Source organism: Beta vulgaris, chromosome 1 (assembly GCF_026745355.1).
Source record: "Beta vulgaris subsp. vulgaris cultivar EL10 chromosome 1, EL10.2, whole genome shotgun sequence".
Lineage (NCBI taxonomy): Eukaryota > Viridiplantae > Streptophyta > Magnoliopsida > Caryophyllales > Amaranthaceae > Beta > Beta vulgaris.
Genome location: NC_079202.1, coordinates 866616 through 921619, shown reverse-complemented (window position 1 = coordinate 921619; position 55004 = coordinate 866616). Strand labels below are relative to the sequence as shown.

The following is a 55004-nucleotide window of genomic DNA, read 5'->3' as shown; positions in this document are numbered from 1 at the left end:
ATTCCAGTTGAGGGGTGCACGGTCCATGACACCACTTCGAGTGATGATCTTAGGGGTTTGGTTGCAGACTCGATTGGTAGGACGGTTGCAGAGCTCCGGAGTCCATTTTGGGAAAATGGTGCTATTGCTGCACAAGGGGTTGCTGATATTCTATCGGATGGGGAGACACTTGCTTCATTAGAGAAACAACTGACATGTATTATATGGTTAATTCTAGGGTGTTGTTTGTTCACAGATAAGAGTGGATCGAGGTTGAGACCCTTTGACATTGTTGAGGCCAGGTCTCCATATATCGTTCACACGTATTCCTGGGGTCGGCTACACTTGCGTACTTGTATCGTCAGTTGGGTGAGGCTAGTCGGACCTCCACAGTCGGGATCAACGGATGTTTGACTTTACTCCAGGCATGGATTTATGAGTATTTTCCATGCTTCAGGCCGCGCGCACAACATATTAGTGGTGGAGAAACTCCACGAGCACAGAGTTGGACTGTATACCCAGAGAAGAGGTCTCATGACCGTCTTTGTTCTATCAGGAGACAGCTAGACACATTGACAGCAGAGGATGTAAGTTATTATATATGTACTATTATTAGGAGTTTTTTCTATACTTGTATTTCATTAAATAAAATCGCTTATTTGTAAAAATTGCAGGTGGATTGGTTGTCTTATGGTCATGATTTTGATCCGAACACCATCCGAAGAACATTATACAGGGGCACCATTCGATACAGGGGAGTTATCGAGCCCTATATGCCTGATCGATGTTTGCGGCAGTTAGGTCGTATGCAGACTGTACCTATTCTCATCATTGCTCCAGAGTTTGCATCTAGGCCTAGCAAAGGAAAGTATATTGTGAAATCTTCTGCTGTCCATTGTGAATCGGGGTGGTTCTCGTTCCCGATAGGTAATTATACTAATATTATATTAATATTTCGTTTATTATTATTGTTATTAAACAATTGTTATTTTGTTTACAACAGGTAATTGTGTAAACATTGAGATGTTTGACAAGGGTTCAGAACCGTCAGCTTGCGCCATTAACTACATGTCTTGGTATAAACGACATTCACATCCATATCTGTTGAATGATGGAGGTAGTAGTGCTCGACCCATACCAAATCGTACGGCGACCGAGCAGGTAAATATATTTCAATGGTTTGGGAATTTGGATCAATGTATCGAAATTAAATATATTGACGAACCACTATTTTATTATGCGATAGTGGATGAATAGGTGGATGAATGCAACTCGTCCATTCATGCAACATCGGGACGAGTATGAATGGGATGATGTAAAAGATGCATGTAGGAATGTACAACAGCTCATTGAGGATTGGAACAAAGTGTTACATAATACTAATTAAGATAACGAGTAGCAGATTTATTTATATTTATGTTGAACACTTTTTAACTATTCCTAATGGTTTTATTTATTTGAACTCGCTATTTATGTATGTTTTTTAATTCATAACACTTTTAACTATTTCTAATGATTTTATTTATTTGAATTAATGTTTATATATGCTTGTTGATCCGTGAGTAATTATATAATTAACATGTTAACTCATAAAACCTTTAATTTTAAAATGGCAGAAAACACATAAAGGCCTTTAAAAGGGGCTAAACAACAAAAGGAACAAAAAAAAAAAAAGGTTAAAAATTTGGCTGAAAACGCTAAAGACGGCCTAATCAACAAAAAAAAATGAAGACAAAGGTCGAAAATTCATGGGTCTTAATGTCTGGCTTAGACGTTGGACCCATGGATACAACGTCTGTCCTGGACGTTGTATCCATGGGTCTGTCTGACTCAAACGTTGAACCCATGGATACAACGTCCAGGCAAAAAATTTTAAAATATTCGCTTGTTTATAGGCTCGAGCGAGCTGCATTGGGCTCGGGCGTTGCAGGGTGGATGAGCTCGGCCTCATCCCCGAGCGGGCGGTATTATGCAACCAACAGGTAATAAGTGAGCCTCCTTGCCTCCCCGGGCGGGCTACGTGTGGGCTCGGATGTTGGAGTTCATGTTAGAGTTAGAGTTCACAACTGCCTTAAAATTAAGAGAAAATTTGGCAAGGAGTGGCAATGGATGTGTAACTATGGTCACTCTAATAAAGGGAGAATCTGATTAGGGTGGTTAGTAGGAGAAGCTAAAGTTATAATTCAGTCTGTTTCAGAGCAGGTGGTTATTGCTTAGGTGCAAGATGGGACTAGGGTGTTCATGTTTCATATGGTTACAGATTATGGTCTTCACTCTGTTGCTGCTAGGAAGAGTCTTTGGACTGAAATGACAAGATTTGTTGCTGGTCTGACTCAGCCTTGTATTCTAATGGGGGATTTTAATGCTGTCTGTAATGCTGTTGATAGATTAAATGGAGTGGATATTACTGAGGCTGAAACTATTGATTTCAACAACTTCCTGATGGATAACCAGCTTATTGAAGCTCCATCTTGTGGGCACTTCTACTCTTGGAATAATAAAGGAGTAGGGTTGAAGAGGGTTTTTAGTTGAATTGACAGGGCCATTGTTAATAGTGATTGGATTAATCACTATTCAAATGTTGTGATCAAATACCTTGAATCTAGTGTATCTGATCACACTCCTCTTCTGTTTGATATTGGGGGTGGTCAAAGCCAAAGAGGTAAACCTTTTAGATTCATGAATTTTCTTGCAGATCAAGAAGGATTTATTGAAGTGGTTCAAGAAGCCTGGAATTCTACCCCTAGTGCTCATAAAATGAGAAGTATATGGCTTAAACTGAAAGCTGTCAAGGCAGCTCTGAAAAGTTTCCACTCTAAAAGCTTTTCTAAGGCTCACTTCAAAGTGAAAGAGTTAAGAAAGAAGCTGGCTGCTATGCAAGCTTTGCCTGAGATGGAGTATGCAGCTGAAACACAGCAGGAGGAAAAGTTGATCCTAGATCAGCTTAGGAAGTGGTCTGGAATTGAAGAGAGCATCTTGCATCAGAAAGTTAGAATTAGTTGGCTTACCTTGGGTGTAACACCCCGATTTTTGAAACAATTTATTATTTATCTTATTAACTATATTATATATTTTAGTTTATTTAATAATTAAATTCATTTATCTTTAGGAATTATTTTGTAAATAATTTATATGTTTATAGTGGGACAAGTTTAGTAAGTAATTTAACTAATAATAGTAATAAGAGGAAATATACTAAGAAGGGAGAAAAGGGAAAAATAAAACAAGAAAAGAAAAAGGAAAGGAAAAAAAAATATATAACATCACGTACAAAAGAAGGACATCAAAACGGTGCTTCACCATCTTCACCATCTTCACCCTCTTCACCATTTTCTTCTCTCAAAATTCTTCCATCATCACACAATCACCATCGTTGCCGACGACACAACCATACCGCCACTCTAGAGGTGACACCATAGAAGTAGGCGGCGCAAGGAAGAAAAGGGGGGTCGTTGTTGCTGTAATTTGGAGCATTTGGTGCTCGAATTAGGGGCGTTTGCAAGTTATTTCTCATCCCCAATCATCTATATTAGTGGGTAAGATGAATTCCTCAACTAATTTAAGTTTTCTTTTAAAAATTATGAAGTTAGGGTTTTTAGATTGAAATTGAATTGGGGTTTTTGATTTTAGAGTTTGGGTATGGAATTTATTGAGTTGAATGTTCATTCATGAGTTTAATAGTTAGTTTAGAATAGTAGGAAGCTTGTTAATGTTCAAGTGTATAGTGTGCTGTAATTCGTAGAATTACCAGTTCAGTTTCGTATTTTGCGTTTTTAGGCAGTTTACGGACATTTTTAGCAAAAATACTATTTCATAAAAGTTGTTCGTATTGAAATTTTACTCAAGATAGGCTCAAGAAACGCTTGATTTGGACTTTGTAGGAGAAAGTTATGCTCATATTAAGTTTCTGTTCAAATTTCATATTTTATATAGTTGATTTAAAACTCTACTTTTCATATAATTGCTTCATAATGAACTTTTGAGTTACCATATGAACATATGATTCTTTAATGTTGATTTTATATAAAGTAAGATGATTTTGATTAATTTGGTAAGGGTTTTAGTTAGACGGTTTGAGTTAGACGTTAGAACATGAAAGTCATTTATATGGTTAAAGAACATGATATGTTTGTTTGATGTTTTATATGAAATTATAAAGGTTGATGGCTTGTGAACTAGAGTTAGTTGTATCCAAGTCTTTTACTTACGAAGTACACACATTTATATTGTAGATTCCGGTTTCATTGAGGAGCCGTATTGACTGAGCTAGTTGGTTTGATATAGTTTAAAAGGTAAGATTCCTTACTTAAATCTTTAATAGTTACAAGAAAGGTATACAAAAGATGAGATTTCAACTAAAATTTTCATATTTACGAGAAACGATTATAAAGGTATGTATCTCTCTTGAGTTGAGATTGGTTTGAATAGGAGGATGTTCCTCCTAATACGGATAGTTTGTTTTCAAACCTTAACTTATAAAATAGTTACAGAAAAGATTTATGGATAGATTTATGTTTTTTAAAACTGGTTGGGATTGCCTTTATGGTGTCTCAAGGAATTGGAACTTTGTCGGGATCGTCTCGACATTACAGAATAGTTGGGGGTACGTTGATCAGTACCTCAGACTTAGATCTTCTGCTACGGTTTGACCGTTTGTGGGGTGTGCACACTAGGGGTCTTTGTCTAATAGTTACCCGGAGGACCTAGCTAGCCCAATGGGAAATAAAGTTCGTTCCATTCCATAGATTTATGATTCTAAGATTCTGAAAGAAACGGTTTTAGCAAGAAATAGAAAAGTATTTGGTTTGGAAAAGAAATGAAGAAAAATGTTTTACAATGTTTTATTTAGTATTGGGATTGCAAAAGTGAATGATTTGTAGGATATAATTAATGCATCCTACCTGCATATGTATTTGGCTTTACAGTATTGAATCTTGCTCAGCCTGTTTGGCTGATACTACATGCTTGATATATGCAGGTACATGAAGGCTTAGAGTCGGGGTATCGGCGGAGAGCAACGTCCACTAGTTTTGCGTAAATATAATTATAATAGTTCTGTTCTGGTGCATTTCTTATATATAATCAATATTTTGAGACTTAGGGTTGTAAATATTAATCCACCTAAATCTTTATTCGGTTGGGTTGTAATAGTTTAAAATAAACTTTAAATTAGTTTTGGTGCAGGTAGTTCTTCCTTAGCGATTATTCTCGTAATAATCGTGGAATAACACGTTTGGATTTCGAGGAGTTATACAGGAATTTCGTTGGTATTTGAAATGGGTGGAGTTGTTGGGAATTTGGATTTTGGATTGCTGATTTGTTGAAACAGGTTTAAAATTCGGACGCCAGTCCTAAATTAAATTTTAGGCAGTCCATTTTTCAAACGGAACTCTGCCGAATTTTCTATAGAATTTTCATATTATTTAATTGAATTAACCACTCGAAATTCAGGGGTGTTATATTGGGGGACTCCAACTCCAAGTTTTTCTTCACTGCAGTAAAGGTGAGAATGCAAGAAATAAGATTGCAGTGCTTCATAATAATCAAGGTGAGATGTTAACTGATCCTTCTGAGATTCAAGAGGAAATTACAAGATTTTATAAAAATCTTCTTGGCTCAAGAGCTGAGCAACAGGAGGGCATTGATCTAAGGGTTGTGAGAGAGAGCCCTAGATTGAAACTTGAAGAATGTTGCCTTCTAATGCAAGAAGTTACTACTGCAGATATTGATACTGCTCTTACTTCCATTGATGATGCAAAGGCACCTAGATTGGATGGGTTCAATGCAGTTTTCTTCAAGAAAACTTGGTATGTAATTAAGCAAGATGTCTATGCAGTTGTATTAGAGTTTTTTTATCAAGCCTACATTCATAAGCCAGTTAATTGTACTGCTATTACTCTGGTTCCTAAGTTGGATAATGCTTTGTATGCAAAAGATTACAGGCCTATTGCTTGTTGCTCTATTGTTTACAAATTGATTTCTAAAATCTTAACACATAGGCTTCAGAAGGTTATTACCACAGTTGTGAGTTGCTCTCAAACAGGTTTTATCCCAGGAAGTCAGATTGTGGATAATATCTTATTGGCAACTGAGCTCATAAGAGGGTATAATAGGAGCCATATGTCTCCTAGATGTGTCATCAAAGTGGACATCAAGAAAGCCTATGATTCAGTAGAATGGGTGTTTTTGGAGAGTATGCTTAAGGAGTTAGGGTTCCCTAAAAGGTTTACCCACTGGATTATGGTTTGTGTCAAGTCTGTATCTTATTCTATATTTCTATATTTTTGAATGGGAACCTTTTGATGCTATGAAAGGCTTAAGGCAAGGTGACCCATTGTCCCCTTTTCTTTTTGCTTTGAGTATGGAATACCTAAGTAGATGTTTGGGTGATATGAGTAAAAATCCAGACTTCAACTTTCATCCAAAGTGTGAAAGGATTTGCCTAACTCATCTAATGTTTGCTGATGATCTGCTCATGTTTGCTAGAGCAGATCATAGTTCAATTGAGAAGATTATGGCTGCTTTTCACAAGTTTTCAAGGGCCTCTGGTCTTGAAGCTAGCAATGAGAAAAGTTGTATCTACTTCTCAGGGATACATCAGGATGTGGCTACTCAGCTTGCTGAAGGGATTCATATGCCTATAGGTCTACTTCGTTTCAAATACTTAGGAGTGCCTTTGGCTGCAAAAAAAAACTTTCTTTCTCCCAGTGTAAACCACTGATTGACAGAATTACATCTAGGGCTCAAGGTTGGATGGTGCATCTGCTGTCCTATGCTGGTAGGCTACAATTGGTGAAAACAATACTTGGTAGCATGCAGAATTACTGGGGGCAAATTTTTCCTCTCCCAAAGAAACTGATTAAAGTAGTGGAGAACATCTATAGAAAGTTCTTATGGACTGGGGGGTTAGAAGCAAGAAAAGCTCCAGTTGCTTGGTCCTTCATCCAACAGCCCAAGACTGCAGGGGGATTAAATGTTATCAACATGGTGTTATGGAATAAAGCAGCCTTATTGAAGCAACTTTGGGCTTTATCTTTTAAGCAAGATAAGTTGTGGGTGCGTTAGGTTCATGCATACTATGTTAAAAGAGGTGACATTAATATTGTTACTGTTAACAGTAACACCTCTTGGCTATTGAGGAAAATTCTGGAGTCTAGGGAGCTGCTGATGGGTATTGGTGGTTGGGAGGAAGTGAGCAACACTCTGCAATTCAGTATTAACAAAGCCTATAATCTCCTGGAAGAGACGTTTGATAGAGTCAGTTGGAAAAGGCTCATCTGTAATAATAAAACTACTCCTAAATGTAAATTCATCCTATGGATGTCTCTACTAAATAGGATGGCTACTACAGATAGAATCAGCAAGTGGAAATGAGATTGCAGTACCCTGTGTAAGCTGTGTGATGTACAAGAAGAGAGTGTGCAGCATTTATTTTTCGAATGTGAGTATAGTATGACTATCTGGAGTGCGGTGCTGCAATATACATTGAGCTAGCTCCTGTTAATACTGCAGATGGTGAACTGAGGAGAGCTGTTCAGAAGGCCAGGAGTAAGAGAAGCAAAGACAAGCTATTTGTGATGCTTTATAATGAAAGCTTATATGCTATTTGGCTTCAGCGTAATAGCAAGTATTTTAAGGATACTATACTAAGTCCCCATGTTGTTATCAAGGAAGTAATTTTCAAAGTTCCTTGTAATTGTAATGAGAGTGATAGGTCTAGGCTTCTGTTGGCCTAGTTGATTGAGAGTTGTGGTGATTTGGGGCAGTTTGTTGCTCCTTTTACTTTAGGTTGTGCCCCATTTTTTTTTTTATCAATAACAATTTTGAATTGCCAAAAAAAACTAATATAATATTATATTATACATATTAGGTTTTATACCACTGAATCTCGCCGGCAACCGAATTCCGACGACTAACTCCGGCAACGACGCACACCACCACACTCGCGCACCACTCCCGCTCGCACAACCAGATTTGTCGCACCACACTCGCGCACAAACCGCTCGCAAAATGCAAACTGCACTCGTCGTGCAGCCTTTGCACCACCAACCACGTCGAACACTCACGCACAACCCTCGTCACCAGTCGCTCGCACAACCCTCGACACCCTTGTTTGTACCACAGTCTCGCACAACTTCTCACACAAGACCCTCGACACGAACCCTTGCTCGCACCGCCCTCGACACGACTTGCACAGCACGCGCACCACACACCGGACTCCGCACTCGCTCGCACCGAACACGCACACCCTTCGCACTTCGCTCGCATGCCAACCTCGTCGAAGGTTCAGAGGAGGCGACGAGAGAGAAGAAGACCGAGAGAGAGGAGAGAGAAACTGAGAGGAAGAAAGAATGACGGCTGTGAGAGAAAGAATACACAGAGAAATGATTGATGAAGGAGAGATAGTGTGTGAGGGTTTTTTTCTGATATTTTTATTCTATTTCTCTCTATTTATAGTGTGGCAACTCTAGGTCTAGTAGGACTTGATTTAATCTTTTAAATTCCGGAATTAACTAAATCGAACTATATTATTATCATCCTATTCTTATGATATTTTTGTAAATATTACTAAAATACCCTTTTAATTATCTTCTTTATATTTTCTTAATTATAAAGAATTAACTCCAAAAATACGGAGTATTACAGTTTCGAGTTACCATAACTCGCACCACCACCTTCGTCCCCGCACCACTGAAGCACCACCCTCCGACCTCAGCTGTACTTCTGCCACCACACACACCCACGTCACCGCCACCTTCTTCTTTCTCTCTCGCCCCAACTCTCTTCATCTCACAATCCCCTTCTCCTTCCCCGTGCGCTGACGAGGCACGTCCAGCACCACCCGACTACCGTTGCTCGACGAAACTCCGACGAACTACCATCTTGCTGCCTCGCGGTCGGAACGTCACCCATCGCCAGCCAATCTCGAGCTCACTCCTTTGCTAGCCTTTTGTGTTTGCTCAGTTGGGAAAGAGGTATGAAATACCTCTTCATGCTTCAAGTTTTTAAATGTGTTGACATTAATCTAGGTCCAAGTATCCAAACAACAAATAGAACTCTAAATGGGATGAAATATGAATTTTCTTACTATAAACTTAAACCATATTAATTCTTAGTTTTAGTTGTTGACTAATCTACTAATAAAAGAAACTAAAATTTGGTTAGATATTGTGATAGTGAATTATCAAATTATTCTTGTATTATGAAAAATAATAAATGAATATTAGTAATTTTATGACTAGTTGAGCTACGATAATTGAAATTGTTTTATTAACTTGAAGATAATTTACTTATTAAATTGAACAGGGTACCTAGTAGTATAACAAATGATACATTAAATTATAATTATATTAATCAAGTAACGTAAGTAAAGTTATGAATCTTTGTAACGTCACCAACGATACTCCATAATAAATGTAATCTTCATAACTAAAGGTCTAAATATTCAAATAAATCGAATATTTATATTTTTGTTGCGTCATTTCATGGTTAGATTAAAAGGAAAGGATATTCTAGCCTCCCCCGGCTTTCAAGGTTATTAAGCAGGAATCGAGGTAACATCTATTGCTAACACCCACGATCCCCTTCGAAATGTGTTTGTGAAATGATGTTTATAATTATGTTAAGGGTTTTGCTAGGTGATTCTTATATGGATTGTGGGATTAAATTGTTTTCGAATGAGTTTCGTAAATGATGATCTTATGAGTTATTGATGCTCAAGTATGATTCATGAAAGATATACGCTTTATGCCGAAGAATGTTAAATAAACGAAACATAATAAATAAAAGTGAAAGAGGTTCTGGTAGTATAACGTTACGCTTATCTACTATATGGTCGTGCACGTACCTTTGCACCCGCCGTACACCCGAAAAGGGAGTTGGGCTCATTGAGGGGTACCACATGTTATGTTACTACTTTATTTTGGTGCGAGCGGTGTATCCAAAAAGGGAGTTAATTCGGCTCCTTGAGGATCATCGCATGGTGGGAGACGTCCCGCATGTCTATACTTGCCTGTTACCAAGCTAAAAGATGAAAAGGTAATGGGAACTTACGAAGTTTCAAGACGCTACTTAAAATTGTTCACCTTGTTATTATTTCATTATTGATTTCAAATATGTTTTTACTATATTCTCTTCTCCTTGTTTGCAAATAAAATGATTTGAAATGAATTTACATTGTTAGGGTAGTATGTTACTGAGCTTCGGCTCACGATGTTGCTTTTGGTTTTAGGTACCGATGAAGGTGACGGGATGACGTAGAAGTGAGGATGGTTAACTACTTTACACTATGAAAAACTATATTGGTTATGTAATCTAAACTTATGATAACTAGAACATGAACTTAGTTTAACTATAACTACGTAATTATCTATGCTTAGCTATTTATATAATTAATATGCTTATGAGTTTTAATGATCATAATATGTTTAGCACCATGAAAGAATGTTTGCCTTGTATTTTCTCGAGCGGAAAATACGCCAGTAGCGCACCGACCATCTAAGTTCCGCTGCTAACAATGGATTAATTAACTTAAAATTGATGTTTAGAGGTCGGGGCGTTACAAGCTCTGAGCATCCTCATGTTTGCAACAATGCCCATGCAACAAATGCACCTTCAACGACTTTCATGATGTGACGTGGTTTCACATGGGATGAAGTTAGTTCTATTGATTGGTGGACTGAAATCACGAAGTTCCTTCTTCTTGCCACGATCACAATCCAAAAGTTGATACTTCTTTTTATGACTACTGATCGTCAAGAAAAAACCAAACTCAACGGCAATGCCCCTACATCACTCGACAACAGCATCACGAGTTTCAAATTCAGGGCTATTGTTGATATATGGGTTATAATTAATCTCATCACCAACACGCTCCTGAAAAAACAAATCGTTAATTACACGAAAATATCACATTATTCACACATTAATTTAACCAAATTAATCTTATTTTAACTTTTTTTTAAAAATATTTAGTACCTAATTGAATTTAATTTTACATATAATATAAAAGAAATTTATAAAAAAAAATTCAAGTTTACGTAAAACAAAATGTATCCATGGTCGAACGTTTGGCCAGAATGTCAATACCATGGATCCAACGTCAGGATGTTGCATTCATCGGGCGAACGTTTGGCTAGAGCGTTGGTCCCATGGATGCAACGTCCTGCCGTTAGGGATGTGTTTACTGTTAAAAAAAAATTTACCTCTTCATCTGAAGACGACATTCTTGCCGGTGGTGATGGCGGCGTTGGGTGATGGCGGTAGGTTGGAGGTTCCGATGAGTGATCGTGACTTTAGAGAGAATGGTAAATTGGAATAAAGATTTGAAGAGTAAAAAATTCAAATATTAAAGTAAAGTAAAATGATAAAAAGAAACTCGGGATATTTTTTTTTTGATGCAAAAGACGAGGGAGACCTCACAGAAAATAAAACATTACACTACCAAAACACAAACAAAAGTACTAAGGAGGGATGAAACGAGGCATGGCTACCCCAACAACATCCTCAAATAAAATGCGACCTAAGTTTAAAGGGGGGACTTGAATCAACTCAATCTTGTTGTTCTGAAATACTCCTTGGTTGGCTAACCAATCCGCAGCTCTATTTCCCTCTCTGTAGCAATGTTTGATTTCCACCATCCAGCTTGGATCTCCTATCATCTCCCGGCATCGATGAATAATATGAGTACACACACCTCCAAATTCTTCAATCCCCCGCAAAGAATACACTGCAGCTTGATTATCCATTTACACTTGAAGCTTATTTATCCGCATTCTTTTGGCTAGTGCTAGGCCAAACTCCACCGCTTTCAATTCTGCCATAAAAGCGTTACAGGCACCAAAGTTAAGTGAATAGGCAAAATGCAGCTGCCCTGTATTATCTCTGATAATACCTCCCCCTCCTGCTGGACCAGGAGCTCCCTTAGCAGCCCCGTCCGAATTCAACACCATCCAACCTTCAGGTGGCGCCAACCATCGAATGTAAGCTTCAGTTCGCGATTGACGAGGTACCTCAATATTTAAGTCATTGTCACCTATAGCCCTCCAAGCTTCCTCAAATCTCGCCAAGAGAAAAGCATTAGTATCAACAGGGAGAGATTGAGTGTTATTGAAAACTACACAATTCCTCCATCGCCAAATCCACCAAATTGTAATAGCAAAGAAAATCGGCCAAGTTTCAGTTGACATATCATGGCGCGTTTGATATCTTATGTTGCGTGTGAGCCATTGCTGCAAGGTACCAGTGGCAAAAGAACTCGCTCTGGCAGGACCCCCAATTTGACGCCATACTTCCTTAGCTGCCTTACAGTCCCTTAGTACATGTAGAACAGTCTCATCATCATTGATACAGTGCATACACCGAGAGTCATCAATGAGATTGTGTTTATATCTATTAGCATTACACATGAGCCTGTCGTGCATCACCAGCCAGAGAAACATTTTAATGCGCTGCTGAACTTTGAGTTTCCATAACAGTTCCCAGCAGCCATTGTAACACCCCGATAATTCTCTCTTTCTGGAAAATACTTTTATAACAAATCTAGAGAATTACCCAGGCATTATCGCCCGTGTGATAACATTTCGGCTTACTCAGAATTTTGCAGCGGAAAACAATTTTCTAAATAAAATCAACTTTATTAACTTAAAAAATAAATGACAACTGTTTGGAAACTAAAGCACACCAACTAAAAACCTCAAACTTAAGTAAAGATGTCCCTACGAAAACAACTTAAACTATGCTAAGTATAAGCCTCTCCATTCCAGATTCCCAATGTGATGCATCTGCAAACCTGTAATGTCAATGCAGTACTGACTCTGCTCACCAGAAGGATCATCACGGGATCAATAAGCAAAGCCATGATCACACACACAAACAAGCACGTAATCAGCAAAGCTGGGTACTACATATCAGACATAAATAATCCTAAGCATGATACTACAACATAACTTGTAGAAATAAATAATAATAAGCATAAAACAAACTGCAGATGACTCTTACTGAACTAGACTCTAAATTTTTATTTCTTCTTTAAATGGAATAGTTATGGGACGAGTTGTCTATACTGAAATAGAAAATACGGTCATGACTCTGTAAACCAAATTGACCTGCGATATCGAGGAACCTTTGAGCTAAAGAGGAAAGGTGATCAAACCAATCCTAGGAAAACCCACGGCACGCTCACCATGAATTCCAACCCTTAGTGTCCAACTCTAGACGTGCACCAGTCTAAAGTCTATAACCTATTCTCGTTTCACTTTACGTTGCATTCATTTTATACTTGTGTTGACACCAACCAAGCACATAACACTCAACTAATAATCACATAACATCACAAAACTCCTTTTTAATCTTAAATAACAAGTGTTCACAACTTACATCAAGACTCTTTTAACTTCTTTTATTCTTTACTAACTTGCCTGTTGAACCTAGCCAACAGTAAACTGTACCTTTATATAGGTATAACTCATATTACCAAATAAGATCCACGGTTCTTATAAGATAAATAAATAAACTCAGAATCTATGTAACACATGATTCAACTTACTTACATTAATTCACTCACGAATTAATACATAACTGAACTTATCTGCTTGCATCAAACTTCCATACAAACATACATATCATAACTACTTCTAGTTTACATGTAGCACAAGGCAAATACATGTAAAACAATTTCAGTAATCATATATGAACAACAAGGTCCTATACATGATACTAATAAATAAAAACATCCCTAAGGCATGTTTCTAACCATATAGCACGTAGACTATGTACGTACCTTGTGTAAACGAAACGGTAGGCCACTTTTTCGATCTAAAAGTCCCCTACTATGAATTCTCCGCCTAGAACAATAAAATAATCAAGTAAATACTTGAACTAAAAATTTACAGCAACTTTAAAAACGTCCCAAACCCTTTTAAACGTCTTTAAAATCGTAATATATGTATTAAACTTTTGTTATTTTTAATCCCTAGTATAGTACAACTATTCTAGTGATTAAAAATCATTAAAAACCTTAAAATACAACTTTCTGAATTCCAGCATTTATAAAATTTATAAACCTTCTGAAATATATTTAATGCATATAAAAATCAATTCTAATCAAAATCATATTTATACTTTAAATATATAGTTTCTAGTGATTTAAAACCCTAAAAACATATTTTGATAATAAAACTAAAATAATAAATCTGAAATTTTTTTTTTATACATATGAAACCGAAATATATTTTCATAAAAATATAATTAAAATCATAAACATGCTTAAATAAAATAAATTAAAATAATACTTTAATGGAATCTTAGAGAAGAAAGAAAAGAAAACAACCAAACAAGGAGGAGGAAGAGCGCCGGAGCTGTGCAGCAGCAAGGGTGGCGGCAGCAAGAATCTTGGCTTCAAGAAATTATTTGTGACGTTTCTTGTTCAACAAGAAACGTTACTTAGCGAAGAAGAAACGATTTTTTGTGAGGAATAAGAACTCACGCTCAAAGAGAGAGGAGAGAGAGAAAAATGTCGAGTGAGAAGAAGTGAAAGTGAAGGACGTGAAAGAAGAAAATAATTGGGTGGAAAATATTGGGTTTTAGGATATTTAAAAACTAATCCTTTTGGGTTAGGAAAAGAGATAAATTTAAAAAATTTGATGACTAAAAGATGGTCATTAGGACTTTAGTCATCAATAACTCTTTCCTTTTTATCTTTTGGGTTTCGATTCCATTAAGCTTCTTTTTAAATATCTTTTAATATTAAACTTTTATATAACATGCTTAATTAAAATTTCAATTTTATTAAGCTATGAAAATATTTTTAGTTGACTTTTAAAATAGTCAACCCTTTTTAAAAGTCAAATCATTTTCCAAACTCATTTGGATTTAAATATAACTACATAAATACTTAATATATTTATGAAAATCCTTTAAAAATGTGGGGGATTACAGTCTACCCCCCTTAAAAGAAGTTTCGTCCCGAAACTTAACACAAAACCCGTACTTTCAAAATTTGAACTAAACATTTCGAAAACTTTTGGAGAAAAGGTAGTGCCCTCGTGCACTTTCCCATTTTTAAAACACTTGTGTTACTTATGAACACTTTTCTTATGCGGAGACTCTACTTCTTTTGCACTAACATGTGCAAATTGCCCAACATAGGCATACATATCATGAAAATCTCATAAAAATAGACAAAAGCGCGAAATTTATCGCATTCTACCCCCCTTAAAGAAAACGAGTTACGCCCTCGTAACTCACCTCAAGGAATAGGTCTGGATACTTTTTCTTCATATCCTCTTCGGCTTCCCACGTTGCCTCTTCTGACTCGTGGTTAGACCAAAGAACTTTGACAATATGAACATCCTTGTTACGCGTACTACGCACTTTCCTGTCGAGAATCTTGACAGGTCTTTCCTCATAAGTGAGGCTACTATCTATCTGAACTCGTTAGGCTCTAACACATGGCGCTCATCAGGGATATAGCGCTTCAATTGGGATATATGAAACACATCATGCATCTTTTCAAACTCCATTGGCAATGCCAATCTATAAGCTACTTTCCCAATGCGCTCCAAAATCTCATATGGGCCTACATATTTAGCACTCAGCTTGCCCTTTTTCCCAAATCTCATAACGCCTTTGGTGGGTGATACTTTCAGGAATACTTTATCACCTACAGCGAACTCATCTTCGCGCCGTTTTAAGTCTGCATAACTCTTCTGCCTATCTTGCGCAGCTTGAATTCGAGCCTGAATCAATCTAACGTTCTTGACGGTCTCCTCAATAATTCGTCCCCAAAACTATATTCTCACTAGAGTCATTCCAGCAAATGGGACTTCTACACTTCCGTCCATATAACGCCTCAAAAGGTGCCATCTTTATACTCGCATGGTAACTATTGTTGTAAGGAAACTCAATCAAATCTAATTGGTCCTCCCAACTTCCTTGAAAATCTATAGCACAAGCTCGCAACATATCTCCATAGTTTGGTTAGTCCTCTCAGTCTGACCATCGGTCGCAGGGTGAAAGGCGGTACTCATCTTTAATGTTGTCCCAAGGTTTGATTGGACCTTTTTCCAAAACTTAGATAGAAATCTAGAGTCACGTCCGAATAATGTCCTTTGGAACTCCTGCAATCTCACTACATGCTTGATATAGGTTGTAGCGAGTTGCTTCTTCTTCCATGTCTCCTTAATAGGTATGAAAACAGCGGACTTGGTCAGTCTATCCACTATAACCCAAATGGTATCATTTCCACTCCTCGACTTGGGTAAGGCAGTCACAAAGTCCATAGAAATCGAATCCCACTTCCATCCAGGAACCTCTAGTGTTGGACTTTCCCCATGGGTCTCTTATGGTCTATCTTCACTTTCTGACAGGTTAGACACTTAGACACATACTCAGCTACTCTCGCTTCATGTTCGGCCACCAATAATCACCTTAAGATCCTTATACAGCTTGTCACCCCCAGGGTGCACAGAATACGGAGTATTATGCCCCTCATCCATAAGACGTCTCTTTAAGGTGCATTGCACTTCTGTGGTACACACCATCTCCCTTTAAACCTTAGACTCCCATCATCATGAATCTTGAAGTCTACTTCCTTACCTTGCTTCATTTTCTCTTTAATCTTATCTAGATGCTCATCCCCAGACTTGACCCTCAATATCTCATCGAAAACTGACACTCCCAAAGAAAGATTACTAAGTCTAGCCTCACTTTCCCCAGGATTTAAAATTTCTAGGTTCAACCTTTGCATATCTCTACACAACTCCTCAGGGACTATCAAAGCACTCAAGCTATGACTCGATTTTCGACTCAAGGCGTCAGCAACCACATTTGCTTTCCCTCATGATACTGGATCTAGATCATAATCCTTAATCAACTCTAGCCATCTTCTTTGCCTCATATTCAAGTCTTTTTGGGTAAATATGTACTTCAAGCTCTTATGGTCTGTAATATCTTGCAAGTTCCCCATAAAGATAATGTCTCCAAATCTTCAATGCAAACACTATGGCAGCTAACTCTAGATCATGGGTAGGGTAATTAGCCTCATAAGGTTTCAATTGACGCGACGCATAAGCTATTACCTTACCATTCTGTTGCACACACAACCCAAACCATTCTTTGAAGCATCACTATAGACCTCAAATCCCTCATTCCCATCAGGTAGGGTTAAGACAGGTGCAGTGGTTAAACGATCCTTCAAGATCTGAAAGCTTCCTCACACTTCTCATTCCACTCAAACTTGGACTCCTTTTTCATCAAATTAGTCATGGGTCTGCTATCTTCGAGAATTCTCTCACAAATCTCCTATAATAGCCAGCTAGACCCAAGAAACTCTAATGTCACACACTCTTTGGAGTTGGCCACTCACTCACAGCTTGAATCTTAGCAGGATCTACAGAGACTCCTTCCTTAGACACAAAATGACCCAAGAATGCTACTTTCTCCAAACGAAACTCACACTTAGAGAACTTGGCATATAGTTGGTTCTTCCTCAAGGTTTCCAAGATAATCCTCAAATGTTCATCATGCTCGGTTTCATTCCTCGAATATATCAAAATGTCATCAATGAAAACCACTACGAACTTATCTAAAAACTCATGAAAGATTCTATTCATCAAGTCCATAAATATAGCAGGAGCATTGTTAACCCAAATGGCATTACAGTGAACTCGTAGTGACCATAACGCGTTCTAAAGGCAGTCTTAGGTACATCCTTATCAGCTACCCTCAATTGTGATATCCTGAACGTAAGTCAATCTTCGAGAACACACTGCTCCATTATTGATCGAATAGGTCATCTATTCTAGGCAAAGGGTACTTGTTTTTGATGGTAACATTATTCAACTCCCTATAGTCTATACATAACTCATACTCCCATCCTTTTTCTTCACGAACAAAACAGGAGCTCCCCAAGGCGATGCACTAGGTCTGATATAACCCTTATCCAAAAGTTCTTGCAATTGCGTCTTTAACTCACTCATCTCAGGAGGTGCCATTCTATAAGGTGCCTTAGATATAGGTGCAGTTCCAGGAACTAAGTCTATGGTAAACTCAACAGCTCTTGCAGGCGGCATACCTGAAATTTCACTCGGAAATACGTCCATAAACTCATTCACTATTGGAACATCCTCAAGTTTTAACTCAGCTTCTTTACTCACATCTTGCAGCACTCGAAAAACAGCTCACACCCCTTTCTCATCAACTTCTGCACTTGCAGAGCAGAGATCACTCCAAAGTTTTTAGGTTTCCCAAATCGTCTATATGAGGTAAATTTTCCCGAAGGGTTTCTCAACACTACTTTTGGACTTCACAATCGATCCTGGCCTTGTAATGACTCAACCAGTTCATCCCAAGAATCACATCTAAATCTCCTAAGTTAAACTCGATCAAATCGGATGGAAAGACACTCCCTCCTATCTTCAAAGGTAAGTTCTTAACAACTTAGTACACTTAACGACTTCCCCAGTAGGAATACTAACAGACAAGTCAATTGACTCATACTCCACAATCCCAGACTCTTTAAAACAGAAGGCGAAATAAAAGAATAGTAGCCCCCGAATCAATAACGTTTTAACGAAAACTGAGTTATAGAGAAATTACCAGTTACCACATCCGCAGATCTCTCTGCCTCGTTATGACTCATCACGAACACTTTTCCTGCAGGTTTGTTCTGGGTAGGATTATCATTAGCAGTAGGCCTACTATGGTTTCCTTGGTTATTCTGACCTCCAGGCTTAGGACCCTGGTTCCCTATTTGATTAGACCCTGGTCTAGCCTGATTACCTGTTTCCCTGAATCTCAAACCTTTCCGTGCTTAGCGTAGCACTCATACTCTCGTGACCCTTCTTCTGACAATAATGGCAGATCACTAGCTCTCCCTTACAGTCTCTCCCAGGATGGTTTTTGTCACAGAACTTGCAATTGTGAACCCTCTCAGGTCTACCCTGACTACGGTTATCCTGGTTGTTCCTTCCTTGAAAGTTCCCATTCCCATTCCGGTTTTTCTTAAAGTTACCTTGGTTTCCTCCAGTACTAACCTCCTTTCTCTTTTCACCAACTATTCCAGCCTTCTTATCCCTTCTCGATTGCAACCCATAAATATGAGAAGCTCTCCCATACACTACATCTAAGGATGTAAAGGTCTCACCCCCTAATCCCAGCTGGATTTCATCAGTCAACCCCTGTTCGAACCTCTGAGCCTTAAGCTCCTCAGTAGCTACCACCTCAGGTGCAAACCTAGACAAGGTTATAACTTACTATAGTATTCAGAAATAGTCATACTACCCATTCTAAGGTTATGAACTCTTGGCTTTCTGCTTTCTCATGAAGGCAGGGTAAAACTTTCCTCTCAGCACAATCACAAAGGCTTCCCAATTGAATCCCTCAGCAGCACTCAATCTAGCCCCATTTTCTCTCCACCACAAGTCAGCCTCATCCTTTAGGTATAAAACAGCTTGTCCTACTCTCATATAGCAGGGCAATTCACTACCTCAAAAATTTTCAAATTCCCTAATCCAGTTTCTAGGAAAGTAGGGTCAGCTTGTCCCTTAAAGTAAGGTGGTTTCACTTTGGACAGTCTTTCAAACATTTCTCCAGCAGTCTCTGGACGTTCAACCTTGTCCTGGTTCAGTTTCTCCGCCAAGAGGCGAATAGCATCAGCTAGTTCAGTGTTGTTAGCCATTCTACTTCGGGACCTGAAAGTAATATAACTCTACTCAGGCTCCAGAAAACTTACATAGTCATCTAAGCAAACAATACTTGATTTGATCACTAAAATCGCATCAACATACAATTTCACTAAGTTTCAACATGGAATGTTCACTAATATTCATCAGTTGTTCACGTAAATAAATTCATAGTCACATGAATTTAGCAAGAAAATTGTAATCACATAATGAAAATAATATAAAAAAAATATTCCCTTACGTGCCAAAATAAATTTTACTCCTTGAATAAACAAACTAAATTTTATTCTTCCATAGAAGGGAAAAAAAATGTGAAATAAAATAACACACTAGTATATATATATTTCCTAAAATGCTAATCCTATAAAACACTTTTTCTTGTTGGCACATACCCAACATTATTCTTTAACTAAAACCTTATGATATGTCTATATATATAAAAAAAATATCTATAGTATAAACCTATGGCACTACACTGCCATCCTTATCCTTATCTTCCTTATATTGTTGAGGTACAAAGTCTTCATCACTAACTTCGTCCTCTTCGTCAGTCTCATAGTAGTCAACGAATTTTCTCTTGATCTTAGACTGCCTAGTAGGTATGGTGTCCAAGTCTTCCTCAGGTTCAGATTCACCTCATACATGCATCATATATGTCTTCCCTGGTAGTCCTCTAGCATGATCCATTCTATGATGACTTCATCATCCCTAGCATAGTGTCTTCTCAAGATGCACGCATTATCCAATGCAGTTCTTCATATCCCTATGGTCAATGGGTGGATGAGGTGTCGTCTTCATCGTCAGTCAGGACGATAGGGTTAAAATAGTTTCCTAAATTTGCAGCCATAATAGTAGAGCTACATCACAATAACCAAAAGGTTTAGCACTCTTCCTAACGTGTTCCCACCAAAATCAAAGGTAAAAAACAAAGGCATGTAAAATATAACACTTAAGGCAAGAAGGATATAACAATTAGCAGGAAGAAAAACATTCATGCATCGTTAGAGGGAAGAAAAATAATAATGCACTTATTTGCAGGGAAGAAAATAATATGATGCTGAACTAATTTTCAATGCAGGCATATAATATTTCTATCCTATATGCCCTTCTTATACTACCCATTCTCACAATGAATACTACCTTAAAGGCATGAACTAATGCAGACACTTTTTATAAATAACATTACTTTTCTAATAAAACTTTCGGTCCTAAAGACATTCGAAAAAAAAAAAATTTTACTCGACAAAAATAAATTTTTTTTTTTTTATTCGGCTTATAAAAATTTCCGGAAAAAACGAAAAGTTTCAAACTCCTCAAATTTCGGAAAACAAGATTTTCGAACCTCTCATTCTGACAATTTTCGGTTATAAAAAAAAAATTTGATCCTCAAAATATTTTGTCTCACTTTTCAAAATGGAAACGTAGGAGCATACTAAGGTTTCCTTCAAATAACCAATAAGCTAGGTAACTTAAGAAGCTAAAGTCACTTAATAAGCTAGTTAGTTAGGCGCCTATAAGTCTTAAACTAACCTAAAGCTCCCAGATACCACTTTGTAACACCCCGATAATTCTCTCTTTCTAGAAAATACTTTTATAACAAATCTAGAGAATTACCCAGGCATTATCGCCCGTGTGATAACGTTTCGGCTTACTCAGAATTTTGCAGCGGAAAACTTACTAAAAAAAACAACTTTATTAAACTTATGAAATAAATGACAAACTGTTTGAACTGAAACACACCAACTAACAAACTAATTAATAAAATTCCTAGAAACAACTTAAACTATGCTAAGTCACAAAAGCCTCTCCATTCCAGATTCCCAATGTATGCATCTTGAACCTGTAATGTCAATGCTTTCTTGACTCTGCTCCCGAAGGATCACCACAGGATCAATAGGCAAAGCCATGATCACAACACAACAAGCACGTAATCAGCAAAGCTGAGTACTACATATCAGACAAATAATCCTAACATGATACTACAACATAACTTGTAGAAATAAATAATAATAAGATATAACAACTGAGATGACTCTTACTGAACTAGACTCTAAACTTTTATTTCTTCTTTAAATGGAATAGTTATGGGACGAGTTGTCTATACTGAAATAGGAAATACGGTCATGACTCCGTAAACCAGAATGACCTGCGATATCGAGGAACCTTTGAACTAAAGAGGAAGGTGATCAACCAATCCTAGAAAACAACGGCACGCTCACCATGAATTCCCAACCCTTAGTGTCCAACTCTAGACGTGCACCAGTCTAAAGTCTATAACCTATTCTCGTTTCACTTTACGTTGCATTCATTTTATACTTGTTTGACACCAACCAAGCACATAACACACAACTAATAATCACATAACATCACAAAACTCCTTTTTAATCTTAAATAACAAGTGTTCACAACTTACATCAAGACTCTTTTAACTTCTTTTTATTCTTACTAACTTGCCTGTTGAACCTAGCCAACAGTAAACTGTACCTTATATAGGTATAACCTCATATTACCAAATAAGATCCACGGTTCTTATAAGATAAATAAATAACTCAGAATCTATGTAACACATGATTCAACTTACTTACATTAATTCACTCACGAATTAATACAAAACTGAACTTATTGCTTGCATCAAACTTCCATACAAACATACATATTCATAACTACTTCTAGTTTACATGTAGCACATAGGCAAAATATCATGTAAAACAATTTCAGTAACTCACATATATGAACAACAAGGTCCTATACATGATACTAATAAATAAAACATCCCTAAGGCATGTTTCAAACCATATAGCACGTAGACTATGTACGTACCTTGTTAAACGAAACGGTAGGCCACTTTTTCGATCTAAAATCCCCTACTATGAATTCTCCGCCTAGAACAATAAATAACAAGTAAATACTTGAAATAAAAATTACAGCAACTTTAAAAACGTCCCAAACCCTTTTAAACGTCTTTAAAAATCGTTATATTATTAAACTTTGTTTTTTTAATCCCTAGTATAGATAACACTATTCTAGTGATTAAAAATCATTAAAAACCTTTAAAATACAAACTTTCTGAATTCCAGCATTTATAAAATTTATAAACCTTCTGAAATATATTTAATGCATATAAAAATCATATTCTAATCAAAACTCATATTATACTTTAAATATATAGTTTCTAGTGATTTAAAACCCTAAAAACCATATTTTCATATAAAAACTGAAAATAATAAATCTGAAATTTTATTTTTTATACATATGAAAACCGAAATTATATTGTTCATATAAAATCATAATTAAAATCATAAACATGCTAATAACAATAAAATAATGTAAAAATCAATACTTTAATGGAATCTTAGAGAAGAAGAAAAGAAAACAACCACAACAAGGAGGAGGAAGAAGCGCCGGCAGCGTGTGGCAACAGCAAGGGTGGCGGCAGCAAGAATATTGGCTTCAAGAAAATATTTGTGACGTTTCTTGTTCAACAAGAAACGTTACTTAGCGAATAAGAAACGATTTTTTGTGAGGAATAAGAACTCACGCTCAAAGAGAGAGGAGAGAGAGAAAAATGTCGAAGGTGGAAGAAGTGAAGTGAAGGACGTGATTTATGAAGAAAATAATTGGGTTGGATAAAATAATTGGGTTTTAGGATATTTACAAAAAAACTAATCCTTTTAGGTTTAGGAAAAGAGATAAGATTTAAAAAGATTTGATGAATAATAAGATGATCAACTTAGGACTTTAATCATCAATAGGACTCTTTTCCTTTTTATCCTTTTAGGAGTTTCGATTCCATTAAACTTCTTTTTAAATAAATACTTTTAATACTTAAAGCTTTTATCTAGACATGTTTAATTAAAACATTTTCAATTTTATTAAGCTATGAAAATATTTTTAGTTGACTTTTAAAAATAGTCAACCCTTTTTAAAAGTCGAATCATTTTCCAAATTCATTTGGATTTAAATATAACTACATAAATACTTTAATATATTTATGAAAATCCTTTAAAAATGTGGGGGATTACAGCCATCATTAGGTTCTAGCGTTTCACGTCTTATAAGTTTAAGTGCTGATTTTATGGTGAACTTACCTTTAGCCGAACCCGGCCAATAATATAGGTCACCTACAACAGCATTTTCTTTAAGTTCAAAGGCATCAATTTCTTTAAGCACATTAGAAGGTAGTAAGGTCGCAAATAAATCCCAGTGCCACCCCACATCCTTGTCCCAAAGCTCAGCTACTGTCGCCCCTTCAATGTCTTGGGGGATTGCCTGCACTGTAAGCTCTCTTAGGGGTTGATTAGAAGCCCAGCAGTGGTCCCAGAAAAGCGTTGAAGTACCTGTATTAACAGCCACTCTTGCACCATTACGAAGAGTATTGACATTCTCCGTAATTCCCTTCCACACGTTGGACATGTTGGTTTTTGGAGCAAACATATCCAAGTCGCATCGGCACTTACAATATTTATTCCTGAGGACTCGGGACCATAGAGCATTGGGTTCCGTGAGAACTCTCCACTCCAGCTTGGTGAGGAAAGCCGCATTCACCTGGCGTGAGGATCTGCACCCCAGACCACCTTGATTTAACGGGCTTTGTAAACGTTCCCAAGAAATTAAATGAATACGTTTGGTGTCTTCATTCCCACCCCAGATAAATCTGCGTGTTTTTTGGTCAATTTTATCACAAGTGTTCTTCGGGATTTTCGCCGTTTGCATAGCATAAGAAGCAATGGTAGACACAGTGGATTTTGCGAGGGTAACACGACCAGCCAAAGACAGGTACTTTGTTTTCCATCCTGCTAATCTGCGATCTATCTTTTCACATAGATAACCAAACGTATCTTTGGTGACTCGGCTAGTAAGTGTGGGCATGCCAAGATACATTCCCAAGTCATCAGTAGGCTCAATACAGAGGGCCTCACTAACTTCTTGTTGCGCTTCCCAACTCATGTTGTTCGAGAAAAACACACGTGATTTATCAAAGCTAATTTTAGAACCCGAAGCTCCACAAAACCGTTGGAGACATTGGTGGATGACTAGTGCTTGTTCCACCGTTGCTTCACCAAATAATATAATATCGTCCGCGAAGCATAAATTTGAAAGTTGAGGTCCAGTTCTACTCGCACGTATGGGCTTCCATTTATTCATAATGATGGCTTCCTCTATGACTTGGTTCAGTCGTTCCATACATAACACAAAAATGTAAGGTGATAATGGGTCACCTTGTCGAATGCCCCGACTCGGAGAAAACGACTCGGTAGGTTCCCCATTCCAAAGTATCCTCATGGAGGGAGTTGTGATACATTCCATGATAACCGAAATAAGGAGTTGTGGGAATCTCACTTCCGCAAGGGTTTCTTGAATAAACTTCCACTTAAGCCTATCATAGGCTTTTTCAAAGTCTATTTTTATAGCCATATAGCCCGTTTTGCCCTGCTTGGTTTTCATGGTGTGAATAACTTCCTGGACAATAACAATGTTGTCTGTTATCTGTCTTCCAGGAATGAAGCTAGTTTGGGTGCAAGAAGTTAAATGAGACATCATGGGCTTGATTCTATTCACTATACATTTAGTGATAATTTTATACGCCACATTGCACAGCCCGATAGGTCTGAATTGCGAAGTTCACTATACAAAAGAAACTCAGAATATAATAGTATATTCAAATGGTAATTGAGACGATTTTAAATAATTTGGGGGCAACGAATAGAAGTTCACCCTACAAAAGTGGCATCACCCTCCAAAATCATTCCCACCTGTAAGAAACAATCACACCCAAACAAACCCAGAAAAATCCCAAAAGCAAAACCCTCTCGTCAATGAGGAAATCTGTGAAAGAAGAGACAGAAGTTAAGGCGGAAACTACCTCCGACGATGGTGGTGATGGTGGTGGTGCTGCTGATGCTGGTACTGCTGTCCAACATTTGGCGCAACCGTCTGTTTCATGTCCGTACCAAGTAGGAGAGAAAGTCATAGCTACTCATGAACATTTCTTCTACGAAGCCAAAGTAATTCTCTTTTTCTCCATCTTTTCCCCCTTTTTCCAGTTGTTTTTCTTTTTCTACTTTTGGATCATTTTTTTTTTTGTATTTTCTTTCCTTGTTTCTAAAGATTTGTTTTTGCACACCATACTGTTGAAGGTAGAGTAATAAACAAGGTCATATTTGAGAAACCTAAGGCTAAATTTCTGAATTAAATGCTGACCCATTTTCTCTATCTTTAGGGCACATATACACACTGAATCTAAGAGGAATTTTTACCTGCTCGTGTCGAAATAGTGATCACATTGTTCTATCTCCTCATAAATGAGAATATTGATTAAGTTCTTTTCAAGTAGGTTACTATATATCATTGGAATTTGAATTATAGATCTAATACTAGAACTATATGTAGAGCAAGTGTCGATGCCAACTAGTTTAGTTAGTAAAGTTTTGGAGAGTTAGGAGTGGTAGAAAGGTCGTTGGAATCGTTTGCGAACGAAGGAATATTTCTCGAGCAAGAGCAAGTGGTGTGGCTACTAACATTTGAAACTCCTAGACCTTGCCACTGACTGGACTTTATTGAGCTGTCACTTTGTTTTTTTTTTTCTTAGTTTCTTTTTTGAAGGTAAGAGGAAGGTGGATCCCTTGTTAAGGCTAGTGAGTGTTGATCCCTAATCTTCATGCCAATTAGAATTGATCCCTTTTTGTTAAACATTTTAAGTAAATGCCTAATTGTATCCTTGCTATTTTGGACCAAAGAATGATGATACACACACACACAAATACTGAGTTTGACATAGATTATTTGCTAGTGGGATTATATTTATAAGTGCTTAAAGAGTACACTTGACTACCTGCTATGAATTAGGTACATGGTCATTAAGTGGTTATCTACATCACATTGAGGGGATATCCCTTGTCAGGCCTTTGTGGCAGTATGGCTTTCTGGGACTCATGCTGTTCACTTTGTGGCTAGGAGGATTTAAAAGGCATTTTGGCTACGATGTCCGCATTTGTTGTGTTTACTCTTCGCCTTATTATTCTATCCTCTGTTTTTGCCTTAAACTTTCTGTTCATATTATTTCTATTGTTTTTAGTAGTACTTCATAGTTCCATGTTTGTCATAATGGATATGGATCTACTAATCCATGACTTATTCTGATAACCCAGCAACTTGAGAATTATCATGATACCATGCTTATGAGTTTTCAAGATCAATCACATAGGGCATTGTATGCGTACTCTATTGCATGCTTTAAGAGGTTAAGAAAAAGAATACTCTTTGGAGCATGAAAACTTTAGACCAGTGCTTTCAATACCTTATTAAGGCAAAATTATGATATGTGTGAACAATAGTGTGCAATTAAATGTAATATGCTTACATAAGATAAGGAGCCTTGTTTCCAATGCCTTAATTTTTTGCAGCAATCTTCTTGAACAAAGGGCTTAGTTACTTTGTGGATAATGGGACTTTGAGATACTTGAAAGGGAATGCACTCTTGCGAGTATCCTAAATATCCAAAATTTGATCTTTCGTTGAACGTTTCTCATTGGCCAAGATTTACACTATTCCTTGCTAAATTAGCCTAAAGCAGGATAAACAAATTCAAGCTTAAAGTTACTAGATGTAGATAATTTTTTTTGTTTGCAAAATAGAGCAAAAGAGCCAGCTTTGCTCATTAGAATGGACTTTAAAGTCACGACTTTTCTTTATCCTGTTTTTTCATCTATTTAGTTCTCCCATAATATTATAAAACTAGTACTTTTTACACGTATATTGGTTAAGTCCTCTAAATGAAGTAAAAGTTAAGACTGAATCGGCGTTTTATCAAGTTAGCTACTAACAGTGTTAGTGGTTTTAGTTTGCCTGGCGCACGATCTTGACCCTTTATTTAGATGATCCAAATCGTCGCATTTGTAATTCGCAACATAAAAAGGTTCTTACCATAAGGGTGGTTCACTCTATATACATACTTTTTTGATCTAGCCTAATATTCTCTCTCTATATATGGAATAAAGTACACGTGATAATGATTCTTATATGAGAACATTAGAATAGTAATCCACTAAAAATGTAATCCTTTATTAAGATATCACATGGTAGTCCTTTTTCCTGAAAATGCAATCTTTTTGGATGATTGATCACGGAAGGGAACAAATGGTTATTAGCTACGATGGATTACAATTATGGCAAAAGGATTATCATGTAATATATTAATAAAGATTACATTTTTGATTAAATATGTTACTTCTCCACCGTTCTCATATGATCTCATATAACAATTACTCTCACTTAATTTTGTGGAATGTAATCCTGGAGGAAGATTGGCCTGGCAAGGGAAATAATAATTACATTTTAGCAAAAATGGATTACTTGCTGACTAAATTGGATTACTAGTGTTCTCACATCCTGATTTTGAGGATGAGCTCATTCCTTTCCTCTTTATTATCCTGATTCCCTAGTAGATGTTACATATGGGTTACAACCTTTCACGTGCCTTTGAGGTGGCCACTTGATCTTCTTTCCGATGCAGTTATCTTCATAATTTTTTTTCCTGCTGTGTTTACTAGGTTGAAAAAGTGGAGTTACGTGAGGGTTGGATGTTTTATATTCACTACTGGGTGAGTATCACGTCCAACTCGTTTGTCTTCTATTGCTTAATTTGGTTGAGATAAACTTTTAAGGTATAGCTCCATTGGTTCTATTTGTATTAGCTGTTAGATGTTGTCATGCTCCCTTCATATTGTCTGATTAATCTATTTCTTCATTTGCAGCGTTGGAAGAGAAGGCAAGTATAGAAATGCTTATGCACCTTCAACTTTGATAGTTCTGATTCTCCGTCTTTGCAGAAATGTCCGAAATGCTTATTGGAAATTTAGTCTTTTCTTGAACATCTATTGATTATTTCATTGACCACTTCACCAAATAGCAATTATGATTAGAATACTGATTAGAGCATACCGTCATGCAGTTCACGAGAATCTGAAGTAAGTGAAAATTTTGCTGTGACTAAAATGTTAACAGAGTGTACACCCTTAGGGAGGATGAGCCACATTTTAATGAGGAAGTTGACAAAATGCAAATTTTACTCCTTAGTACTAGAGTAGTATTTTCTGGCTTGTTATTGAATAACGTTGCCTAGTATCTTGTTCGTAAGCTTACTACTCCCTCCGTTCTTTTCTAGATGTAACACGTTGACTTCAGGTACTATTCATCCACCTCCCTTTGACCATTAATTGTTATTTATATGTAAGAAAAAATATAGTCATGTGGGATCTTGTTGGTTTCCTGTCGATATACACTTTGTATTTCTCATAATTTTTTACATTTATAAAATTAGAGATATTTTGGGTCAGAGTTGTGTCACCACAAATGGGAAAGGTCCAAATGTTACATCTATTAAAAAACGGAGGAAGTACTTCTTTTGTCTCACACAAATTTCCACATTATGAATTTTACTTTCCTCTTTCCTTTTTAATTGAGTAAAGTTGGTTTCCTATTTGTGTTCCCTACTATCCTTGTAGTCAATTGTTCAGTGATTCTAAAAAACCACTTATAGAACTTCATAAAAATTTGTCATTTTCGATTAGTGTTGTTGGTAGGAGCATGAATTCCTAACAGCATCCCTTGGAGGTTGAACTTTTTTGGGCTAATTATCAGTATTTCTCGTGTGTCTTAGATTCGTCAAAGTCCTTTCAATGGGATCAAGAGCTCTTAATCTGTAGCTAAGTTTTGGAGGCAGCTTTTGTGGCTAATGAAGGGATTGATGATGTTCTATAGAGTGAATTGTAGGGTATCTTTGTAAGTTAGATTTTGATCAGAGGGATGATCTTGACAATACAGGTCGTAACTGAAAAAGAACATTATAATGTGGCGACTTAACAATTATGTAATGGACAATGTGGTGAGATAAACATGATTTTGTATCACATTGTGCTTGGATGGCTTTTTTGAAGTGACAACTCCCAAACTTGTTACAACCTAGCTATTCCGTAATGAAGTGGGATAGTATTACTTCCGTCCTAGGGCCCAACCAATAGTACGATCTATTGCATGGACATCAATGATGGAAAGATACTACATATCTGTTTGTCTTAGGTCTTCTTTTCTTCTCTAATCTTGATTCTTTCCCTTGACAGCTTCTAAAATTTAACGTCACCTTCTTATCCTTGAGAAAATTCCTAGTTGATGTCGTCGCAATATGTATTTTAGACAACGGATAAATCCTTTTCATGTTCTCTAGAGGCTAAAAGACATTATTGGACAGTATCCTGAGCTTCCGATTACTAGCATATGCCATATATTTAACCTCCCGTACTGAATAGTGGGAGGAACTGGGACCCCGTTGGGGTAATGGTTTGTTATGTATTATACTATTATGTACTAGGATGGCTAGCTTAGTTGGTGGCTGGGTGCATCTGGGTCTATAAAGTGATGAGCTCAGTGGTTATAGGAAACGCTAGTGCTGGAGGCTTGCAATTGGAGGATCTTCAAAAAACCATTTCTTAGTTTCTTGAAAATATGCGATGTTATACTTGGAAAAAAAGAAGAGAAACCTACATAAAAATTTCCACTTTCTTGCTTTGATTGTTCTCTGGCTTGACCCTTTCCAAAGTTAGTGAAAGACAGGAGCCACGTGGTACTAAAAATATGGTTTAAATACTGATATTGGATTTTAGGATCTAACTCGAATATAGAACTGAGTTTCATGATCTCAATTTCGTGATCCTATGAAGATATGCTCTGATTAAAAAAAAAAATCAATTTGAAATTTCACGTTTACAGCAAATGTATGATGTTGAACAATTTAATAAATATAGTTTCTATAATGATGATCTGATCAGCAGAGGATTTTATGATTTTGGCTTTTAGTAAGGTAGAATAATGATTTTTTTTTTTTTGATAAATTAAGGTGGAATAATGATTCCAACCTGCTCAAAATCATTTTCTTATTAGGATTATAAAAGATCATTAGTTCATTAGTGTCTTTTGGATTGTAGGCATTCTTTCTGTTTTGGCTTGCCTTCCTGTGGTAGTCCTTGAATAAACTTGGCATTCTTATGAGTTACTTAATCATAATTCTACATCATAAAGTATGAGATTAACCTATTTGGACTGTAATTGTAAATTAGAAATTTCAACATAACTGTGTTCATATTTGTCTATCAAGGGAATGTGAAAGATCTCTATTTGATCCAAATGGATCAAATATCAATCCTGAATACTTCCACCCTAATGTAGAACAACCCTTGGGTCAAAATCATTTATTCATCACTTCTGGAAAGTCATATTTTCTTTATTATTTACGTGTTTTCTCAGAGTTGTAGTTGCCATGTTGATGCTATGTAAATTGACATCGATGGAATTGTTATCTGGGTGTTTTCTTTTGGCTGCAACATCTTGAATTTGTCAAAGCAACTGTCTCCTTTGTTAATAGTCACTGACTCTCTTGGCCTAGTCATGCATTTTCTCAATATTGGTAATTGCTGATATTTACTTGTTGAACTTTATATTTCATTTAGGCATTATGAAATTAGTTGGATTACTTTTTTTTCAGAAAAAGATTTGTGTAACCATTTTTCCTATTAATCTTTTTTTTTTTGCGGAACACAAATTCATGTTACTATTTTAATTTAGTGTTTTTCCGACTACCTATGTGAAAATAAAATCCTATTCCTATGCTGTATTGCTGTTGGAGGACATAAAACACAAAGAGAGGCTTGCTCACAGTTTCTCCAGAAAAAAAAAAGAGGGTAATCTTGTGAAATAATTTTGTACCTTTTACGTAGTTCTACAGATTTGCGTGTGAAATGCTTTTTTATTTTTGTAACTGTTAGTGCAGTATGCAATAATCAATGGATTTAGTCTGACTCGAGAGCCTTCTTGTTTCTTTTCATAATCAGTTGGGATGAATGGGTGGGAGTTGATCGCTTGAAGAAATTTACGAAGGAGAATCTCCAGCTAGTCACAGATGTGAAGGCTGGGACTGCTGGGAGTCTATCACCAACGAAATTAGGTACTTCCTCAGTTCCTCTTGTGAGTTGTGAGCATTCTCTTTGATACTCCTTTTTTTCTTCTTGAAATTGTTTACTTCTTTCTGTTTTGGAAATCTGGAACGCTACGTGATAATACTTAGAAACTTTATAACAAATTTCAAGAAAAAATTAAAAAGCATCATGGATAAATTTGTAGTGTTTTCCAAAGAAATCACGTGAGGTGCCACCGTTGATGGTTTGAATATGGACAAATTCAGCAGGCGTTCTTCACTTTACGTCCTACCTGTTTTCTTTTTGATGTGCACAATTTGAATAAACCTTCCAGTCAATGTTGTCTTCATAATCTTACTGCTGCCATGAGAGACTTTATGATACCATTTCCCCATAATCTTTGGACTAAAGCTGTAGCACCTCCTGACTTGTGGTCGATTTGGTTGTAATCTGAATCAGATGTTAATCCCGGTCCACATTTGAAAAATCTAAAAGTTGAAAGAGAACATACTTTTTTAGGCTCTCTAGCTTGAGCGGTAAAACACTCTTACAATCTCCATAATTATGGCCCTATCCTCAATTATCTCTAGTGCAGAGGTCCTGCTGAAGGCTGATCAGGTGCACATCCTGAATTAGAGGGGCTAGTGAAGAACAGATGCCCTTTGGCCTTGTGTTACTAACCACAAATGCTTGTTCTGTTTCTAAACTTATCAGGTAGAGCATGCTGACAGTTTATAGTGACAGCTTCCCTTAGATCTCCTCTAAGGTCGAAGAATTTTCTACCAATACAGTCAAACTAAGAGCCATACTTCAAAACTCGGAATTCCTAATATAACCTAAAGGAGTACATGAATCCCAGTAAGGTTCCAATTGAAACACTTCTTTTGAATCTAACTACAAAGTATTATTCTACAAACATATGGTTAGGATTGCGAATCACTGTTATATTTGTGTGTTGTCAATACATCTTCGAAGTATGCTTTATTGCAATGTCATGTGAAGGGGTCTAATCGATTCCATATGAACTTTATTTCAGCTATATAGGCAATTTGGCCTGTTATCGGCTTTTGTATATGTGATTTACAAATTGTGAAATATAGGTTCGGTAATTTGAAAAAACAGATACGTTTTATGGTTGAGGTTTAGCTAAAAGCTATGGCAAAAGCGGTCGGGCATGTGAGTGAGAAGGGCTTGCCGATCCTCACTCAAAGAGTTAAAGGACTCCTTTCTTTAAAGATGTCTACTTGAAATCATGATTTGATTGTTTATATGCAAAACGCAGCTGAATTTCCTTCTGAAAAATCCAACTAATTAAAAGTCATTGCATTATGTGTATAGGTTCGAAACACACTGTTGTATTAAAAATCTCTTAACGGAGCATCATATGCTGTCGCACTAATTGACTATCATTTTAGGCTAGCAGGGGTCCTTTTTTGAAATGTAAAGATGAAGTCTTGTTAGGAAGTTCTATGCGAAGTTAGGGTAGCTCGCATGATGTTAAAATGTGTGCAAGCCTATAATTGTGGTGAATATTGGGCTTCATCTGAAAAATATGACAGAATTTCAACATTGAGTTTGAAAGGGATGTTTAGAGGAACTGCAGAAAGAGAGGATAAGTTCAATAGTCACTAAAAGGACTCGGTCAATATTGCTCCATGTTGGCAAGGCGGTCAAAGACATCAGGTCACCTGATGAATTTTTCATCGACAAATTTACTAAATGGTGGTGTGCCACAAATGATGTGGTCAAGGGGAAAAGTATTCTATAACTATCGCGCAATTGCTTTGGTGCTGGAAGGATAATAGGATAATTTTGAGTTTGATGTCTTCTTTAATGTCCTTACGAGATCAAGTGGTTGATTGAACTTCTCTTTGAGGCTCAAGAGCTGGGACCATTATTTGGGTGGCTATCTCTGATGTAATGTTTGATCAGATCACTCTTTTTTCATTTTTCGCGTTAGTTTGGTGCATCCATTTCTTGTTGTCCTTGTAACTTTTTTTGAAAATGTATATAAAACCTTATTTTTTCATTGATAGAGATGTTCCTACAAAGAGATAAATAGAAGTATCCTGTTTTGAAGTAAGAGAGGGGGTAAAACTCTTCATTGTCGAGATACTTCACTTCAATAGAGGTGCTAGGCATATTCTTTTTCCACTTGATCATGGTAAAAAACTTCTTTGCAAATAGCAAAGTAATTCAAATTCTCACAATCATGAGTGTGGTCCGGAAGAAAAACCAAAGTCATCCAACATCAAGTAATGCTTTGCCAACACCATAGCAGGCACACATAGCTTAATGCTAGACCACAACCATACTCTACTTTCAGAAGTGCTACACATTCAAAAGCCGGAGATTATTTCCCTATAAGGCTATAACCACTTCAGTTTTGCCTAAAGGATCGTCTTAAACATTTAGCTACCAGACAACGCATGATGCTGCCTGACATCATTAATCGAGCCCAACCACTAAACTTATATGCAAACTAGTCTTACATGCACGCAATGCGTGCGAACGCGTGATGACGAATAAAGTAGAAAAAATAAAATTAATTGGATAGAAAAACTATCTTTACATTTTATTTTCTCAAAAAACTGATGTTGAGTTTAAATGTCCTACTTTCCCCCCTTTTTTCGTTCAAATGAAACAGTTAGTTATCCTCTTTCTTTCTTTTTTCCTTTTTTCCTTTTTCTCTTTTTTGATGTCCTCCATGTGTTGCCTTATATAATAGAGATTCTTGTATGAGATGGGTAGAAAGTTACCTCTCAGATACGGTAATTATTTATCCTTTAAGGTAGAAAGTTATCTCTCAGATACGGTAATTATTTATCCTAAATGGGTGACTTTTACTTATTTAGAAGTGACTCAATGAAGGTTAAAAGTTACCCTTTATTTTAAAGTGACCCCTTTTAACTTGAAAAGTGCCTGACTTAAAAGTGACCCATTTTGGCTTTAAGTGAATTGGTCTTGCAGTAAAGTCTATTGTACTCCCGATGCATACAATACTAATTGAAACTTATATGGTTATATTGGCCCTCATCTGTGATTACTTTTCCTGAATTTCATCTTCAAAAGAAGGACAAAGTTGGGGACTAGAACTCCATCAAACTTAAGGTGAAAAGAGCAAAAAAACTCTCATCTCAAAATGCATTAGAAAAGTACACATAACTGAATACCCATGTCCCCATCAACATGGGCTAAGTCGAAGTTAAATACACCACCTCGGTGAGTTCTTTCCAACTTAATATTTCCTAAATTTATAAATATTTATGAACTTTCCATAAATACCTAGATTTTTTTCGAACTTCTCTAATATGTGAATTTCACTCACATCCGTTAGTTGTGGTGCGCCGTAGACCAAGCTTTAAAGGATGGTAGATGTGAAGGCTAAGTGCACATGAGCTAGAACACGTTACACCACCTAGGAACACTTAAAATAATATGATAACATGACTAACATGATAGGATCTCGGTGTGGAAGAGTTGGTCCTCGACATGAAAGGTGGTCCTATTCTTTGTGTATTCTCGCCTGCCTTGAAGATGAACCAGCACCATTACCACTCGTGGTTCACGTCTTTTGAAGAACTTCCGCTCCGGCGAATTCCAAGTAAGATGCAAATGAATCCCATGGCACAATTGAATGAGGAGGGAACTATATTGATTGACAGTATTGCAGAAGCTATAATAAAAGAATAGGGAGAATGCATATATGGTGGTACTTGAACTGATACTCACCATGCGAATTGGAGAGCATGCCCCTAAGGGTACTCCCTTATTAGAAGTTATTTAAAGATGTCAACATCCATTTTTGATTCAACAGCGGAAAAACATCAAACAATTCATGCTTACTACAGGTTCTATTTGGCTTGTCGAAATACAGATTAATCAAGAGACCTCGATTCGAATAGGTAGCTTCAAGTTTTTTCAAAGGCTGGGACCTAAGGACTCTCTTCTATGGATGTAAAATCAGTTGCGAAGGACTGCTGTCGGATTGAAAAGTTGTAGGTGGCATTCCTTTGTTTACGAGAGATCCCATATGTAAATTAGAAGGCCACGTCTTGCTGAACTCTCCTTCCCTTGAGCTTAAGGGCTGCGAGCCTCTATTTGTCCACGCCTATTGGCAACAGGGGCATAAGTTCATATCCCGAAGCGAGGATAGTAAGAAGACTTGATTTCTACGGGCTCTATATTGCGTTATAACGCCTTTTATTACAATTCTCATTGCACCAGCAGCCATATCGCACTAGCACCCATATCGCACCCATAAGATTGTAGTGGAAGCCAATAGCCGTTTAATAAGATTTGAATCTGATTCATCAAACCTGGGTTATTATAGAGCACCTTTCTTTTATAATATCTTGATCTTTCCAGTCTCTCATATGGTTTTAGCTCTATAACAATTGGCTCCATAACTTATACCAATATCGAAGAGAAGAAGGCTTCGAGAGAGACCAGATTCCTGGAAATGCAATATTCTAGTGCAATAGATATGATCTCGAAAGTTAATAGCAACATGAAGATATATCCTAAAACCCCTATATGCATAAGCCATCTCCAATACATTTTGCTCATAACGAGCCCTTTGGATGTTATACTCAAGTATGTGCACGATACTGTTGAGAGTATACGTCTTTTGAAAATTCTCACTCTCCTTACTACGCAAATCGCGGATTATGTCTATTGCAACCTTAAAATCAATATGGTTCAGAAAAGCAGGCATGAGAAAGCCTGTTCTAACCGAGGTATCCCTCATTGATAATAAAAGGCTAGGTTTCTAGCATATTCATTTTGCCTAGTAAAGAGCTGTTCAACCCGTTTATGGGTGCTAAAATATACAAATAAATGTTTCTTCATTTTGCCTAGTAAAGGCATAAAACCATCGCCACAGTAGGGGTTGCAATACCCACCTTTTAAGATAAAACATACTTAGATCTTTACCGGGAGTATTTAATCGATCTTCTGCTATAGCCCAAGGCTTAGGCTTTGCATTTATAGGCATATTGGGTAATTTTCGAGAGATGATCAATCATATTAGTTTTTTCTAACTCAAAGTAAGGAACATATAAAGCGAAAAAAGAACGGAGCAAGAGCAAGCGATCAGTTCATTAAGGTTATAATAGTGTGCATATAAAGTGGTTTCGAAACACCACTCAAAAAATTATTTTCTTTATTTATATTAATATAAGAGCATTAAACACTTTAGACTAGGTGTTCATGCAAACACAACAATATTAAAAGAAACTACTTTGCGTTTACATACACTTATTTAAATTTGATAGAAAGAGTCGATATACTCTTCTATTATAGTCTTATTGGGGATAGGGGCCGTGGTGGGCGGCGACCACATTGACGCATTACTCTTCTCGGAGGAGGGTCTGTTTCCTCTCTTTCATAGCCCTAATGTCATCCCGTAGCTGTCTCATGCGTATAGCCAGCTCTTGTGGATCGATGGTAGGCACGTGCTCCCAGGCCAAACATTTTCTCATATTGGAGCTTCTGGGATTCCACCACCTAATGAATTTCTTGCTAAATTGTTGATATCATATATGAGGTAGGGATATCCATTTCTTTACTTACCGTTATTCTTCTAACTTTCTCTTTGATTTGTGTTGTGTGTGTGAAAATGAAGACTCAAATAAGCTTCTCTTTATAGGTATTCGAGTCACTTAACTCATTCTTATTATTAGCCATAATATAATTTTTGTGTTAATTTCAAAACATGTTTTAACCTCTGGCTTTTAATGAATATGGAATAAGATCCACTCGATTTTAGTGTGCTAAATAATTATCTTACTTACGAAAGGCCCTTCCCAAAACAAAAAGCGAATCAAATTAAGGGGTTTTAGGGTATCGCCACGCGGCTTAATTGCGGCCACTCGAGGTAATTATAGAATGCACATCATAGAGTATTCCCCTTTTCTCGTTTAATACGTCACGTTTCAAAAACCTCTTTCTTTGGGAATAATTATGGTTTTTGAAGATACTGACAAAGCCCACTTGATGGTTTGAAAAGCCCACGTCCGAGTCCAAAATGGAATGGAATTACTTGGGAAGAGTTGATGGGGGACACGCAAATTTCCAAGGAAAGCCCAAATGAAAACAAATAACAAGGGTTCATGGAAAAAGGGACTAATTGTACTAAAAAAAGCTATTGCTAGTGCACGTGGGTACATATCAACTAATAAAAAAAAGCTATTGCTATTGCTATTGCTCCATATCGATGGACTCACAGAGTGAGCTGGAAGGGGGCTTTTCCTCTTTCCGGGGAAATCTAATCAAGAGAGCTAGCTTCGGTCTCACGTAGCTCACCTAAGAAAGGACGGAGCTGTCGAGTGAGGATTGGCCGAGGGGAGTTCATGATGTACCTGGGTACAAATCAGCCAATAAAAAAAAAGACAACTCAAGCATGTGAAAGAGTAGGCACGACAAATAGTGCCTATAGGGTACGTAAACGAGGACGGATCACATGCTTTTGTACTGGTCAGCTTTGAGCAGTGGTTATCTCTTAAGATAAAATCTTTTGAAACCTGCCTTATTAGACGAAGAATAGGGAGTACTATCTGATGCACGTTCTATGATTGCTTCCTACTTCGGAGGGAGTTGTCGGCGTTGTCGCAATTAAGCCGCGTGGCGATACCCTAAAACCCCTTAATTTGATTCGCTTTTTAATTTAGGAGAACCTTTTGTACTCCAATCCGTATGACGATAATTATTCAACACACTTAAAAATCGAGTGGATCTGATTCCATGTTCACTAAAAGCCGAGGTTAAAACATGTTTTGAAATTAAGACAAAAATCATATTGTGTCTAATAATAAGAATGAGTTAAGCGACTCCAAGACTTATAAACAGAAGTTTATTTGAGTCTCTATATTTTCACACAATACAAAACAAAGAGAAAAGTAGAAGAAAAAGTGTAAGTAAAAAATAGATATCCCTACTTCAGAATTGCTAACAACAATTTAACAAGAAATCCATTGGGTGGAATCCCAGAAGCTCCGATATGAGGAAATGTTGGGTCGGAACATCTGCCTACCATCGATCCACAAGAGCTACGTGTACGCATGAGATAGCTACGGGATGACATTAGGGCTATGAAAGAGAGGAAACATACCCTCCTATGAGAAGAGTAGGGCGTCAATGTGGCCGCTGCCCACCGCGCCCCCATCCCTAATAAGACTATAATAGAAGAGTCTATCGACTCTTTCAATCAGATTTAAATAAGTGTATGTAGACGCAAAGTAGTTTGTTTTAATGTATGGTCTTCTTCTCCTTTGTTTGGTTTTCTTTGTTGTGTTTGCATGAACACCTAGTCTAAAGTGTTCAATGCTCTTATATTAATATAAATAAAAAAAATAATTTTTTGAGTAGTGTTTCGAAATCACTATGAATACATACTATTATAACCTTAATGAACTGATCGCTTTCTTTTGCTCTGTTCTCCTTTTGAGTTAGAAAAAACTAATATGATCGATCATCTCTCTCGAAAATTACCTCAATATGCCTATGATTGCGAAGCCTAAGCCTTGGGCTATAGCAGAAGATCGATTAAATACTCCCGGTAAAGATCTTAGTCTTTTTGATCTGGAAGGTGGGTATTATAACCCCTACTATGGCGATGGTTTTAGGCTTTTACTAGGCAAAATGAAGGAACATTTCTTTGTATATTTTGGTGAGAAGCAACTATTAAGCACCCATAAATAGGCGTGATCTCTCTCGGAATAGACCAACCAAACCAAATAACTGCTTCAAAGGCATCACTGCGTGACAATGCAAAAACCAATGGTCACTTTGTCTTCTCAATCGCAAGACAAAATGTACACGCCGTGAGGGGATAAATTCTTTTGTGCAGCAAGAATCTATGGATGTTATATAAACTTGCTGTTAAGAGGACAAACCAAACCAGGACCCATTTAAGATATATTGGAATTGATAGCCTCCAATATAGATCCCCTTGATTCATGTTGCCACTATTAGAAAATACCATACTCTCGTGTGTGAGGCCTGGATCAGTCATTAAGTATAGCTGCCAATGTGAGTGTTATTTCATGTCTTCCTTCACCCCCTCAAATCTGACTAGCACATGCTTCCTCTTGTGGAATTTTCTTTTACCACGATTAGGAGCTTCTTCAAGTAACCAATACCATATTACTTGGCCTACTGAAATCAGCATAGAACTTGCCAGGTTCTTGTTTGCTTTGAATATCTTATAGCTTTTGGGAAGCTGATAGTAATCTACATAATCTGCTACAAGCTCTCTGGAAAAAGGTGTGAGTTACTTCTGGATAGCGATAAATTAGATGGCCTTTTGTGTAAATCAGCCACCAAACCAATGGCAGAAATATATCCAGCCCAAAGTCAAAGAACGTGAATGCCTTGCACTCTTCTGTTTTCAGTAATATACAATTAGACTAGACTGTGATGGACATTAATCCCAGGTCCCTGTTGAAGTTTTCTTTTCTACATAATTCATCCGACTTTGTTAGCTGCCTTTGACAGTTGTGTAGCCTGCAACAAAAAAAAAAAAATATAATGTGGTAATGGTTTTGGTATTCCCTATCCAATAAATTAACTTGATGTTTTGTTCATTTTTTCGACTTTAGTTATTGGGATGACATGCTAAAGCACCTAGTTTGGTGAGAATCATTCTCTAGATTGATGGGCCAAGATAATGATTTATTGTTTTGTGGTTTTTAGTTATGATATGAGAAAAATAGCTTGCATATGCATTCTAATTTTTCCATCTCCTACCGCACTAATATGCCATTAATATTTTAAATTATGATCGATGGGGTTCCTTTGAGCCTATACCGTTGAAAATTGTTCGCTAAATCTCCTTAAATTCTTTTATTTGTGGCTTAAGTCATGCTGTTGTTGTATACTTCTTAGTAATATCTTTAATATGGTGACATTATTTACGCAGATTCTAGATGGAAAAAGCACAAGAATGATTCAGCTTCCAGGTGTCGTAAGAGAAAAATAGAGCACACATTAGTCAAGGTACATCTCTAACCTACCTCTCATTCACCTCATCAATAATATATCTTATTTTTTTTTGCTGCCGAGGGAGGGGGACAGTTGAATGTCTAGCTAGTTGCTAGCTACACGAATGTGTGGTAGTTCAAAGATATTGAAATATGATCTTCGAGAAACATACGGATATGTTTCCTTTACCATACCTGCATTCGAAAAATCCTTACCCCCCCACTTTTATGCACTCCCACGTCTATCTTAGGTGATTTCGAACCCTATATATCTCCTACACTTTGTTTTGACAACAAGATAGAAGGGAAAGGATGGGGAGAGAAAGAGAAGGAAAGGGAGGGGGAAGGTGGAGCCTCATGTTCATTCCAAACCTCTCCATTTTTGTAAGGATGGTGTTTATAAGAGTGAGGGAAAATTGATGGCATGGTTTTTTTAATTCTTATCTAAAAGAAGCAGAAGTTGTGTGAAGTATTGTTTGTACCTATTACACCCTATTGTAATTTTGTATTGGGTAGTAACTAATATTGGTTGAGTGCAATCATATGTTGTTAATTTTAGTTACGCTGCGAAACTGCATCTTGATAGGCTGTCGTACACTTGTCAAAAATAATTCCTAGCAAAACCTCACTACAATGGAGTAGGGTAAGTAGGGTCAAAGGAGAACTAAAATTATGATAATTAATTCAAAACTAATAAAATTCGAAAATCAAGCGGTAATGGTTCATTATGCTTATATTTATAATCTATCAAAATATCATTAATGGTTCAATTAATGAGATATCTAGAGCACAATTTAATCCTACAATCGGTTTTAACTCTTAACACTCTCAAATCAACATATGCAGTACGGCTGCTGATATAATCAGATTTGCTAATTGTAGGTATGCCTCTAAGGAGTACCATCTCTTGATCATGACTCGTTCTTAGCAAGATTTAATTAGAGAATTGAGCATGTTCCAAGTTTAACATAATAAACCTAATCAATTAGAAATATTAATGACTAATCAACTCATATCTAACATCAATCAAGATTCATAGCATATAAACATGGATTTCTAACCCTAGTAATAAAAACTACTCAATCATAAATAAATAATAAAATCTAAATCTACAAAGGAAAACGTAATTACATAAATCCATAAAAGAAATGAAATGAAATCATGAATCAATGAAGAACAAGGAAAACTAGGGTTTACTATTAAGTTAAAAAGAAAAAAAGGAAGAAGAAAACTAAAACTAAAACTATGAATAATAATAATTAGAAAGAGAGAGAATTCTTCACAAGAAGTGATTCCTAATATAAATAAGACTAAGTGACCTTATATAACTAGAAAAGTAAGTTACAAGATAAGAAAAGTCTAATAATAATTAAATAGGCGAAATTATTGATCCGCGCGTACGGTAGTAGATTCCAGCAAAAACAGTCTGAAATTCTGAAAGGCATAAATCCTTGACTGAAGTCTCTTGGGGCATGCTACCCATTGTGGGAAAACTCTTTCAGTCTAGTTTTCAAATCCACTAAAATTATTCAATCATTGGAAGCACATCAAAAGTTATGGTCAGGAACTTCGACGTGACTCCTTTTCCACATTTTTTCGAATGATTTCTTTTTTGTTTTCGCTCAAACTCGTACTAGTAGATATCCATGACGATCCTTATGCAATGCACCGTTTTCAAAATGCTCATAATTCTCCGCTTAGCTACTTATATTCCAAATATGCTCTCGAAATTCTTCAAAAACAAGAAAATATACCGAATAGGATTAAAAGAGCATAACTTAAGAATATGATGCAATATGAACCTAATATAAATGATCTAAAATGCAACATAAATGCACGTAAAAACTATATATAAATATGATGTATCATGGCTGTGATGTGGTTTATATTCTGTAGATTCTAATGCAAGGAATTAACCTTCCCCTCCTATCCTATTAACTTATGCCAGAAACATCCACAAAAGCACTTAGGGCAGCTAACTAATATAATAGCAAGGTGGTTACGTGATATAATAATTCTGACGATGTAAGAATGAGTTTGTTAGGGGTTATATCCCTCCTAAATGACTAAGATGGAGTCACTGATATCCTTAGCTCATGCACTGATTCAATTTGCTTGTCTATTAGGTGCTTAGAGCTTTTTGGATAGAAAGATGTTGGATGAAGATTGTGGTCTCTCTAGAGGAGGTTGTGGGTCAGACTATTAGGGGATATCTCTTCAGTCTTTGTCGTTTATTTCTTTGTTTAGGGGTTATCGTCCACCTCTTATCTCTTGGTGTATATTGATGATCCTTGTGGGAGTTGTTTAGGGTTATTTGTGGAATATGAGAACCTCATTTCTCCGTAGTCACTTAGCTTTGAGGGGGGGGGGGGAATAACTGGAGTTTATTGATGGTTTCCGTGAAGGTTAGGATGAGGTGGTGGCTTTTAAGTTTCATCTATAGTTAGACGTGCCTTTCACTCTTCTTCATAATTTTAAGTTAATCTTAGAATAGGATGGCAACTAAAGAGGTAGCATGACTAATCAATTATTGTTTTGATATCTCTGACTAAAGAGGAAAGAAAATGGGTATTATTGAGGAAAGAGAATTAGTCTTCTAGAGGAGAGAATTATGAAATAAATTCGTAGTTAATAAATACAATCTAAATAGATTGATTTTCAGAAAATTTAATGAAGAATTCAGTAAAATTTGTGAAGAAGTTAGTTGAAATTGAGTTTGAAACTCTAATGGAGTTTTGTTGAGAAAAAGACATAATCTAGAACATATCACTTAATTTATAGAACATAAGATCTTTTCTCACACAAAAAAGTGTTCTCACATAAGGGAGGTGCTCTCACAAGTTACAAGAGCCTTCCCCTATATATATAAAGCCCATCCAAGTCTATGTGGATTGATATATGTTGGATAGTTTCTCCCCTAGGCATTACTTATCTTGGGTGCCCCTCTTAGGGAAATTTTTAAAATCAGTCCCTTTTAAGACTTGACCATTGAAATATGGGATGGGTCAAAAAGGTATTGTTTCCCATGTCATGGGTAAATCACACTTGTTTTATCTTCTTTCAATAACTCGCATGCACTTTTTGATGGGACAATCCACTACGGAGGCTATTCATTTTTCAAGACAAATGATGGAATATTAAAAGACGAGGAAGAAGGATGTGCATATGATTTTTTATTGACCTAGAAATGCTTATGATGAGGTCTAGAGAGACGTGTTTTGGTGGGCAATGTCAAAGAGGAGTGTACCTTGTAAATAAATCCCTATGGTTAAGGACTTGTATCATAATGCAAAAATAAATGAAGACGTGGTGGTATAACAAAAGATTTTCCAATTACAATAGGAGATTGTATAAAGATTTGTAGCGATACATGTTCCTTTTCGCGGCGATGATACTTGATAAATGATAAAATACACTGTATTTGGGATACCATGGTGTATGTTTTTGTGCAATGATATTATAATGGTAGATGAGATTAGGGATGGGGTTAATATAAATTATAGAGATGGAGGTAAACATTAGAATCTCGAGACACCAGAGCAAAATTGAGTACATGAAGTGAATTTTAGTAATGAGAGGAAGCTAATTGAGGATGTGGTAACATTGGATGGAAAGGAGTTCCCAGTTAATGAGTGTTATAAGTACCTTGGGTGTTACAGAGCAAGGGGTCTATTGGCAAGAACGTGACTCGAGGTGGAGTAATGGGAGAGGAGTAATAAGTATTTTGCATGTCCGTATTATACCTCTAAGGTTCAAGGAAATTTTTATAGGATACTTTTAGATCGACATTATATGTGTATCAGCTTTAGGCAATTAGGAAAGATCATATGAGGAAGGTGAGGATAGTATAGATGCGCATGTTGAGATGGATATGTGGGAACACATTAAGGGATAGAATTCAGAATGGAGATATCAGAATGAGGGGTTAGAGTTAGTGACATTGAGAGTAAGATGAGAAATTAATGGTTTCGGTGGTTTAATGTAAGGTGTCATCTAAAGGATGCAACCGTTAGGTGTAGTGGGTAGGTTGGGATACTGAAGATTAGAAGAAGTCGAAGATGATTACAATGGAGCGCATTAAGAATGGTATGAAATAATTAGGTTTATGGATGCTTTTACCACTTAGAGAGAAGAGAATGGAGGGAAAGGTTCCATGTGGATGACCTCCCGTGATGGAATCTTGACTCATGTAGCCGACCCTATTGTAATGGACTTAAGGTTTTAAACATTGTTGTTTTTTCCCCTTTTGAGGTTGTGTAAAGTGTAGCTAAGAGGGATGCAAATGTGGTGTGGGAGATTAACTTCGGTCTAAGGTGTGGAGAGAGAAGATATTGGCTACCGAGTTTAGTTGTGTTGGCAGACCTTTATAACAGGGAGGTCTGCTTGTTATGTAGTTTGATGTCTAAGATCCTCTTTGTCACTAAAGCCTTTGGCTGTTCAACGTGAATTTAGAACTCTGCAGTTTACACTACAAGTAGATATAGTCTTTGACCAAATGAATTCAAATTTCAATGTGCTTGTAGTTGTAGGGCACAAGCTCTTGGATGGTTATATTGCAGAAGGCTTTTCTTTCTCTCTCTTCACTATGTGACTTTGTGTGAAAATATGCCTTGAATATGTTATAATCGGGCTATCTACAAAATGGCGACTCGCGGTATTCTTCTCGACTCGCACCCAAAACGTCGAGAGCTGACCGCGAGTCGCGTCAGGCACCGCGACTCGCACTTTGCGCGGGATCCTTCGACACGCGTTTGTTAGTGTTAGTAGCCGAGTTAAATTCCTATTTAACCTAATATCGTTTATTTGACGATGTTAGCATATATAACATCTGTAACTATGTCTTTCCTCACACACATCAATAAAATATTCTTTCTCTCTCTGTCCGTGGACGTAGCCAAATTTGGTGAACCACGTAAATATGTTGTATGTTTTATTGGTTTTACATTCGATTATTTGTTTCTCTCTCACGTCTGTTATAACACTTTGCTTAGTAATGCAGATTGCGTAGATTCTGTGAAACTTTTTGGGTAGGGAACACCCATCGTATGTCCTCTTTCCGTGAAGTGTTAGTGCTTGCCTGTTGTTGATTATGCACCAACATGATCTTTTGTGATTGTTGAGATCTCTTGAATTTATTTCCTTGATGGATTTTAAGTCAAGAGTTTGGTATTTTAGTTGGTTGTTTCTTTTGTTATTTTGGTCATTCTTTCTATAGTGACCTGCTTCAAAGTTAAAATTCCTTACAGTTCTTAAGTTTGTGGAGCAAAAGTAAGTGCCAGAGATATTTGTAAACACTTAATAATTCCTTATGTAAAATGGAAACTAATAAGGGATGTGCTCGCAGCCATCACTTGATAATACAATAATACAGTTCATCATGATAAGTTGTCCTGCATATCCAACCACGTATATGGCTGTACGTTATTTTTCTGATTAGAAGTGACCCCTCTTGTTTCCATATTTATCATTATTCTGTTACAGGGAAGACACAATAAACCAGTAGAGAAGCTCATCAACATTTCCGTGCCTCCGACGCTTAAAAAGCAATTAATGGATGATTTTGAATTCATCAAAAGGACGGGCAAGGTTATTGCTTTACATACTCGTTTTGATGTTCCTGTAGGGTGGTGCTTCGGTATTGATATGTCTTCTTTCCCTCTCCCACTACACTTCGATTTGTGATCTTTAATCATATTCATGAGTGAAAAACCTTTTTGGTTGTTACCCCCTGTTTAGATCATGAGATGACTAAGACTAATTGCTTTAACAATCAGCTTAAGTTTGAAATTTAAAAGTGAAGACGAAATTGACTAGGCATCTGTTTTTAATGCTTGAGAGTGTTTTACTTGTTGTCAGTAGATTCTGTTGATCTTTCAGACTAGTCTCCTTGATCCACTTTTTGTTTTTGTTGGACAATTTATGATGTGCTCTAATATTTTTGTTTGACTTAAGGAAATGCTGTAAGCTTGGTAATATAGGTACTACATATTGCCATTATATTAGTATTGGCTTACTGAGAAACTGCTACTGGTTAAGACTGATAATTAATGCAATTGATGCAATAATTTATGTCTTAATTTCATTAACTAATTCTACAGTATTTCTATCATTTACATGTTGTAAAACATTAATGCAGAGGTAAAGTTAGATTTCAAAGTCTTAGCAAGTTAGCATTCATTTTGAGTTGTTTCCATCATTTATATGCTATTGTTGTAAAATATGCAATGGGGAGGTGAAGTTAGATCTCAAGTCTTAGCATTCATTTTGAGTCTTGACATTAATGTTGCTGCTGAAAATTTTCCTTGCCTTTTTGTAGGAGTCATCTCAATGCATTGTGTACTAATTACTATATCAGATTGAGGAGTTGACAGTCAACCATATAGATTGAAAATGATAGAAAGTGGTTGCCAAGTTATCTTTGACCAGGGTCTATGTAGAAGTTCATTAAGAAAATCGATAGTCTCCTTTATAGCTTACTGAGATTTAGCGTGCACAATATTATACTATAATGACTGCACGAGAATCATGAAGAAGAGCTTGAAATTTTGTTGGCGAGTGATTGACCATATAATGTGATTAGAGAGGATTGGGAACTTAAAGCATTACAAGATGATACGGATCAACCCCTTCTTGCGACAAAGATCTTACCGTTTCCAAGGAAGTTCCATCTCTTTTCCATTTCCATTCAAGACTTCTTATGTGTTTCCGCGCCCCCTTGAAACCCCGAAAAATGGACAAATTCCTTTTCTTAGGAATACATACAGCACTTGTAAAAGATAGAATGCACTGTATAACAGGAAACTTTAACTGATTAAGACATGTGAACTTGGTTAGAGAATGGTTGTGATCTGCAAAGTTTGACAATAAGACTATTTTTTTTTTGCTCTTCTTACTTGGGGATCGGGGAACATCAGCTGTACTCTATAGCTCAAATAGGGCATAAGTATGGGTAAGGATCAGGGTTGGCAAGAACTTTGATTTCATATGTAAGATGTGTTGAAGGATAAAGAAAGCTAGGTAGTTAATTGATAGCTATTTGCTATTCGTCGTTGTTGACTTGTACGTAGCAAAACCACGGACTTGAAGCATAAGTTAGAAGGCATTATTTATTAAAGTGTGGAACCTTCTCAGTATTGGTGGACTGAAGTGACATTTTGGCTGGGTTTCTGGTCAATTTATGTGATCTAAAAAAGAACTCAACCCAAATGCAAAAAATTTGGAAGTAGTTTCCAGCTACGAGCTCTATGAGATACAGAAGCCCCCAATCATGGTCTCTCAACTCAATTTCTCTTTGAGATGAAAAACTCATTTGATAAGTTTTTAGGTGCAGAAATAGATGCCATCAACCAGGTCTATGTTACTCAGACACGGATTGAGTGTCTACTCGGATACGGGTATGACTGTGTATTATGCACAATGCTCATAAATTGTATAAAGCTTGGGCAACATGCTCCAGTGACATTACAATTTTGTTATGATATTGTCGTTCTTTTTTATTTTTTTCCCTTTCTGGTGGGTATGACTGTGAATCTGCAAAGAATTTTCTTTCTCGTCCTAATTGATGGTTAATTAATTTTAATTTTGTTAATGAAAGAACCTGCAAGAATTTAATATTTTTATATACCCGCCAAAAGTAGGTAGAAATGATGGCAATTAGTTTACTTAAAACAAAAAAAATAAATAAAACGAAGCTTTTCCTGTTACAAGTTAAACTTTGAAAGTGAACTTGCAGGCTGCAGCCAAATGTTACTGTTTTCAAGAAGCTTCTCTAAGATGGGGGGGTTTGCATCAGGTTTTAAAGAACTTTTACAAGAGTTAAGAAGTGAATGCTGATTTCCAGAACCTTACCTGAACCGGCTCTAAGTAACTCTATTGTTCTGCATGCTTTCCGTGCATTCTGGGCTCCAAAGTGACACGTGGGATTCAACATATTATTATGCCTATCCTGTTCTGGGTGTTCTACTCATCCCCGTCTTCGATGTATATACAGCTTGTCAAGCTTCCACGAAAACCCAATGCTGATGAGATAATCAAGAAGTATCAAGAGTACAGAAGAAAGAAGGATGTTGTGTAAGTTATTGTGTACTACCTCCGTTTCAAATTAATTGTTACACTTTGACATTTTACACTATTCACAAATTGCACTTTGACCCTCGTGTGTGATTTATACGTGAATAAAAACATAGTCATGTGGGATCTTGTTAGATTCGTATTAGTATGTATTTTATTAATATGTGCTTTTTATAATTTTTACAAATACAAAATTAAAGATATATGTCCTCAAAGTTCTGCATTGGCATGCGTGAAAAGTGTAAGTGTAACAATTAATTTGAAACAGAGGTAGTATAAAGTTTACCTAACTCTTTCTAACTGATGTTTACGATTGTTGTTGAATGGTATGTACAATTTACAACCCATGTTACTTAGACTCTTCATATTACCTTTAGTATCTGTGTCAGTCTGCCCTCGGACATGAGTATGGAGTTACGGACACTTGACACTTCATTTTGGACTAAAATCATTGATATATTCCAAGAAATAACCGAGTCCTAACTTGAACACAGAATTGTGTTTAGTATCATACGGTTTGCCTAGCTTCTTGTTAGATCTGTTTAGGGGGGGGGGGGGCTTGGACAGGGCGGGTCAAACCTCATATACGTCAGGTTGGAGAGGGTCTTGGGAGACATCTTAATATTTGGGGCTAGTCAAGGGTCTTCGGACTCGGTCTTTTCAGTAAAAACAAAGCTAGCATTGATTTGGTAAAAGCAGCACACCTTCGTATTTTCTCTCTGCTCAGTGCTCACCTAGCCTATTTTATTCTGTCTGCTCTCCTTCCCTCCTTTCTCTCTCTATCATATAAAATTCTCCAACTCACTCAGCAAAGCCAACAGCATCGCTGAAGCCAGTCATGAAAGCAAAACAACAGTCGAACTTCAACATATTCTAGGAGAATATTCCAGTAATTTTGCACTGCCTTTTCTCCTATTGATGAGCTTTCACATTCTTCTTCTTTATGATTTCCGTTAGCTTCTCACTCCTCCAAGTCCTTTCATATTTACTCTTCCAATTTCCTTCGTCTCCTCATGTTCTTGCTGATGAGTTTGCTTTTGCAATTTTGAGGATTGATCTCCTTACACCTTTTGCTGTCTTTATCTTGTAATAAATCCCAATCCTCCACCTCTGCTGGCATATGCACGTCTCGAAGGGAAGGGAAGTCAAGTTGCAAGGTTAGCGATGGCAAATAGGTCAAGTCAGTTAAATTTGCAGCATTCAGTGAATGGAATAATTAGTGGCAGTTAGTGTCATTAGTTAGGGAAAAAGGAATATTTTGTCATTCAAGACTCCTCCATAGCCAACTGAAAACGCACCCCCTTCTCCTCCTTGTCCAGGATTGAAAACGTCATCATTCGTCGCTTATATTATCTCCTCCGATGGTGGTATTTGGGTCGGAACAGAAGATTTGAGGTTAGAAATTGAGGATCTAACCTCGGTTTGTAACTTCACCTGGTCAGCATGGATTCGCGCAATTAACCCATCATGATTTTTGCGGGAGCGATCGATCCTTCCTTCCTTCTAAACGAGTTGACGCCTGATCGATGCTTGCGGAAATCTGGGTGGTAAGTATTACTTGCATTTCCAGGGCTGCCTTCTTAACTGCTTCCGCGATTTCTGCTGCCATGGATTTTTTTAGGGAAACCAGTTCTTCCTCAAACTGATCCATCCTCTGCGCATTCTGGGCTGCAGTTGGTGGTGCATTCCTTGCCTGCTCTGGTACCAATTTGTAATGAATTGGAACTCTGCAAGACTGCAATTCATACAAGCACTCAAGAGAGTCTCAAAATACACATAAACAGTCAATAACCAAACTCAGCAACAAGAGAGAGATAATTTGATTATTGAAAGCAGAAATTATTATAAGTGCTTCCTGGCATTCGAGAGGCCAGAACTCTCCCCCCTAGTATTTTCCTCACAAATTTCTGAATGCCTTTCTCTCTCTTCTCTCTTTCCTTTTATAGCTACATCAGCCACATTCTCCTGAGACATGAGTGACACCTCAGCAGACAGTTAACAGAATTTGTTATGCATTCCCACTCCTTTGATTCCTTCTGCCACGCCTAGAGTAAGTGAGCACTATAGGAGGCCTCTCCCTAGCTGGGTTTGTTGCATATATTTAGGTTGAATATAGGCTGATGAAGCCATGAGACCTCGAACTAAGCCTTCATAAATTATTTACTGAGTGAATGGAATTAAATGTCCAAGTCCTATGATTTATACGCTTAATGGGAGTACATTATGTTCTTTATACCATTGGTTGTTGTTGCTGGGCTGAATACCTATCTTTTCTTCTCTATTTTTCATCATTGTAATTTCTTCTGTTTTGCAAAATTTCGTATGTTTTATTCCTCGTCATGTAGCATATTAGAGGGTTACAGAGGTTAATGTTTTGAAAATCTTAACATGATGCTTATTATGCTTTCTTGGCTTTTGCTTAAGATTTTTCTCTTTGTGTCTATGCGCCGTTCTGCTAGAATTGTTTTCTCTTGGTTCCTTTTTTTTAACAACAAAAATTATGCTAAGGTTGCCAATTATTGATTGCTGTAATCCTGCTTGGAAATTGACTGGTGGGTGATCATTTCTTCTTTTCCTTGACAACAGAACGTCTACCTCACTTGGAGAAGTTTTGAGTGGATTATGTGCTTATTTTAATAAAGCTTTGCCGGTGATGCTTCTTTATAACAATGAGCGTCAACAATATCAAGAAGCAATTTATGAGAATACGTCCCCATCATCAGTTTATGGCGCTGAGCATCTTCTTCGTCTGTTTGGTATGTATCCTCTAAGTCTTGGTACTTGGGAACATTTTGGGCTAGATTTTGCCATTTCCTCTTTGGGGATTCACACAGAATTTTTGTTGAGCTTGTTTTGATTTGATTGAAAGGGTAACTTCTAACTCTTCATCCTGGTAATGACTTCTTTGTTTCAGTCAAGTTGCCTGCATTATTATATGATTTGAACATTGATGAGGATTCGTTACAGGATCTCCAGAAGAATCTACATGACTTTCTCAAGTATGGATATATCTCATTGCCCCCTTTATTTTTTTACTTTCTATCAGTTCTAGTTTTCTTTGAGTGTTTTCTAATTTGGTACAGGGAATATGTGTACTTTGCCCACTTTTCCTTTTAATATGCTCCCTCTGTTTCATATAAACTGAACCTTATACCTCTTGTGGATGTCCTGTATTTAATGGTGCATACCTTTTCCAACGATGTACATCTCTACTTTTTCTCTGAAGTTGCACCCTCTTGTTTCTCTAACTTTTTCACTCTCTAATCTCCATGTCATTTCTCCATATTTCATTCAATATGGGACAATTTTTAGGTTGTATCTTTTTCGCATCAAGCACTGGCATGCCCTCATTTCATGAACGCTCTTTTTATATTAGATGGCACTGTGTGGGGTAGGAGAAACTGAATTGAACATGTGTCTTTCCCTTCAAACAGCTCGAATCGTTCTCACATGTGCTGAATACCCGAATTAAAGATGATCATTAGAAAGTAATATACTTTCTTGATTTTACATTTCACCTGGTCAAGCACTTTATTTGCTAGAAGCATCCTATTCCTGCCTCATTACTTGTTATATAATCCATCTTCTGAGGACAAATTGGTCGCCAGAGGCACTGGGTACTGGTTTGAGGTGGTATAATTTTCTAATATCCTTTGAGATCTATCCCCTCTGCTCAGAAATGGAAATAGAGATTATAGAAGTAAACATCTTTTACATTGATGTGAATATTGTCAGAATGATTTTGACCTTTTTGGTTGGTTTTTGTTTTCTCTTCAGTCTGGCGTTCTTACTCTTCAGTTCATTGGAAACCCTCCTTTTCTCTATCACTGACAACCCTCCTTGTTTACCTATGATGTATCAATCTAGGAGATTAATTTAATCTGATAGCTTCAATAGCTACGTAATTTAAGTATTCACATAGAACTTAGTATTTGTGTGCCTTATAATTTGTGCTGTCAGGTTTTTGCAGAAGAATCAACATGTGTTTTTCCAATCTACATATTATGGTCCTGAACTTTCACGGAGAAGCACTGATAAAGAGTACAACTGATATATGGTGCATTTCAACTTTCAAGTATTATCTGCGTGTTTTGGAATGTTTCATAGTCTAACTACTGAAATACGTATGACCTCACTGCCAAGTTAGAAAAACTTTTATGGTGCTGGTATATGTAGTGCAAAGTGATACTGCTAGATCCTGATTGGTGAGTACATTTCGAGGCTGAAGGGGATCCCTTGGCTTGTATGCATTGTATGAAGTGAAACAGCTTACAGTCAACAAAATTGATATAACCACAGTCAACAAGATTGATATAACATTGTACATAGTGCATCTTTGGTAATTTGATGCTTAGATGATCTGTCACATTGTATTTTTGTTATGTCATTTGATGTCTTTATTTATTTTGCAATATTGAATGATGGCTTTCAAGAAATGATATAATTATGTGTGCTGTGATATCTAACTTGAGTCGTAATTCTGCAGCACTAGCCTGGAACACTCTGGACCACCAAAAAAAGTAACGTAAAAAGGAAATAATAATAGAAAAATGTCTGCTATTTGCAATAGTACTAGCTAGCTTCGACAATAGTTTCTAATGCAGGTCTCCATGATGTTTGGCTGAGAAGTCTGATAGATGTATCTGGTTCTGTTATACTGGCCTTGCTGTCTGATTCTGACCGCTTTTGCTCCAAAGGAAACATGCAGAACTCACTAAAAATGGGGAAAATCTTTCCCAGATTGTGAAGATTACCCTGCTTTGCTGCCTTGTGTGCCTTGATATCCATATGGCTAACCTCGTCAGTAGTTATTACTGAGTACAGCAAATCCATAGGCAGAAGAAAATATAGTGTCCGAGGTTGTAACTCGTCATTGGCTACGAGCCCAGAAATGCGGTGTCCTACCTGAAGGGTGCCAGCAGAACAAACAAAATGTCCTGGATTCTCTAGCATTAGTTCTGCTGCTTTCACTGGCCTAGGATACACTCTTAAACCTCCATCCCATCTCAGCACTTTGGTTGCTGAATTACTACTAATGATGGCGGGGAAGCAGGATGTATTTCCCATTGATACAGAAGTGAAAAAGAGAACTGGTAAATTTCAATGTTGTGGATACTTTGCTGCTCTCATAAAGCAGAGAAGTTTGAACTACATATATTGCATTGTAGTTTAGATGCAAGATTTTAGTGGTTATATACATTTTCACTAATCATTTTTTGATGTTTGTTCATTATAAATTGATTTCTTGCTACTGTTACAGTTGTTAACTGACAATTATTTGCTGGAAGTTTTGGTGTAGGAGAGAGAATATTATCTGTGCTAAGGATTTGGTTGGTAGCATCGAACTTGGGCATCACATTTTAGTTCACTAATCACAGGGTGAAGATTCCTTTGTTTTTGTCTTTTTGATAAGGGTTAAAAATTCATGTTTGTTTTTTAAGTAATGATTGAGAAAGCCTAAAATCATGGGCTGTCTAGTATACTGGGGGCTCACCGGTTGGTGGGAAGCTGTAGAAAAGGGGGGGTTGTGGAGAAATATTTGGAGTATTGTTAAGAGAGGGGTGATAAATTGGACTACATATAGTTTATATGTCTGGGAAAACTTGGAAATAATATCTCAAGTTCAACTTTTCACTTCAGAAGTTCAAATGAATAGTAAAGTTTTTTTTTTTTGGAAGTTTCTAAAAGAGGGAAGTAGAAGTATGAATAGTGGAGCCATTGTATAAGGTAAGGTAAGCTTCTCTGTTGTGCAAATCACACACCATTGTTTACATAAAAAAGTCCTGATATTCTCAAGCATATACATTAAATGTTTGCTCCCAGCATTGATGATGTATCTAGTGAAAGTCTTAGCCATATGTTGCTTAGAATTGCATCATACTTTGTATTGGTTTTACAAAGGCTTTGCAGATAAGGATTGGGATTGCATGCTTTGGATGTAAATATGCAATAATATCCCCAGGATTTATTGCATATTTGTGTCATCTTTTCAATTGGATTAGCATAATCAGTCTCATTGTATGCTTTTGCACAATTTTTAAACATAAGCTTCAGTCTCTCTTTTAAAATCTTGTTTGAATTAGAAATCGTGTCTAGTACAGTTTTTGGCTCTGCTCGAAAGAATTCACATACAATCGTTGCACTACGTGGCAATATATTCCTTTCACAACGAGGAAAATAAAAGTACTCTTTGGAGATTCAAGAAAAATGAAAATAGAATTTAAGATATCATTAGTTGAGAAGAATTCGATTCTACCACTGTACTATGTAAGGTTTATAACTGTTACATGAGATTTTTTTTAGCGCTGCCTACGCCAACTCCTTGA

General features: G+C 36.8%; 3 protein-coding genes across 22 annotated transcripts in view; 2 read left to right on the top strand and 1 right to left on the bottom strand.

Annotated features, from left to right (window-relative positions):
- LOC104902395 (uncharacterized) overlaps positions 1–1522 on the top strand; it is a 9383-nt gene extending 7861 nt beyond the window's left edge. For 9 of the 12 annotated variants that reach the window (XR_007270541.2, XR_007270542.2, XR_007270545.2 and 6 more), the window contains 2 exons: positions 1–566; positions 654–795. The exon at positions 1–566 is cut by the window's left edge and continues 790 nt beyond it. Coding sequence is in view for 3 of the 12 variants with exons in the window: in XM_048637723.2 (XP_048493680.1) it covers positions 654–906; positions 983–1140; positions 1226–1366 (552 nt within the window). In the remaining 9 variants the exon portion in view is untranslated. Of the gene's footprint in view, positions 567–653; positions 907–982; positions 1141–1225 lie in introns of those variants that run through there. The other 3 variants (XM_048637723.2, XM_048637721.2, XM_048637724.2) reach the window with 1 other exon arrangement.
- A 23842-nt stretch (positions 1523–25364) lies between these two features.
- On the top strand, positions 25365–53137 carry LOC104902415 (protein MRG1). 9 transcript variants are annotated; one of them, XR_007270549.1, is made up of 11 exons: positions 25365–25666; positions 28211–28261; positions 28415–28428; positions 31544–31683; positions 40548–40624; positions 46090–46194; positions 48599–48678; positions 51265–51434; positions 51593–51677; positions 51991–52166; positions 52639–53137. XR_007270549.1 is itself a non-coding variant. In XM_048637729.1 (10 exons), exons 1-10 carry the CDS (start codon positions 25478–25480, stop codon positions 52727–52729), a joined length of 1002 nt encoding a protein of 333 aa, XP_048493686.1. In that variant the 5' UTR covers positions 25370–25477; the 3' UTR covers positions 52730–53137. The 9 variants fall into 9 exon arrangements, 8 of the variants coding, with proteins under 8 accessions (XP_048493686.1, XP_048493687.1, XP_048493688.1 ...); XM_048637729.1 differs by lacking the exon at positions 51991–52166 and having other exon boundaries at positions 25370–25666; XM_010690200.4 differs by lacking the exon at positions 51991–52166 and having other exon boundaries at positions 25372–25666; positions 31544–31656.
- Positions 52654–53897, bottom strand: LOC104902448 (hypothetical protein). The gene has a single exon (XM_048637735.2). It carries the CDS (start codon positions 53743–53745, stop codon positions 53251–53253), a length of 495 nt encoding a protein of 164 aa, XP_048493692.1. The 5' UTR covers positions 53746–53897; the 3' UTR covers positions 52654–53250.
- Positions 53898–55004: the final 1107 nt, after the last annotated feature.

Bases quoted from the DNA above. Each gene is read 5' to 3' on its own strand.
- LOC104902415 (XM_048637729.1), top strand. From the start codon at position 25,478: ATGAGGAAATCTGTGAAAGAAGAGACAGAAGTTAAGGCGGAAACTACC. The intron at 31,684-40,547 runs GTGAGCATTCTC...TTATTTACGCAG, and splicing joins CTCAGTTCCTCTTGTGAGTT to ATTCTAGATGGAAAAAGCAC. The intron at 51,678-52,638 runs GTATGGATATAT...TTGTGCTGTCAG, and splicing joins AATCTACATGACTTTCTCAA to GTTTTTGCAGAAGAATCAAC.
- LOC104902448 (XM_048637735.2), bottom strand. From the start codon at position 53,745: ATGGGAAATACATCCTGCTTCCCCGCCATCATTAGTAGTAATTCAGCA.